This window comes from Platichthys flesus, chromosome 3, assembly GCF_949316205.1.
Source record: "Platichthys flesus chromosome 3, fPlaFle2.1, whole genome shotgun sequence".
NCBI lineage: Eukaryota > Metazoa > Chordata > Actinopteri > Pleuronectiformes > Pleuronectidae > Platichthys > Platichthys flesus.
The window spans coordinates 5,271,150-5,339,075 of NC_084947.1; the positions used below are offsets into that span (position 1 = coordinate 5,271,150).

Consider the following 67,926-nt stretch of genomic DNA (forward strand, 5'->3'; position numbering starts at 1 on the left):
TCATGTCGAGCATCCTCAAGTTCACCTTGTAGCCTCTTCTTCTCCGCAGCCAATCTGTGAATTGTCCGACTCAGGCGGCTCACTTTATCTGTTTCCTTTTGCTGCTTGGCGATGACAGCCTGATGAGCAATATCTTTCTCATGTAGAGCCTCCTCAAGTTTTCGTTGTGGCTCCTTGTTCTCAGAAGCCAGTTGGTGGTTTTCCAGAGCCAGCTGGTCCAGTTTATCTGTGTCCTTATGGGGCTGGGAGATGACAGCATGATGAGCCATTTTTATCTCACTTAGAGCATCCCCAAGGTCACCCTGTAGTCTCTTGGTCTCAGAAGACAGTTGGTGATTTTCTGGACTCAGATGGTCTGAGTTGTTTTCCTTCAGCTGCTTGAAGATGGAGGCCTCTTCAGCAAGCTCTAGAGCATCCTGAACTTCATATTGGAGCTTCTCGTTCTTAGAAGCCAGTTGGTGATTTTCCTGAGTCAGTTGGTCCAGTTTATCTCTGTCCTCATGATGATTAGAAATTGCAGCCTGAAGAGCAAGGTCCTTCTCACGTAGAGAATCCTCCAATTCTTCTTGTAGCATCTTGATCTCAGAAGCCAGTTGGTGGTTTTCCAGAGTCAGCTGGTCCCGTTTATCTTTGTCATTATGCTGCTGGGAGATGATAACCTGATGAGCAAGGCCTTTCTGATTTAGAGCATCCTCAAGTTCATCTTTTAGCTCCTTGTTTTCAGAATAAAATTGGTGATTTTCCAGAATAAGCTGCTCCACTTCCTCCTGTTGCTGGGAGATCGCAACCTGATAAGCGAGATCCTTCTCACGTAGAGCATCCTCATGTTGATCTTGTAGCGTCTTCATCTCAGAAGCCAGTTGGTGATTTTCCAGAATCAGCTGCTCCACTTCCTTTTGTTGCTGGGAGATCGCAACCTGGTGAGCGGGGTCCTTCTCACGTAAAGCACCCTCATGTTGATCTTGTGGCGTCTTGATCTCAGAATCCAGTAGTTGATTTTCTTGAGTCAGCTGGGCAGGTTTATCTGTGTCCACACGGTGCTGGGAGATGACAGCCTGATGAGCAATGTCTTTCTCACTTAGAGCATCCTGAAGTTCACCTTGTAGCCTCTTCTTCTCAGAAGCCAATCTGTGAATTGTCCGACTCAGGCGGTTCACTTTATCTGTTTCCTTATGCTGCTTGGAGATGACAGCCTGTTGAGCAAGGTCTTTCTCATGTAGAGCATCCTCAAGTTCACCTTGTAGCCTCTTCTTCTCAGAAGCCAATCTGTGAATTGTCCGACTCAGGCGGCTCACTTTATCTGTTTCCTTTTGCTGCTTGGCGATGACAGCCTGATGAGCAATATCTTTCTCATTTAGAGCCTCCTCAAGTTCACCTTGTGGCTCCTTTTTCTCAGAAGCCAGTTGGTGGTTTTCCAGAGTCAGCTGGTCCAGTTTATCTGTGTCTTTATGGGGCTGGGAGATGACAGCATGATGGGCAATGTTTATCTCACTTAGAGCATCCCCAAGGTCACCCTGTAGTCTCTTGGTCTCAGAAGACAGTTGAAGATTTTCAGGACTCAGATGGTCAGAGGTGTTTTCCTTCAGCTGCTTGAAGATGGAGGCCTCTTCAGCAAGCTCTAGAGCATCCTGAACTTCATATTGTAGCTTCTTGTTCTTAGAAGCCAGTTGGTGATTTTCCTGAGTCAGTTGGTCCAGTTTATCTCTGTCCTCATGCTGATTGGAAATTGCAGCCCGAAGAGCAAGGTCCTTCTCACGTAGAGAATCCTCCAATTCTTCTTGTAGCATCTTGATCTCAGAAGCCAGTTGGTGGTTTTCCAGAAGCAGCTGGTCCCGTTTATCTTTGTCATTATGCTGCTGGGAGATGATAACCTGATGAGCAAGGCCTTTCTGATTAAGAGCATCCTCAAGTTCATCTTTTAGCTCCTTGTTTTCAGAATAAAATTGGTGATTTTCCAGAATAAGCTGCTCCACTTCCTCCTGTTGCTGGGAGATCGCAACCTGATGAGCGAGGTCCTTCTCACGTAAAGCACCCTCATGTTGATCTTGTAGCGTCTTGATCTCAGAAGCCAGTTGGTGATTTTTCAGAGTCAGCAGCTCCACTTCCTCCTGTTGCTGGGAGATCACAACCTGATGAGCGAGGTCCTTCTCACGTAGAGCACCCTCCAATTCCCCTTTCAGTGACTCGATCTTAGAATCCAGTTGGTGATTTTGATTATTTTTCTGATTCAGGATGATGACAGTGTCTTCACCAAACTTTAGAGCACTCTGAACTTCATATTGTAGTAGTTGGTTTTCCCGAGTTAGACGGATCAGTTCTTCTCTGTCCATCTGCTGCTGGGAGACTCCAGCCTCATCAGCCCTCTGGAGTTTGCAGTTCTTTAACTGCTTCCTTTGTGACTTCATTTGCTGATGCTTTTCTAGCAGACGGGTTATTTGAGCTTGTTCTTGCTTCAAGTTAATCTCCAGTGCAGCTCTGGCTTCTGTGTCTCTCTGAGGGGCTTCTTGCAGAGCACCTGCAGTAGCCTGCTTTGATTTACTTTCCTGTGAAACAAAACAATTATTACTCATGTGCTTTTGAAGCTGAACCAAATTAACAAAATTGTGGGTGAATTATCTTATTGAAATAATCAATTATTGAAATGGAATCAATGTTACTTCAAGCTGTATAATCGCCTCCATTTTTTCCTCTTTGTATCCAGTCTCCTCAAATTCCTTTTCACTTTCCTCTATATAACTTCTGGTAAATCGATCCTCCAATGATTGACCATAGGTATATACAGCATATATTGAAAATCTTACTCCTTCCTCATTTCTATGGTATAACATTGACAAGTGGAAACCAACATCATAGGAGAAAGAGCAACATCATGCTTTAAGGTCTTTAGTTCTTAGATTCCTATTTCCTATGAAGTTGATCTCTCTCTTTATATACGCATGACATCTGAGCCGATGACGGCTCATTATAGAGATTCCAAAGGCTTAATTACGTTTGAACTCCACTTTAGGCCATAAAAACTGTCAGACAGCTTTAAAAACAACAATATTATATCAGGGTTGAATAATTTTGACATGGCTATATTAACAAAATATACTGTTACACACAAATACTACATCATTCAATTTCTGTGTTAATTTTCTGTTTCACTCAACTCATTAAGAAAATATCTGAAGCAGAATCTTGCTCTTTGAAGAAACTTTAAGGGATAAATCCTTAAAATCTTTGGGGGGAGGGGGGGGTATTTCTGATTGCAACTATGCATAAATACTTCTCTCACGGCTGTGAGAGAAGTTAGTCTACTTAGTCTACTTTACTCTACTTAGTCTACTTTATACAAATGAACTTGGTATTAACATGAACATGGCTTCAGTGTAACAAGTAATCAACATGCTAGGTAATGACAAAGACATTCAACAACAACACAAAGTCATAGGTTTACTTTTCTGGCAGACAAGGTTCCCAACTATCTGCATCCAGGCTCCAACTGAGCTCGGCTCGCCTCCTCTTGTTTTTAACTTCCTTTAAATTCCCTGTTATAGGCTAACTTCTGCGAAAAAAGTCAACATGCCATCTATCTGTCTGTCTGTCTGTCCTTCTGTCTGTCTGTCTGGACCTTTTCTTTGCTCTTTCCTTCTTTACTTATAGTAGAGGTGTTTTGTTTCTGTGTGAGTAATAGTGTCAGTAGCAGCAGTTTAGTTGGTAGCTGCCAGTGTGTTTGTGCAGCATGACTCCTGCAGGTGGAGGCTTCGGCCTCCACAAACTAACACGCTGACACGGCATCAAACTGTGTCCGGCTGTGGAATGCTCGGTGGAGGAGGTCAGTCTGGCTGTAGGTGAGGTTGTTGGTATGATACTTTGAAGTCTGCCTCATGATGGAACAGAACTGTGGTGGTTTTTCTAGACAGTAGGTTAATATTGAAGGTTGGCAAACAGCTTCCGGGTGCATTACTGCCACCTTCTGGATGGAGTGTGGCTCAAAACAGATTCAGGACTAAAACATTAAATTCTCCTTGTATCTCCGGCATCTATTTGAGAAGTAAAAACAGTCATGTACTTTACTGAACTAGTGCATTATTTCTCTAATATTCAGCTCTGTCTGATTAATTTGAAGGGGATATTTAACTTCCTGTCTCCTTTGTTGATCTCATTCTAAAACAAAGTATTCTTCAGTATTTCCATGTATCATGTTTCAATTCATCCATCAACACCGAGTTGCACACACTTATAAATGATAGTCCTCTAAATGTGTAACATGTTTTTCATCAAGATCACCTGACCACATCTTTTCACCCAGTTTCATGTTGATATCCAGGGTTTTTTGCTAATTTACAGACCAACACAGATTCAACGTGTGACAACATAAACTACATCATTATGATTTAAGGAACTTTAATGAACTGCAAATGCGCTGAAGTATTGAATACACGTAGTTCAAAGAATAACCATTTACAGTGATAGTCATTTAGGACTGTGTACACATTAACAACATATTTTCTTCTTTTGTAATAGAAAGAGATCTGATATTCTGCACCACATACTGTGTTCTTATAAATCTCTGTACCACAAATATGTCAGATTTGTACATCTTGATCCACAGTCTTTACTGCCACATTGACAACATCTCTCATCATTCAGTGAAAATAAATATTCCTGGATCTGCCTGCATTTGAGAAATTTCCTTTCCCACATTCTTGTATGTTTTAGCCATTAGCCGCTGCAACAAATCCATAACTCATATCTTCTTCAGATAGAAGGCTACTTATGTATATGTGATATCATGCAGCTTTTAAATTGGGAACCATCAAAATACATTCTCCAGCAGGTGTTACAGGGATAAGCTACTTTTCAGGGTGGATGTGTCGATTGTGGACAGCCAACTTTTGCCAAAGTCTGAAAGATTTTCCACAAGTTCCGCAGATATGTGGCTTTTCATCAGTATGAATATTGGTATGGCGTTTTAAGGTCGAGAAGCGACCAAATCTTTTCCCACATGTGTTGCAGTGGTATGGCTTCTCCACCGGATGTGTTCTCCTGTGGTCCTGCAAGTCACTGCGAGACAGGAAACTTTCCCCACATGTTCCGCAGATATGTCTCTTTTCATCAGAGTGGATATTTATGTGCTGTTTTAAGTTTGACACATGAGCAAATCTTTTCCCACAGGTGTTGCAAAGGTATGGCTTCTCACCCGAATGAGTTCTCATGTGGACTTTATAGTCACCGGCGAATCTATAATCTTTCCCACATACTTTACAAGAATATGCTTTCTCCCCTGTGTGGATATGCAGGTGCTTATTTAGTACTGATATGTCACCAAATCTTTTCCCGCAGGTTGTACAAGGATACGGCTTCTCACCTGTGTGGTGTCTTATGTGGACCTGCAAACCACCCATTGACATGAAGCTTTTTCCACATGTAGTGCAACAAAAAGGTTTCTCACCTGTGTGTGTTCTTTTGTGGACAAGCAAGCTATTGCTGAATGCGAAACTTTTCCCACAGGTTTCGCAAGAAAACGGCTTCTCACCTGTGTGCATTCTCATGTGAACCCTTAAGCTATTGTTACACGTGTAACCCTTCCCACATGCTTTGCAAAAATATGGTTTCTCCCCTGTGTGAACTCTCAGATGTATATTTAATCGTGACTTCCACTTATAGACTTTTCCACAAGTGTCACACTGGAAAATGTTTTTACCATTGCAGGTATTTGAAATAATCTTTGACATGGTAATGACATGATGTTTCTCCTTTGATGCCGATTCTGCATTTCCAACTGATTTTGAGTTTCCATGCTGACCTCCTTTGAGATCCTGGCTCTGAGCTGAGCTGTGGGAGAGGAGCTGGTGGTCACTTGGTTCTGGTTCACTGTGGTCACTTTCCCTGAAGGTAGGATTCAACAAGAAGTCATTATCATCCTCCTGGTCCAGTACAAGCTGCTCTACTTCCAGACCGATGCAGTGCTCCTCCACCTCCTCTTTAAACTTGTGATGTCCTGACTCCTCTTGGTCCAGACTGGGGTTCCTCTCAAGGTTCCAGATCTGCTGGTCAGCAGGAAACTCTTCCTCATTAAGAAAGTGTTGCACTGGGAGCTCTAGGGGAGACAAAAGACAGAAGTAGGTAACTGATAGATTAATGATAGTTATGAGTGTGTGCAATTTGGTGCATTTCCATGCAAAAATCAAGATCGAGTGAATTTAAATATGGTTTCCAAAGGGGACTTTTGGGCCTTGGCTGAGGCATGGACTCCACTGAGTGCCCTTCAACTTCTCAGAGAGACCAAAAACAAGTTGAAAATGCCCTATCTCGCAAAAGATCCCAGATTTGCCCTATGATCCGAGATCCGCACCAGAACATAGTGGGGTCCTTCCCGACCATTACCACATACTTCCACCACTTTTCAATGAGGGTTCAGCTCTAGCATACTCTCAGGTTATATCTCTCTGTTTCAATGGATATGCAGATCACTGTACCGTATGTAGGTCAAGTACATTCACCTTTCAGATCTTGGTCACTTTCCTTGAAAGAAGTATTGAACAAGAAGTCATCACCCTCCTGCTTCAGTACAAGCTGCTCTACTTCCAGACTGGTGCAGAGCTCATCCTCCTCTTTAATCTGTAGAGGTTCTGGCTCCTCTTGGTCCACACTGGGGTTCCTCTCAAGGTTCAAGAGTTGCTGGTCAGCAGGAAACTCTACCTCATTACAGACATGTTGCTTTGGGAGCTCTAGAGGAGACAATGGACAGTAGTAAGTAACTAATGTTGTGGTAAAAAGATCATATGTTTAAACTTACAGGGATAAGGAATATAAGTGTGGTCAAATAGTATCTAATTAAGGTTCCTGTGTAGCTTTATTTTGGGTTTTCCCACTTATATCCGTCGTTCTGTGATGATATTCAATCGCATCCTCTTACTTACGAATAGTTCTGCGAATTAAAAATTGAAGATGATAGCACTAGAATGACACTCATAGTATAAACTCTCCCACTACGAAAGCACATTTATATTCACTAGGTCAAGATTTATATTTCCATAAAGTGATTGTTGGGTCTTGTTGGAGGTATCCACTCTACCAAGTTACTTTCTCTTTCCCTGAGCAATCAAGGAAAATGTTAAAAAACGGACATGGTGGCAAAGTGTAAGAAAAAAAAGAAAGAATAGTTCTGCCCCATGATCTGGATCTACTCATTTCATGGTAACCTGTCTGGACGTTTTTGTGTAATCCTGCTAACAAACAAAGAATCAAATGCAGATGAAAACATAACCCCCCTTGCCGGTTGGATTTTAGCGCCGGTTTTGGTTTTCTCATGTATAATTGGGTTTATTTTGTAGTTTTTCCTTACTCTTGTTGAGGTTTAAGGGCAGAAAAAATACAAAAATACAATTTGATGGAAAATTGATTGGTTCTGCATCAGTTCATCTCTAGTATACTCTTTTTATAACTCGCTGTATCAGTGGATAAGAGCTTATCGAGACAAGGTTACAAACGGCTTCACAAAAATACATGGGTTAAAATTAATGAACTTAAATTCAAAAGGTATTCAATTGAGTACAATTTTAAGCACCAAATCATAAAATAACAAGAAAAAACTCAATAACTGGAAAAAACCTGGAGTACAACCAGACTCAGTTGTGGTACCCATCTCTAGACCGGTATCTAGTGCCGTATGCAGGTCAACTACATTCACCTTTGAGATCTTGGCTTTGAGCTGGGTTGTGGGAGAGGAGCTGGTGGTCACTTGGATCTGGTTCATTGTGGTCACTTTCCCCGATAGTAGGATTAACAGGAAATTCATCATCGTCCTCCTGCTTCACTACGAGCTGCTCGACTTCCAGAACTATGCAGTGCTCCTCCTGTTCCTCCTTAATCTGTGGAGGTTCTGGCTCCTCTTGGTCTGGACTGGGGTTCCTCTCCAGCAGGTCAGCAGGAAACTCTTCCTTGATACAGACATGTCGCTGTGGGAGCTCTGGAGGAGACAATGCACAGAAGTGGGTAAAAAGACCATATGATTAACATGAGTTAAGCCAATCGATGTTTTACAGACCTTCTCTGTGCGGCTGTATTTCAGGTTCACAGATGATATCCATCAGTCTGTGCTGACGATAGATCTCATCCTCGCACTCTGCCATGTTGACATTTCCTATTCAAACACTTTAGCGAGCTAACGCAGCGGAGAGCATAACTACTACACACTGTATGAAACCAATAGTCACAAAGGTAAACACGACAATTAGTGTATTTACCAACCCGTTCTTCTCAATACTGTTGACAAACCATCATGCCCTTCCTCCTCCTCCTCCTCCTCTTCTTCTTTCTCGGTGTTGTCTGACAGCTTGCATCCACGGTGTAACATTAGTGCCATCTACAGGCGATCTTCTCTCTTGGAGTCATCTAAAAATCTGTTTGTCCAATTATATAGTGAAAGAAATGAAAAAAAAAAAAACATTTCCTCAATTTTTTTGTACCCTCTCCATAATACTCCAAACAACTGCCTCTATTGTTCCGTGTCCACTCTGTCGAGAATCCCATCAAAAGTGTCTATATCACATTTATTATTATTAATAATAATAATAACACCTTTAATTTGTATGGTGCATTTCAAGGAACTGAAAGACAATTTACATAGATTTTGAAAGAAAGACATAAAATAATTAAACCATATTTTTTTTCGGGGGAGGAGGAAGATTTTGAATTGGATGCAATGAAGAGCCGGAGCCAGTGTAGGTTCTGGAGGACAGGGGTGATGTGGTGTTTTGAAGATGTGCCATATAATTAATAATTGTATGCTGTGTATAAACATATAATGGTATAACTCTTGTACAAATCAGTCAACAATTCACTGATACATACTTAAAGATTTAAACCATTATTTAACCAAATTCAGTCACTGAGCTATTTTTATTTGCTAAACTGCTAAACTGTGACTTCAGTCTTAAACACACAGAGAGATGGAGGCTTCAGTGAAATTTGTTTCCAGACCAAATTCCTCCACCAAGTCCAGGACCCTGATCTATAACTTTACTGAAGCTCTTTCAAATGTGACGACAACGGGACGGTTCTGTCAATTAAACACCAGGGGGAGCAAGACACTCTTCTAACAAAGGCACCTGCTGCGTGTTAGATGAAGAGTTGACCTGTAAGGAATCTGTTGAAGTGACGTGATAGCAGTATTATCCCTTTTCAGGAAACATGTATGGCAAAAGATAAAACTTCAGGTATTTGGTAAAACTACTTTTTTGTAGCTGGGCGTTTTTCCTCTCTCGTCTCGTATTTTGACCTACCCGTATTTTTCCTCTACAATAATATAATTGCTGGTATATATATATTAAAATGCTGGTCGCGTTGAAATAAGATATGATGAGATATTTTAACAACTTGTTTAAACTATATTTTGTCGCAGTAGTACCAATACGTCAGATTCAGTGCTCTCCTAAACAAGGAGGATCAGTCTCTATTTGCAATCCTATAAAACACAATGTACATACCATGAGATAAATATACTATGATTGTGGTATTTCTCTGACGGATGGAACATGAAGGACTCAGCTTTCCTATGTTGTGTTCTTGTGCCCAACGCAAACGCAAACATCCTGATAAAGTTGAATTGCACCAAAAACAGTAAAATGTAAACCATCTCAACAGTTGTTCACTTTATTTTTGTGTTACTGTTTTACACATTTTTATAAAACCGATAAACACTAATGTGGAAATTTGCCATTTCATTTTTGTAAACACAAGGCAGGCCCAATGGAGAGCCTTGAAATCCAACTTCTGTATCCTGAAATGCGGAACTATACAGCTGATCTCTAAAACCTCTATACACATGATTTATTACATGTGTATTCTATAAAATTAGATCATGTATATTATAACATGATAAGGTATCAAATGATAACTGGTCTGATGGAAGGTATGAGGATTTGCTTTTCATTTCCTGCAATGCAGTGTATAATCATGCATAAAAACAGCTGTTTGAACTATGCAGCGATCGCATCGCCAAGTGCATCATCAGCACAAAGAGGGACAAATGGTGAGGAGCAGTAGATGCAACATCTTCTGTTACAGCCCCTGAGCTTCTTTTATCTGCACCATACAGTGTGTGATCTCTGCAAGCCTCCTCCTCCTCCTCTGGTGTAATCAGGCCCCAGTGTGCTCTGGGTGGATGGGCGTGGAGCTCAGTGAGGCCGCAAAGCAATATGGGGATACGACGTGTAGCTCATCTATTCTTAGCTCTGTGACAACATGGCCCTTTCTGTACAAGCGGAAGAAAAGCAGGGGGGGATAACCGCCCATTTAACTACTTCATTATGTTGTTTTATTAAATGTCAGTACATGAATAAAGTTTTTGTTCGGCGCTTCTTCACTTGTGTGTTACGCGGTTTGTTGAGGATTTTTTTTAAATAAAAAATGACAAAGTCTACAACAGCCTTTCTTCACAGTGAAGGATGGGCGGGGAGAAAAAGCACGTGTACTGGGCGTTTCCTGGGTTAATCTACGGTCCAATCACGGAGCGAGATTGTTTGAATAAATCTGCATGTTTTACCTACATCCTTATGCACCGGGCGCTGATTGGTCGAAGGGAACAAGGGCGGCCAATCGGCTAAATGACAGGCCGCTCAGCTGGGCCGTGAAGCCCCGCCTACTTAATATATACCCTGGCAAACCCCGGAAACGCCGCAGCTTAAAGGGCCAGAGGAGGAATTCCAGAAACAACGGAAACAGCTGCGAGCACGAAGAGAGAAGCGGAGAGAGGAAGGGACGTGGACGGCACAGCTAGCGAGAGATGTGGGGAGAGGACACTGAAACTGTCCCGTTGTTTGTTCACCCGTCAAATCCACGGCTACGAGCGGCTAACAGCTTTTGGTTTAGCTCCGGAACCGAGTCAAGCTACCGGGGACGTGACAACGCAGCAGAGAGGTGAAACAAGAAAAAAGGCCAAACACCCGGACGCGTCATCCAACACCGTGTTTTCCCCCTCCTGACTTCCCCGGATTCCCTGTGAGGTGAGTCGGCCTCTGAAAAACCACCTTGAGCCAGCTCGCTCCTTGGTAGTCTCCTGGCCTTTGGGGGGGGCTTTACTAACACAACGGCTGTCCTCGTGGTGTCAAGTAGATGTTTCACCTCACGGGACATCGTCACCGTCATTATCCGTCTTTGTCAACGTGAGCAAAAGAATGAGTGGAATCCAGCCTGAGCCAGCTGATGTCCTGCCAGCAGCATCTTGCAGGGTGTAGGGGGGCGTTCCCCTGCTTTGTCTGCTCCCATTCCTTTATGTGTGTGTGTGTGTGTGTTCGTGCATGCACCCTGTGATGGTGAGGGACGAAATTATGGAGGAAATCCGTGCATCGGTCACAGTCATAGGTTTGTGTCTCGCGTGCACATCAAAATGCATGTGTGAATATTTGATTTTGATTATAATTGCAATGCACACACACACACACACACACACACACACACACTCCGGCCCTCTTGGGACTGTGCAGATCTGGGCTGTGCAAGGAGGATGGAGGCTGCATCAATCAGCACTAGTGTATTTCTGTGAGATTATGACTGTATCCCAGTCGGTAGAGTGATGGTGATCACTGTAAAGCTTACATGGAGAAAGGATAGCACTGGGTGGTATTGTTCCCTTGCATTGCATTATGCAATGATGATGTGGGCACTGAACCCTCGCTGCAGTATAAAAGACCTATAGTGTGTTGAGAGTCAGTAATTGCAGTGTTATTACGCTCAGCTGCAGTGCACTTCCTCCCATTGTTGTGTAAGACAGGACATGGTGGCATTGACATACACATTAGGCACACGTGTATATGCAGTCAATCTCACTCTACATCACCCATAGAGCACACGTGCGTATGGCAATCACCAGCTGTCACATGCATGCAAATAGCAGATTTCTGCACAAACATGCAAACACAAACACACACATTGATGCAGCAAATCCATCTGCAAGTCTACATTTTTGTCTCTTTTTTTCCTCTTGTCCTTGCCTTGGTCTGACAGTCACACCCCCCTCCCCATCTCCCTGTCTGCGAGAAACCAGTGGGCTTTGTCCTCAGCTGAGTGTGGCGTCATGCAGATCCTTGCTCTAACCAACCCTGCAGGCGAGGTGCATGTTGTTCAGCGGGACCTGGGTCTGGGCTTGTCCTGTGCGCAGTCACACAGTTCTTTTTATGCTCTGAAAAAAACAAGATGGACTGTCTGTTCAGGTGAGACAAAGAAACTGAGAAAATGCTCTTACATCAGAGGAGAAGGGAGGTAGAGGGTAACAAACTCAAAATGTACAATTACTAATATTTTCAATCTCAGTTTGGTCATGAGTAGCCATGTGTTTTCTCAGGGTAATATATAGAGCCACCAGTGCCTTGTTAGGCTGTTTAGATTTGTACATTATGGCCAATATGACGCTAACTTGAGACCTGTAATTCTATAAGATTCCACTCTCCCCTGATTCTGTCTGAATAGATTAGGCCCAGACTAACAGTGTTACAGCGTCAGTCAAACGTTGGCCTGCAGTTGGCTCCTCTTGCCTGCAGTTCATCTGCAGTGTACAGTTTAATGCACGTGTAGATCAGCTGACAATGTGTGACATTAAGGGATCTGAGCCAAAGGACGTCATTAAAGCTGTCGTCCTCTGTGCACCCAACCAATGACGTTTGACCAACTGGATTCTAATTCCGTAACTCTTGCATGGTTGCAATTCTCCTTTTTTAGCGCCTGTACCTGCCAGCACTTTGTGTGTGTGTGTGTGTGTGTGTGTGTGTGTGTGTGTGTGTGTGTGTGTGTGTGTGTGTGTGTGTGTGTGTGTGTGTGTGTGTGTGTGTGTGTGTGTGTGTGTGTGTGTGTGTGTGTGTGTGTGTGTGTGTGTGTGTGTGTGTGTGTGTGTGTGTGTGTGTGTGTGTGTGTGTGTGTGTGTGTGTGTGTGTGTGTGTGTGTGTGTGTGTGTGTGTGTGTGTGTGTAAGAGGTAAGTGGGGGATGGCTATTAAAATGCTTTGAGCTGATGAAGGCTTGTTGTCAGCCCTCCAATGTGTCTCTGCAGGATTTGATGTCAGAGATTACAGATGATTATGTGGGTTAGATCCAGTACTCAACAATGCTCTGGGGCAATATTGATCTCCAGTGAGTGTATGTGATTGCGAGTGTGTACGTGCACATCTTGTTTGCATCCACATGTGAGCTCAATGACCTCTCTTTTAAATACAAAGATATTTCCCCATTAAGGGTTACACATCACGAATGTATAGTCATGAAAGCATTTGTATGTGATTGCATAAACACAAAGCCACCACAAAGACCCAGTGGTGACTCATAGACTGAATAGAATCTAGTCTATTTCTTGTCTGAAAAGTGTGAGACCATGCATGTTTTAAATCACGTTTTCACTCTATTTAATCACAGCTTATACCCAAGCTCCTAAAATAGCACTTGCGCAGCTTCGACTGGTGCATCCTTTCACCTTTGACTTAAGACCCTCACTCTTATACCCCTGCTCTTTACACATCACACACACAAACCTGCACACTAACTAAACCCAGCTTGAGGCTTACCATTGAAGGTCAGTTAGTCTACTTAACAGTCTGTCAATAAGAGGAGCTAGTTAGCCGAGTGTTTTGAGTATTGGCTGTGGTTAATAACATGTTTTTTAGGGCATGGAACGTAAGTGAGCATCTGAAGATTGTGTCATGTGCTGTCTGAATTTACTGACATATAAACATAAGAAAAAATAAGGTATGAGGTAAACCATATTTTCAAGGCTTTTTACTGTTTTCTTTGTGTTATTAGGTTCAATATCAGTTAATCATTTGGAGTTTTCACTGGTGTACCACCATGTATGATGAGGCTGCTTAAGCCAGGATTGTATTTCAATTTAATATATTGCTTCTGAATAACCTTTTGAATGAATAAGGGAAAAGAGAGCCACAAACCCATAACTCAGATCAATGTTAGCACACATTGCCTCATTGAGGATCACTGCAGTTGTAAAACCTGCAAAATGGAGAGAATTGACGTGTACTAATCTGAGGATTTAGAAATCTAAAAAATAAAACTATTTTCAGACACAACATCCCTAAATAGGTCCAGACATTTTCCAGAGTTTTCTTTTCACATATGAAGAACGGAGCAGGGCTGCTTTTCAGGGAACATTCATTATCAACAGCAGGAAAATGTCAAAATATTCAGGTGAGGGCTGGGAAGAGCACATGGGAGGAAGGATGTGACTTATGTATTCTGATGCGAAGGGGCCTTGCATGAGAAACGCATCCACAGCACCCCTGGATAATTTCAGGGATATGTCGGGGCCTCAGTGCTTTAGAGAAACTGCACTACTTCTTTCACTTCCTTTACTCTCTCTCTCAAGTTTAATTTATTGTAGGAAACCAGCATCAGACAATCTGGAAGTTTCTGTCCTGTTTAGTACTCCATCTTTGTTCAGTAGCAGTCTGCTCTGCCTTATCCAAACACAACTGACAACAGACTTCCCGAGAGGATGATGGCAAGGTGACAGTACCACCTGCTGAATAAATCAGCACCGTCTGACATTACACCCTGAGAGGCCAAATTAAGCTCTGTACAGTGTTTGTATGTGGCTGTGGGAAATTACAATTATTAGCATTTATTCACCATTGCATCTTTGTGCAATATGTGCATTTCAGTAACAATCTTTCACACTCACTAGTAAAATGAGTATATAAGCAACAACCTCTTAGGTGTTGTTGATAACACTAAGTGGACTGAACGTAGCCTGAGCCAGTCTGTTGATATACCTTCCATACAACAACCAGAATCAATTAGTAGATGCTGGAAAGCAGATGTGTCTCTTTGCATTATATAGGTCAACACAGAGCTTATCAAGCTAAGACCTGTTCCCTCTCTGCCCCTCTCCCTCTCGTCCTTGTCTTGCTTCCTCTGTCCATTACTCTCCACTATACGGTCATTTGTGTCGCTCCCTCCATCCAGCATCAAAGCCCTCCATCTCTCTCCATCATGAGGAGGCTGACAGTGTATGACAGCACGCACCATTTGTCACTTAAATTGACTTTTATAAAGAATGAAAGAATGTTACCCTTTGAAAAACTGTGAAACTCACTTTCTGATTTTATTTTATCAGATTGTTTAACATACTGGATTTGCCTGTTAGTGCTTAATTATTTATTTATCCAAACAACCTTCAACAAATGATCCAACATGTAGAACTGTTTGACATCAGTGTGTGAACCTGAACTGGAAGTACATACTTCGAGGGCTCAGTTGCAACAGTCAGTTGCCCAGTCATGTTTTCCCTGATATAAAAGAACACACACAATGGTGTGTTTCCTGCAGGCCTGATTGCATCAGTATCCCTCGTCCTCCCAGAGCGTTTAAAAGCCGTGGTGTACACAGAACACCTTAAAGCAATACAGGGCTGTGCATGTGTGCGTGTGAATTTGTTTTCCACAGTTAAAGCGTGAGTGAAGTGGGTGCTAATCTCGTGTTAGGCGTACATACAGAGGATGCCGTTTCTTTTGTGGTTGTGGTTCATTGTTGTGCTGAAGTCAAGGTTTGTGTGTTTAACTGGCTGTTCTAGTCTCAGGGAACAACCTTAGCCTGAGCTTTATTGACTCAAAGGCATGTATTGTGCCACTCAACCTGACTGTGTAAATCAGAGCTATGTGTCATTAATAGTGAATGTTGACCCTTCTGAACTGAATTCTCCTTCATGCCCTGCGGACATTGAAATTTGGTACAGTTGCTCGATAGGCCAAATCACCACCAACAACACCACTGTACATGTGGACATGGCCTTAGACTCAACCCCAGAACAGCAATTCTCCTGGTCCCAAAGCTTCTCGTTAATAACTACTGCTTAACGACTGCAAGCGGGTGTGTATTTGTGTGTTGGTGTGTGTTTGTGTTGGCCTGATCTCAGGATTAACCCCTGCCAGACCTCTCGCTCTACCCTCCACCCTGTAATGTCTACTAAACCAGAATGGATGAGCCATTCTCTAAGTTTTGTGCTCATAAACACAAGCTTCCTTGAACTTCATGGTCTAATCTATACGTTCTTTGTGCGTTGTTTTTTTCTCATTTCCTGCTCACTCTGGTGGAAAATGATCACACAGCAACAAATGTGGTTATAAATGAGCTTGAAACTACATTTCTCTACCATCCGCTTTTTCTAGTTAATAATAATAATAAGTCAGGTTAGCTCATCATATAGAGACAGTATGCAACATAGCAAATTATAGCAACTTTTGTCTTTCCCCTTTTACCAGCCAGATGGCAGGCTAAACTCCTTTCACCCGCTACCAGTCGAGTTTCAACCCCATGCTGTGCAAGTTCCCCAAGCATGACATGGGGGGGGGGGATTGCTTATAGAACTGAAGGAAGATGCACAAGAAACAGTCAATGGCCAGGAGAAGGGAGAAGAGGAGGAAGCACACATATGCATAAAGATATGGGAAAAGACAAGCAGCTGAATTCAGGATGAAGAAGTGACAGAGTGAAAAGGGAGGAGAGGTGCAGAAGGAGATCGAGCAAGCTTTATTTCCTGTCCTCCATGAATAGGCAGCATATTTCTCTGGAACATTCCATCCTCTGAGCTGGCCCGGCCTGTCACCAAGACTCAGGGTGCCACTACTCCTCCCCATCTTCACATTTCTTCCCAGTGCACTCTTGTCTCTTGCTTTTCTGATTGCACATATCAGGCACTGCTTTTCTTTTTTAATCTTCTATTACTCTTGAGACCTAACCTTCGATCCTGTGAATGGAAGGAATAAATGTAATCAGAAATCACAGGATACACATAAGAAAAGTTCCTGCACTCTCATAAGCGAGTCAACTCTCCGTTCTGCTGCACATTGGATTGATAAAGGCTGCTGCACACTGGAGTATAATCTGGAATTGCGTGGTTCCTGACTGGAGGACTCTGTGCCGGTTATCTGAACAAATAATCCAGGAGTTTGGGGGGGTTTACAAAATGATTTTAATGCTACAGATTGAGTCGAAGTCTCTACGGGTCAGTCAGGACTGAAGTCCAGTTTCAGGTCAAACTTGATTCAGCTTTTCATCGAGAGACATCAGTGTAAGGTCACAGAACAACAAATACAACTTATTTCAGGAATACTTCATTTGGCTGTTCCTGTGTTTAAAACGGACAAAAAAATAGTCTATATTCAGGGATGCAAATTTTCTGAGGCTGCACAATTTAAACCTCGGGCCAAATCATAAAGTTAGCCTGGGGTTTTATAGGTCCAATATTAGCAGCCAATTTTCTGAGATGGCAATGAGCAAAGACACACACTGAGCAGCCAAGTAAAATGATTTTACTCTAAATGGGCTCTCTGTCTCTTTTCGGCTTGTAGAGCTTATTATCAACAGGCAGCTGGTCAAACATGCCCTTCCCCTCACAGTTCATCTCACCAGATTGTTACTTCGCCTTAGAAATGTAAATATAAAGAAACCACTCGGGGAGGGAAAGTATCTACAGAAACCTGTTATCTGATAATCTGGTAAGATTGCTGAGGGATTTTGGATGGGGTTGCCGTATAAGCATTTATACATAGATTTTACAATAGATGGACATTTTATTCCCATCTACTGTAAATGTTGAGAATAGAAAGAAATATCTCAGGATGAAACGGAACTTTTCTGACATTTGACAGAGTTCATTTCTGATAACAGTTTATGACAAAGAGCAAGCAGTAGCTTTAAATAGAGCATGACAGCCTTTTAAAACACATCTTATTGCATTACACATAATTTACACACAAGTTACAGTAAAAACAAACACATTGCAAGTCAACACAGCATTGGCTGCAATTTCCCTGTAAATATTAGCTGTGAAAGTTTCTGCAGTACATTGGAGCTTTCCTGGCGTTGCTGTGTTCCCCTCTGGAACCCACTGTACATCTCCATGTGTGTACTACTAACACACTCTCCGACACACACAGGGGGATCTACGGCTCTTTAAACACGCTGTGTATTCTTCCAAATACACAGACACACACTTTCTTTTCTCACCCTTCCTCCACCTCTCCTCTCTCTCTCCCCCTTTTGTTCTCCCCCTCCCAGAAGAAGGAGGGTGAATTGGACCTTGTTTCCGATATCTAAAACTGCTCAAGGAAAACTGTGACTAACTGATTGTCCCAAGGAGGTTTTTGGGGCTGGTGGAGTCGAACTGAAGTTTTTAAAAGGCTGTGGCTGTTTATTTAGAGTGCATGGGTAACCCCCATTTCCCCGAAAATAGAAAATACAGCTGGTGTCACTTTGAGAGGCCTCAGAAAACAAGGCCTAGTGTCTGTGTCTTGTGACGCAGCGTTACACGTGCTAGGATTGAGAATCCAGCCTGCCGCAGTTTAAAAATCGTCAAAACAAACACTGCCCTGCTCTTGCATCAAGATTGCATCAATGCATGTGCTTGATGGAATGTGAGTGAGTGAGTGTTTTCAATGCTTCTTTCTACTCAGCTGCACTAACAGAGTCCTGGAATAGAGGAGGGTCTTCAAAGAGAGGGCACACCCCTTTTCTCCTATTATGGAAGGCCACGCAGGCTCTTAAAGGTGCAGAAATGTGTGAGTATGAGTTTGTGTATTCAGAAACACAAGCTTATGAAAACAGTGCTGCTTGCGAGCAGAAAGTCTTTATTGCACTCTGTGTCTTTATTAGTAAGCTTTGCCGTCAGAAGCAGCTTATTAGACAGGAGAAACTTAACTTTATTTCAGTGTCACCCTTGAGAGTTTGATTTCCTCTCTCTGTCTTCCTGTCTTCTGTCTTCTACCCCTTCTCCACCCCCCCTCCTGCCTCCCCTCCTCTCTATATATTTGGAGGTACGTAGCCGGAGACGTGTCTTGTTTTGCAAACCTCCTCTCTGCACACTTTTACTGTTCACACGCACTCATCAAAACAAGTGTGCCATCCTCCCACACACATCTACAAGGACATGTATGCAGAGCTGAAGCAGTTGGCTGATAAATCTATTACGTCGGCTGAAACTCAATCAACAATTGTTTTGATCATTTTTAAAGTTTCCGTCACTTTTTATTCAATTTGATTAAGTTTTCGACCCACTAATCTTATGGTAGTAAATTGAAAACTCTCTCTGCCTTACTGTGATAATGTTGCAGCTCAGCACCAACTCCACTTTTCATCCTTTTTGGAAAAAAGGAGGAACTTGAGACAGACTCAGATGAGGATTTAGGGAAAGACAGGAGAGACAGACAGTGGCTGAAAAAAACAGAGGCAGAGAGCTATCAATAGTTTTGTCTCGAGTCAACCCTGGTTTCCTATATAAGGATAAAGCATAACAGCGTCGCTGTGTCTGTACCAACAAGGCCCGGGCAGAAGTGGTGTGTTAAATATCTGTTCTTGACAACCTGGTGTGTTTTGTGTACAGTGTTTGTGTGCGGTGAAAAAAAACGTGTGATGCACTAACTCCCACTATGTGTGTGCACTTTGACCACACCACTCAGTTGAAAATAGTTCTTGCCTCGTCAACATGCTGTTCCTTATTAGCTCACAGACGGCAAGATATACAGTACACACGTGGATGAGGGCTGCTCCTGGTACTGAGCTGATAAACTGTTTCACATGCACTTCATTCTCTATCTGCAACAGATAAGCTGCCTGCTATTGAGCTTGTGTAGGATATAGATACTGCTTTCAGACTGAAGTCCTAACATTCTCCTGCCTGACATATGCCGGTGTGGCTGTGTCTGAGAACGCAGATGTCTGAGTCAACTTTTCCTGCCAACACCCTATGTATCTAGTGTGAGTGAGGCCATTTGAAAAAACAGTAGGAAAGTATCTAGAAATTTACAGCGGATGTCAAACGGAGAAAGTTCAAAACAATTATCATACTATGACAAAGCTCCACCATATTCATAGAAGACGCCGACTGCTGTTAAAAAAAAACATGTGATTTTCTGTGTGGAGGTTAAACGTCATGTCCTGCCTCCCGCTCACAAAACCCAGGAGCCACCCTTTGCCTGAAAGATGTCTGACCAGAACAATCTCCTGCTCCATTCTTCATTTGTGAAAGGCCAATTCTGGAAAAGGTCTGGATCCAATTTTCCGGAGTTCCTGTCTACAACCACTTAAACAGCAAAGGAAGGGGTGGTGGCTGAAACGCACAGATGTTTGTATCTTTATTCTCTGCGGTGTTAACGCCTTCTGTTGTAAGGTGTCGCTCTTTGAAGTACACACACACACAACTAGAAATGTGGCTGGTAAGCTATAGAAAAGGTTTACTCGTAACTACTATGTACACAAAACAGGCTTGAAGCTGCCATTCAACGCACAAACACAACAGGGAAAGGGCTCTGGGCGTGGTTTAAGCTCAGCCACGCCTCCTCCCTCCTCTGAATCCCTCCCCCTGAGCTGACCCCCCCTTTTCTGTAGCCAATTAGCTGGCGTTATCTCCCCCCCTACCCTTTTTTTTCCCCCTGTATGCCTTCACTGCTGAGCAAAGCAAAGCACACCTTGCTCTATCAGCTGAGAGGAAACCGACAAAAAGAAAACACAGACACACACACACACACAACGAGGGCGAGAGAGAAAGAGGGTGGGACAACGAGAGGGGATTGATAGAAGGGCCCTGAAAGTAGATTGAGGAAGAGAACAAATGGGAGGAGAGGAAAGGGGGCAACGCTAGCATGTGGAGTGGCTTTTGTATTCAAGATATTTTGGAGGGGCACGAATGAGAGAACAGAGGAGGGGGAAGCCCGAGAGAGAAAAGGAGAGGCAGGGGAAAAGACCAAGACTGGTTGGGGGGGGCTGGGTGGAAGTTGCTGAGGGGGTTTTGATTTGTGTATGTGGGACTGAGGGCGGAGAGAGGTAGACAGGAAGAAAACAAGACTCGGAGAAGGAGAAGACAGCTATAGTGCCGGGGCACCCTGACTCAAACAAGCAGATGGAGGCAGGACGACGTGACATTTCTCCGTCTGTCTCAACACCACCTCTGCAGGAGGAAGGAAGAGAGGCAACAAACCGGAGAGTGGAGAGAACGAGAGAAGGCAGCCTGACCCAGTGGACATAGAATCACAGGAGGAGGAGGAGAGACAGAAAAGCCAGCGCAGCCACACGTCAACAGCACATAGACGACAGAAAGAGGAAGGAAGGAGGGTGAGGCCGAGAGATACAGTCCATCTTCTCAGGAGGGTGAGTGTCACAAGTTGCCCGGCTGTCAAGTCACTTGTGTTCGAGTTGCTCCTGTTGATTGCTGTCACATTGTCAGCTGAGCTATGGGTGACTCAACGTCTCCTAAAATGGCCACATGAAGGGGACATACTGTATAGACAGAGGAAGGGAGGGAGGGTGAGACCGAAAGGGACCCGTGTCAAACAGCATTCTCAGCAACTATGTCACTGAGCCAGCTTAGTTCAGTCTGCCATGACTCCCCAGCCTCAGCACTGTGTGTGTGTGGGGGGTGGGAGTGTGTGTGTGTGTGTGTGTGGGGGGGGGGGGGGGTGTGGTAACGCTGCCTCGCTTGATCAGGTTTATCAGTTTCAACCGACTCCACCTCTATCCTTCTGTCACATTCTGTCTTTCTTTGCTGCTTCCTGTCTTCTGTATTTATCACACACACACACACACACACACACACACACACACACACACACACACACACACACACACACAAAAACACATACACACAATCAGCTGTCATTTAACCCGCTGTCTCAGCGAGCAGTGGAACAATGACATCAGATTTAAAAAACTCCTGCACTTTGCTCCTGCACACTAATCAACAGGTGATTGTTTTGCAGCACCACTTGGCAACTTTTCTTGAGAATTTGCACATAAGTGTGTGAGTGTTCATCGGCCCCCAGGCACAGGCCTGGGTGGGGCTCCGCTTAAAGCTGATGAGACAATCAAGACAGTTTGGGAGCTGCTAACCTCATGCTGATGCTATCAAACCTCTGTTATAGGCTGAAAGCCAATTTTACGTTGATTAGATGTCACCCAGATTTGCCTGATCATTTGCTGCTAAAAGTATGCCTGGTGAAGCAAAAAATAAGATTGTAAAAATTATTGTTTTAAGATTCTTTTCAGGGCTTTTCCACCTTCATCAAGACAAAAGTAATCGTGAAACAGGAAGAGAGAAACGGGGGAGACACACAGCAAAGGGTCGGGGTGGAACCGAACCCACGGCTGCTGCAGGAGAAACTCATGAAATTATTCAAAATGTTATTACAGTATTATCCCTGAATGGGAAGAAGAACATATTACAATTGTTGTTTTACTTTGCCACAATTTGCAACTCCACTTGGTGTATAAAGTATAACATAATATGAATCAAATCTGAATATTAAAACAAACAAGCAAAGTCAATTTAGACATTAGATTTAGACAGTAGCAAACAGAGCAGCTGTTCCCCCATGAACCTTTCTCAAAGGTGGAGTAGAGCAAATGTCATAGAGCACAGAGAAACAAAAATGAATTATGCAGTGGCCGCATCTGTTGCTCTTCTTCTTGTAAGTTCTTGTAAAAGTTGGATGTGTTTCTCATGTGGTCCATTTTTTGAAGTGCGTGTGATCCTAGTTTCTGAAAGAGAGCAGGCAATGGTGTTTTTAATCCTGTGCTCTGTGTGCGCCTGTGTTTGCATGCGTCATGTGGGTGTTGAAAGTATATGGGCCAAATGTCAGGGCAGCTCCTGAGGATAGATGCTGGCTGTGAACTCTGCCCTCTCCACCTCCATTCATGTCACTGAGAGCTGCTTTCTGGGTCAGAGCCACCATCAGCAGTGCTCCGAATGGAAAGTGTGTGTTTACAGGGTTCACTCCAATAAGTGATGATGTGTCGCAGTCTCAAAAGCTCTTTATCAGCACGTTGGCCTTTTACCACCGCTTGGAACGCCACCTCTCTCGTGAAGCTGCTGTAAATCAGCTGACCCTCGACTGTTAGCCTCTGACTTCCTGACTGCAGTCTTCCTTGGCCTTAAGGTGTGTTGGTGTCATATTGACACACAATAGTGCTTTTCACAGGCGTGTATGCATTCCTCTGAACACACACATGCATGTTTTAACACCTCAGCAGATAAATATCCTCCTTCAAGGCTCCGCAGCAGGTACAGTCACTGGTGAAGGGCGTTGGTGTTTCTCTGATGCTTTAGTTTCACTCCACTATGACATCTAGAAACCATATCCTCATGAAAAACTGTTTCCAAGACAGTCATCGCAGTGTTGAGATTGCTTGTATCCTGCTGTGCATCGAAATAGGAAGAAGCTCGCCATTCATTGTCCCATCTCATTCTCCTAATTATTGCAGCCATCAAGTAATTATCCAGGTTTGATTATTAGCTAATTTTATTTGAATGTTTTTGTAGGCATTCATTCTACTTTCATCATGATGTGGAGCAACGCCTGGGCCAAGGAACACTGGACTGTTTTTTTTGTTGTTGTTCTCAAGTAAGCACACGTCCCCAGGAACCTGAAGCCTTTCCTGGGGTGAAGCCAGAGTGTCCCCCCTCCTGTGCCCGGTGCTGGACTCAATCTGAAAAGGGGTTGGGAAGCTTCTGCAGGTCAGAAATCCAGTGGGGTGTCCTAAAGGAGCCTTTGGGTTCTCGCAGTAATCTGTGACACGGGCATAGGCAAAACTATAAATACTCACCCGCTGACTCCTCTCCCATTCCTCCCCATCCCCCCACTCCCCATGTCCTCCTCTGGGCACTCGCTCAGGAGACTCCACTGTTCCTCTAGGGGAGCAAAAACAAGAGGTAGATACTCCTTGCCTTATGTTGACTGAACTCTCATAGATAAGTGTCGCTGCATATAGTTTGTCAATTAAATTAATCAGATATTCTTGTTTGACTGGGACAGTTCGGATTTAGCTGTCAGAAGTCATTGCACTGATTTTATTCAACACCAGGTATTCAATATTCATCAATAATTGATATATCAATCTAGTGGAAAATGTACATGAACAACTCTCATTAATACATTCAACTTTTCTCACTTCCTGCTCTCTTTCCTCACACGTGATCTTTTGACCTTTGTCATCATTTCTACGTTAGTAACTGATCTCAGCCTGCGTCATCATGATTTCGTCAAAAGGAAATACAAAAATGTGAAGTAACTAGTTGCTGTAAATGTAGGCTTGAATGGGAACCAGTTGCGTTTCTCTCTATTACCTCAATGAGGTTATGTTTTCATGGCTGGTTTTTTGTGTCACCAGGATTTATAAAAAAAACCTGTGAACCAATTTCTATGATACTTTGTGAAGGGGTGGGGCCCACCTCATGGAAGAACCCACTATACGTTGAAACTAATGCTGATAAACAGGCAGATCCACGAAGTTTATTTTGCTTTCTTAAACATGGAGAGATATTGTCCCATTTTACATTTCAAGCCTTTGTTTGCCTTGGAAGTTTCCATCAATGGCCAGCTACAGGCTGCACAGTGTGTTAGAGTCTGTGAGGCCATTTTCTTTTGTGTTTGCAGATAATTTCTTGGAGGAGCATCTTTGCCAGTCGTGCCCCCCACCTCTTTCTCTCTCTCTCTCTCCGTCTTTGTCGCAAATGCACAAAGGAGCTGTTATCCTTGGGCTACTGGTTGCCAGGGCGACTGCTCGCTGTGACAACCTCCCCACCCCACATTCCCAAGTTCTGGTCCAAGTGGGTCGGAAATGACCCACTTCTCTTGACCTGTCACCGATCAATGCCAATTTAACGACAGAAGAATCAACTCTCTGCTCAATCAGGGGCTCCTCCTTTTGTTTCATTCAGAAAATGAGAATAACACTTCTCCCTCCCTATTTGATGAGTATGAAAATTAGGAATAAAGACCAGTAAGGAGCTTAAATATTGACAACCGAAGTTGTCGTGTTTGCATGTTATGTGTGCTCTCAACGGCGGTGTGTAAAGATCTGAGAGAGTTTCTGAGGCTTTTTTTGGTTTGGATCTTTTAAAATGAATACATCAGTGTATCACCCACAAACGTGTTTGTCCCATGTCAGTAACAGATAGTCTGACAATTGTCTTGTTTTTTTTGTATGTGTTTCTGTCTGTTAAGATATTTTGGGTGGAGTTACCCTGTAATGATGCCATAGCCAAGCTACACCCCAGGCTTAGGTGACTGAAGAGGGTGTGTCTGGCTATCAGCCAGTCGCAGAGTAGCCCCAGTAGAGTTACATCCAAATCTAGTGAATAAGTATTTCCTCTCAAGAAACCTCCTGAATTAGTGGAACTCCACCCCTCTGGCTAGTTTTATCCCTTAGGCCGATGATTTGATCAAAAGTATTTTTTAAACATACAGTAGATAATCTAATTCATACGGAATGACCCAACTGTTTGCCTGAACGAGTTGCTTGTAACTTGTAATGCTTGAAATAAGTGAAGACTTCACATTCTTACCAATGTATTTTCTAACAAACCAACTTTTACTTTCATTTCTCTGCAGGTCTTAGCCCCTGTGCCCACCAGCTTCACTCCTGCCTCCTCTGGGGTCTTTGCTGTTTCCTGGTTCCCTATCTTGGGATGTTGGCGTTGTTCTGTGGCAGCTGCCATGGAGATAGACGGGTTCCTTTTGTAGACCATTTCACACACAACCTCCAGATGTTGTGCCAAATGCAGCTTGTCCACACGGGCAGAATTAGACAAGGACCCGCACAGAGGTGAGATACAGATCTTGGGCATTATATATTATTAAATAAGAAATGAAACACAATAGGCTTATGTCTTTCCCGCAGTTCACTGTCATATTAAAGCAATTAAATAGCTTTATTTTCATACTGCTTTAAAGCTGGAACTTTGTAAGAAGGGATTAGTATCTGATTCTCCCGCAGTTCTTGTGGCAAGAATACTGTCTCAGGGCAGAAATTGAAGTTATGACATCACCTTAAGGTCAAGGAAGACTGTAGTCAGGAAGTCAAAGGCTAACAGTCGTGGGACAGCTGATTTACAGCAGCTTCACGAGAGAGGTGGCGTTCTAAGTGGTAATAAAAAAGACTAACAGGCATTTGCACTGTGCATTGGTTTGTTGCACAAAGCCAAGTGTCAAGACAAAAGTGTGTTTTTTCTTGAAAGGAATCCTTAATAATTAAACTATATTTTGTTCCCATCAGGTGCTGTGCAGCTCAACTTCCTGTTTCACTGTGTTTGACAACATCACAGCAGGAACTATAGGACTTCCTATTCCTGTGGAACATCTTGCTCTGCCTCCTGGCACTCCCGAGGACCTACTTGACCGGTTGCACAAAGCTTAGTCAAGACTCTTGCCCTCCAACATCGCAACCATGCGGCACATTCACGTGGAATTGGCCCACAAAAAGGCTCAATCAGAGCTTCCAGCCCGCGAGGGAGACCTGCCTCCACCGACAGCACCAACACAAAGCATAGACCCTGGGGTCAGACCGGGGGCGCCTAGACACTTTGGTCAGGAGGAGTTGCGTCTTCAAAAGGTCTACCAGCTCTCCATTTTCTCCCAGTTGGGGGGATTTTCTACCTCCACAGAATCCAACACTGATACTCAACAGAGACCTGTCCGGCTGGGTGTGAAACGGGGGCTAGAGGAGCCTCAGTTGACTTGTAAGCGTCCTCACCTGGGAGATGCCTCTGATGGGGAGGAACTGGAGGGAGGGGTGCTGTGTGGGCCAGTACCAGCTGAAGATGTTGGGATAGGATTAGCGACAGGTCGTAGTGGGCCTGGTTCTGTTTTCTCTTGCACACAGATGGAGCACAGGGACTCTGAAGGGGGCCCTTTGCCCAAATCTCCTCCCCTCTCCCCAAGCCACACCCCCTCCAGGCGCCCTACTCAGCACAATCACGATAAGCCCATTCCTGATGTATTTGCTCCGCTGTCACCTAAATCGACCCCAATGTGCGACCAACATGGGCGTCTCTGTGACCAGAGCCACTCCTTTGGAAGCTCCGCCAGGACTGAGTCTCCTAATGGGGGCCGCACAACCACCTTCTCTCTAGGCAGCCCTGGACATGACAGCTGTAGTAATGGCTCATCTGGAGGTCAGCCCAGCCCCCACATATATGAAATGTCCACGTATGAAACTCCCAACCCTGCCAGTCCCACTAGCCCCCCAGGCCCCTTCTCTCCCCCACACCACACAGAGCTGCAGGAACCAGGGGAGGCAACCGAATGGGAAGTTGGACTTGAATCCTCCCCACCTGAGCGAAGTGCCACCCAGGCTGCCTCGTCCTCCTCTAAAGGCTTGGCTCCCTGGGAGAAAACGCCCAGCAGTATTGGGCACCGTATTTCCTCTGGAGGTCACTGGCCGGCCAAAAAGAGGCTGCTTTCCCCAACCGACACTGGGGAGTCGTGTTCAGAAGATGAGGGACCCTCCACATCCAAGAGAAGCAGGCTGTCACTGCTGGCTCCAGGACTTGGTCCTGCCTCATGTCGCAGCACTGATGCCAAAGCTGCTCCGTACTGGAACCACCTGCTGCCCTCTGCATGGGACCGGTCTAAGGTAAGCCCACTTACCGACACACATCATACATGTGTTTCTGCATCGGCCTAACTCCTCTACAAGCTAATGGCTAACATTTGATGTTATGCTCCTTGACTGTAATAACAGGACAACCATGGTGTCAAACTATGTATTCTAATAAAAATAATAGTAGAGGAAAACAGTTTTCCGATTAACGGCTAAATTATTAGACTTTCTAATTTATTTCTCTAATTATCTGCAGCTAGAAAGAGGCTGTAGCTGATTTTTATTGTCGCATCCATTAAAAACAGCATGTGCACATTTACATGCAAATAACTTGCCTTTAAGCCTCACAACATGATGGCCCTTTCTATACGGAAGCCTCTAAGACTGTGAATATAGATTTAAGAGTAGTTGTCCAAAGTCGAGTTGCTGATGGTAAGACATCTATGAGCCGTGACCGTCCTGGTAAAAGGGCCAAGGCGTAAATAAAGAGGAACTAAGAGAACAAATAAAAGTAAGAGAATGAACTGAAGGCCGACTCATCACGCCACACTGGAACAGGCTGAGTAGCTCGAGAATAAAGCCCATTGAGGGAAGGTCAATTGTTCCCCCACACGAGTGTACTGTGTGTGTCTCTCTCACACACACACATACATACATCTGGCTGTAGAAAATGGTTCTGGAAGTGAATTGGCCATTTTTTAACACTGGGTGGCCAGAAAGAGCTTTGAGTGTGTGGGATGGGGAGCGTGCTCATGGTCACAATAGGGTTCACCAGCTCCACCTCATACAGTTGTGGGATCATTATGACGAGAGGCGTTGAGTGTTTGTGTGAGGGAAGCCCAGGGAGAAACGGATAGATGCAAGACAGGCTCAAGGACACACACTAGAGAGACCTATACGGACAGTGGAAATATATGAGAGCGAGGCAGTCACAGGTGATAATTAGGTAAATAACAGTCAGAAATAGATATTTTAAAGGCACAGAAAGGTAAGAAGGGATACTATTCTGTGGTTTTGATCGAGTGTGATGAGGCGACCAGCTGACAAAGACCCCTGAGCTCTGTAGAGAGCCAGTTCAACCGAGGACCAGCTGATACCCAAAAGCTAACGATGAGTGAAAGGTTCGCTGTGAGCAAATGGCCAGCAGGTAGCCTAGTGTCGGCTGGTGATGGGTCATCTGACAGCGTGGTGGCCTTTAGTGTGAACTGCAGCCTGGAAATGGGGAATGTTTGTGCACATGACACAGCGTCCAGTAGTCAGCACTCAGTAAGTAGAAGGTCATATCAAGTGCCCAATAACGAGAGATGCACAGAAAATACCAGCTTGACCATTATTTTGAATATTCCAAACTTTGTGCACACTAAGGGAGGAATTGGAATATACCCTGACAAATACAAATAATTCTATTTCCTTTCTTCCCTCTTTTCTAGACTTCCACAGACTGCACAAGATCAGGGAGACGACTGAAAAGTGGGCTGCGGTTAAAAAGGTGAGTCATGTGTTTCCCAATCAAAACAATAACAAAAGACAGCGTTTGGTGGCTTAAAGAAGCGTGGGATCATGGGATGTCTCCAGAACCTATCCCCTCGTTGAAGTGAGCTTCCCCCATTTAGAACTCCTTCAGTGTGAATCTCTCAGGAATTATTGTCAGTGAGCTGAATTATCGTCCCAACAGCATCTGGTGAATCAAGTAGCAAAAAAAACTTTTATGTTAAGAATCTGTGTGTTTTTCAGAGTCTGTTCAGCGAACACAACATGTTTCTGAGGGGCTGCGAGCCAAGCTGCTGGTAGCGTTTGTCAGCTTGTGTCTTTGATAACTTAAGATCCTTACAACAGACAACTAAAATGTTATATCTCTTTAAAAGATATCTTTTAAAATGACCAGTATCTTAAAAGTATATTATAGGAATTTGGCTTAAATTTTATAAAATACACCATTTGAGACACATCAGTCAGATTTCTCTTATTTTGAAAATTGGAACAATACAAATATACAACTTCTATCATGTGTTTGTCACTTTAATGCAGAGAAGTTGAATGTTTGACCTTTTAAGTGTAAGCACATGTGGAAAGATGAGTTCAGTTCAATGAAAGATCGACTGCAGGGAACACAGGGAAAGGAGGTGGGAGTCAGGGGAGGTTGTATGCTCTTCTAAATTAAAGGGTTTTGTGTCTGGACTTGAAAACCCAGACGCGCTCACAGGCATGTGACATGTCGGTTAAAGCGAAATTAGTGTAATCTCAACCGCTAACCACCGGTCTGTTTTGTGTGTTTTCTGTGGTTATATTCAGTCGGCAGCTGCGCAGCGGCAGACACACAGACACCGGACGCTCCACACGTTCCAGCTGGCCCTCATCCTCCATCAGCAGATCACTACTTGGCAACTTTGAGGTAAAACATTTTAACTATCGCTTTAACAACTTCCTGAGGCGCAGTTTGCTGCAGGTCAAAGATAATGCAGGCGTCAGTGTCACTCCAAGATGCAAATTAGAAATGTAGAATCCAGTTTTTATTTCATTTATTTCCAAAAGCTAAATTCAAACAAATTTAATCCAATAGCAAAAGCCTGTGGTTGCGTGTGTGTCTCCCCATGTCACACTTGCACTATGCCAACTATGAAGGCCAAACACCCTCAAAAAATCTTTGAAATAACTTGAAATAATCACTATTTTGATCATGTTGCATTATATTGTCAAGCTTTTGCTGTTTTTCAGACTTGAAAAAACAACTGCTGGTGATCCTTCCAGTGCTGAATCATTTTTTATAGTCTTCCTCTGATGTTAAATGTGCCGAGATGCTTGTGTAATTGTTGCAGAGCCTCACCCAGGATTACAAAGATTTACAGTTAATCCAGAAAATAAGATAAAGTCAAAATGACTCAGTTTACATATTCGAAAAAACACTTTATAGTGTTTGATCCCTCAGTGTTGCTCATTCAAAGAAAAGCCTCCTATTGGCTCGCACATACAAACTACTTTGGTTTCAATTAAAGGCTCCTGCTCATCTCCATGCTCTTCCCTTTGTTGTGCAGGAGTCCATACTGAAGGGACGTTTCTCTCCGTCTGGCCGGATCGAAGGCTTCACGGCAGAGATCGGGGCCAGCGGCTCCTACTGCCCTCAGCACGTCACCCTGCCTGTGCAGGTCACATACTACGATATCTCCGAGCACAGCGCTCCCTCGCCCTTTCTGGTCAGTCCTCGTCTGTGTGCATCTGCCAGATCTGGTCCGTTTGGGTGTGTGAATGGTCAGGTGCACTCGTAGCCAGGCATAAACAATAAATCAAACAAACACTCAACACTGTTTATCTCACAGAGCAGGGTGGTTTGCAGAATATGAAAGTAATAAAACCACAGAAAGGAAAAACAAAAGCAAGATTAAAGATCAGAATAATGACCCAAAACAAAACCAACTGGAGAATTGGCCTGAGCAAAGTTGCTGTTGGCTTCCTCCTTCAGAACCAGATGTAAAAAAATATGTGAGGTGTTTTCCCTTTTCCCAGTTTAAATCATAAAACCTTTTGATACATCTGTCCACATCAGCACTGACTTCTATATATTCATCCGATATGTGATCATGCAACATATGAAGGAAGTGAGGGAGGACCAGTATTAATAATGAATTAATAAAGAACCGTGATTGGTCTGTTACACTGATCCATTTGGAAACCAGCTGTTTTCACTCTCTCAGCTTCAGGCCTCATGTTGACTTTGAATTGTTTTGTATTTAAAAGTGGTGATTGTCTTTTGATGGAGCTCTTTGAACTGTTAATTACACTTAACATAATGTGACTCGTTGTGTAGCTGCATGCATCATAATGTAGTTATTTTAAGAGTCGGTGCGCTTTCATTTTGGCTTTTGTTGTGTTTTTGATGATGAATTGTTTGGCCTTCGTATGAGATCATCACTGCTTTCACTCTGCTGCTCATGCCAGTGATGTGACATTCACAACAATCAGATTCTCTTCTTCGTTTCTTTGGGAGGAGCGGGGGGAACAAAGTTGTTGGCTACTTGAGCCGTTTTTTTTTATATTCCTGCCCATATATTGACGCCCTCAAGCCATGCAACTGGCTTTCATGTGATTTCTTCTTTTGCTGAGAAGGGAGAGGAGGGAACTTATCGACACTCAGTCTCGCATTACAAGTAATTTGGTGCTGTTAGGACACACATGCAAAATGAACGTCTAAGTTTGGTTCTGATCCAAAACTTACTCTTTCATATCATTAGCCAAGAGATGATTTCATACATAAACCATAAAATACGTCTCTCTTCAAAGAGCCAGACTGCACCTTTAGCTCGTATTGTTGTGACATTAGGATATTTAATCTAGATCCTGACTCTGGAGCTACAAAATAGTATTTCATTAGTACTGTAACTGAGAATGTTTATCGAGTGCCATTTTTCTGTCTCTTGCTCTCGCAGGGGGTGATTTCCCTCGAGCCTCTGGGAAAGAAAGGATATAGCATACCCAAAGCAGGGACCATTCAAGTGGTGAGTTTGATTTGCTCATTCTTTGCTCAGGTTTCGTATCATTTTTTCATCTGTGCCACCACAACATTTAATTTATGATGTCAGACATGTTGATATTGTGATCCTCATATTATAAGGGGCAGGTACATTTTTAAACCTACCTGTCTTATTGGGAAATGCTGACTTTGGTCTGACATGTTTCTTCCCCAGACCTTATTCAATCCCAACAAAACTGTGGTGAAGATGTTCCTGGTGACCTACAACTTTGGCGACATGCCCGTCAATCACATGACCTTCCTGCGCCATCGTATCTTCCTGATGCCTGTGGAGGAGGGGGTGGAGGGGAAAGGCGAGGTGTCACCAGGGGGCGGAGCAATAGACAGGAAGAAGATTCTCTGCTACCTGATGCATCTCAGGTACGGATGCTTTACTTTTCATTCCTGAGTTTCTAATAAGATACTTGAATTGAAGCGTGTAAGCGACACAAGAATATATCAAATAAATTAATATATATATATATATATATATATATATATATATATATATATATATAAAAGTCACTTTTAGTGCTTTGTATATTCATGAGATTTTTTATAAATGCTTGGAAACTATTGGCAGTTAAATTCCATTTTACCACCAGTAGGTAAATATTTTGGGAAATGTGTTTATTCACATTCTTGCCAAGAGTCGATATGAGATGATTGACTTCACTCTGATGTTTGTTCTGCAAACCCAAAGTATTCCAGCCAGCAGCAGGTTAGTTCAGCTTAGCATAATGACTGGAATCAGGGAGGAACAGCTAGCCTCACTCTGTCATTGCTTCCAGCTTAGAAATGTTATCTTTGGACAGAGCCACACCAGCTGTTACCCAATTTTTTCAGCTTTTTGCTTAACCAGATAACTGGTTGCTGGGCAAGGCTCAGTATTAAATGGACAGATATAAGTGATATGGATTTTGTCATCATACTCTGCAAAACAGCAAATAATTGAGTCTCAAAATATCCTTTACAGCTCTGTTTCAGTGACTTGAACAGTTGTTGTTCAGAGTTTCGCTGATACTGCTCTCGTTTCTGCCCCTCTCAGATTCCAGAGCTCCAAATCTGGGAAGATCTACTTGCACAACGATATCCGGCTGCTATTCTCCCGCAAATCCATCGAAGTGGACACGAGGATCCCTTACGAGCTGAAATCTTTCACCGAGGTGCCAAGAAACCCTAAATACTCCCCCCGCGTTTGACCCCAGCTTGACCCTTCGATCCTCACAGACCCTCCTGTGCTTCCTAAAGAGGAGGGAGGGAAACGGACAGACTGCTAGAATTATGATGGACACAAAACTTGATTAAGACTGGATGAGACATGCCACATGCACACAGGACTCACATGCACATATCACACACTGTTGGTCATTGGAAAAGTCCCACTTTTGATACACGTATTCTCCGTTTTGCAAATTCGAATCGAGATATAAACTGTCACTCAAACAAACACGGCATTCCTGGTATCTTCCATTCACTGAAAATATTTAAAAACGGAAATATTTGTGCAGGAGCAGTGGAGTTAGCATGCAGTCAAAAGCAGGACTTTTTCAACACCTGAACAAAGACAGATACACACACTCGCACACCAAATCCCACGATCACAGCACATACCCCACGCGTCCCGGCTGAAAACGCCTGGGGGCGACTCTGAGTTCAGTGTTAACATGCATGCCTTGTGACTTAAACACCTGAATTTTCCTCTAGTGCCGTATCACACTGTCCTTCACTCTGCCTGCAGCTGCGACCGCCTCTTCGGACCAATCAGTTCCACAGCTTTGGATTTGACAAAAAGACACAAACAATGAGCACATCCCTGCTTGTTGGGGGATGATGATGATGGTGATGACCCCCCCAACCCCCCCGACCCCCACCCTTTGCACACTCACACACTTTTTGGGGATGAGCAGAGACACGAAACGAGAGAAGAAGGCGAAGGGCGGAATGGGAATCGGCCATCTTGATTGGATGTTTGATCATTTGACACATAGTGAAAACTGCACCAACACGATTCGATCAAACTCAGGACGTCCGTTACAGAATAGATTTCTCCTTTTTACCATTTCACTTACAATGGTACAGACCACTGTGAAGCAAGAGGGTCATAGCATGTCATGAAAAAGAGGGGAGTTCAGTTTATGCGATGTAGCCAGACTGAGGGACACTGTGCTCTTTTCTTTCTTTTTTTAAATTTCTTTTTTTTATCCTGTTCAGAACATTCTGACGTCGGAGCAGGAAAGAAAAAAGACGAGCTGTAGTATTTTTAATTTATGTTTTTTCGCAAATGTCTTAATAAGCAATATACTGCACAAAGTAGAGTGTGTTTTTCAGTCGGACGAGCTTTCTCTCTGAAGGGAGGGGGGAGAGAGGAAAGCGGAGAATAGAGAACGAGGGAGGAAATGCAGGAGGGAGGGAGGGATGAGTGGGGAGGGAGGGGTAATTTAATATGGGGAAAAAAGTCTATGTATATTTAAAAGAATAAACTCTCACGACTAGTGGGTAACGCCTGTGTTTGTTGTTGTTTTTTGATTGACAGACCACATCGCTGCTGATGCTGCAATTTTGGCTTTCCAGCAGATCTCTACTGGCAAACATACTAAATCTATTCAGTGGACTGCTCACGCACTGTTGTGTTTAGTAGTTACTCTTCCAGTCATGGCTGCCACGACAATGTCTGGTACAAAATATGATCTTATTCATCATTACACAACAGGTTTGGTTTTTTAATGTTCATCTAAAAGAGACAACTTACATTAATTCATATCTGAATTAATGTAAGTTAAGTTTTAACTTACATTAAAACTTACTGAAGTCAAGTTTTTTAATGTGTCTGATTTTTCCATTCAGGCTGGTTTTCTCTTTAAACAAAGAGAAAACATTTTATTAATATTCAAAGGAGAGAAAACTGATTAGTTATTGTTTTCTCATTTGAGTTGCTTATTCCTCAACTGACCCACTCGGACAACAGGTCACTCAGCAGAGCTTGTACCTCCAGTAACGGTCGTATCTTGCAACGTTAAAGAGTGATTTCATTTCTGGATCTGTTCCTTTGTCCACCAAACTTTGCAACCACATTTAAACCAGCCAGACTAAATGACTACATCTGCACACGCTCACAGAAATCAGTCTCCTTATACGCGCCTGTTCTTTCTCATCAAGATCCATGAATTGTTCTCTGACAAAATTGGGAAAAATGTCAAAACAAGCTCTGTCTGACAATGTAGAAGATGGGGGGGAGGATGGATGGATCCTCTTTGTTCGCATCTGCACTAAAATGTGAGAGAACAAGCATGTTAGCGGAGGTAATCAGAGCAGCCGGCGTTTGAGTTCCATGTTACAGTCAAGAGGGAGGCTCACTTGGTATTGCTTCTATTTAAAAAATAGGATCCAAGGAAGTTTAAAGAAAATAAAGGGATTTCCAACTTGATAAAAAAAGCTTCCAGGACCACAAAACAGTTTTCACAAGATTTATAATAATAATAATTATACTAAAGATAATTAAACTAAACATCCGAGAAAGTAGTGGCAGTGCTGGCACAATGTTTTATTTCCAGTGTTTGAGAATTCATCTGAGAATGATCTGCATTGAAAATAAATCAATAACAAGTTGACAAAGAAGTTAATGATCCATAAAGGTTCCATAAGCAGTATATTTACAGTACTCTTAACATGAGCTTTTCTAACCCAGCAAGATAAAAAGAAAAGTGAAGACATAACGTCAGATTCTGATTACACACACACACACACACACACACACACACAGACACACATAATGGAGGAGGCAGCTGATGAATGGTCACAAACACATTCCTGTTTGCAGAATGTTTAAAATCTGAGGAATATTTTAGTTATAAAAGTTCTTCCTCCTCCGACCTCGGCTGCTTCGCTGAAACTTCTCTGTGGGAGGAAACACAGTCTTTGGTTGTTCTCAGCAATTCTGCAAATATCTAGTCACTCAGCCAGTGTTGCTGAAAAAGGAAACCATGTCAATAAATGTCCCGCTGCTGAAAATACTGAGGAACATATATATATATAGATAGATTTATATATAGAGCATCTAACCTGATCCTGAAGTGGCAGAAAAATTACTTTCCACGAATGAGGTCAGTCTATGCATGTTGTTTAAAACAATATTTATATATTGTATAACATTTATATAATATTATACATAGAAATATACAATATCAATAATAATCATCAATTTAAATAACACAATTTGAAGTCATAGCTTTGAGAAGGCAATGCACACACTCATCAAATCAGTTCCTCTGTGACTGAGTCTCTCCAACACAACCAAAGATGCCCCCCCCCCCCCCCCCCATGAAAAGAGAAGCTTTGCTTTTACTGTTCTATTGAATACTAACAGTTCTATTTAACTATGCTCAGATGATTAATGGCTTCTTTTTTTTTTGCCTTGCTGTAACTCCTCAACATTTGCAATATCAACTAAATGCTAACTTGGCCAGTAGGACTGTTGCAAGGCATCTTCTGACCCCTGTTGGTAATTGCTGGTATTGCAGGGCCATCTCCATCTGAGAGTAACAGAGGGCCCAAAAGGTTTCTGCAGGTTTTTCATGAAGTACAGCTTCTGTTTTCCGGCAAAATCTTTAAAACTAGGAATCTGACCTATTAAATCATTTGATGCATTACTGCACCAATGCTTCTAACGACGAACAACTCCCCGTAGATGTGACACACGTACATATTTATGAAATGACAGATTTAAATGCAGTGAAATCTAAAAATAAGCTTGTGGAAAAAATCCACTTTTACTAATTTCTTTATATATAAAATGCCTGAATACCTTTTGGCTAAATACTAACATCCAACCAGCTACTTCGAAAAGCCGGTGACATATCATTTTACTATTTGAAATGTAAAACCAACATTTACTTGAAGACATTCAGCCACTCTGTCATCTCCTCTGTTATACTGTGGAAGATAAAAGATTAGAGACTCTGTTACTCTGAACAAAACCAGGACCGGAGAGCGGCTCATTGATTCCAAACAGAAAAGACGTCTTTGTCCTTCAGGAGAACATGGAGAGAAAAAAGATAAAGTAGTTACTGTGTGATGCTTCACTGAGGTTCAGTTTAGAGCTTTCATCACACTTGTCTGTGGGTCATTGTCGTTGCTTTCATGGATCTTGTGCAGAAAGACATTTAGTTTCCCACAGTGGAGTTTCTCTGCAGGGAAATGTGTGTAACCAGATACTTTGAACCTATTACGCAGGGGAAAGCCAGTTTAAAGAATACAGTTGAAAAGCCATCTTCATATTTAAATATTTTAATCCAGGGACAAAGACAAAGACATCATTCATGTTTTTGTTTGGGGATGAGCTTTGTTTATTGATTCCTAAATCACCTCCCTCAGTAGGAGTCATGAATAATAAATCTTGGCCCATGTGATCAGTGCTCATTCGCTGCAGCTCCCTGCTTTAAAAAGCAACATCAGAATCCCTGAGTAGGTGTCGTTCCTCCTCTTCGTCTAAATGACGTCCACCAGCGTGTGGGCGGCGCCCTCGATGGCCTGGCTCAGGACCGACAGGTGGTAGTGCACCTTGTCCCAGTCGCTGGACTGAGCTGAGGACTCAGCCTGGGCGTAAGCATCAGCCAGACCTGGGAAGGTTGGTCTGCCGGCGCTGCTGGAAGCCCAGATAACATGCCTGTGTGACAACAGAGCGATATAACAATGATAAGCAGCCGAACGATTAACACACACTGCAGCATGAAGACATGAGCCGGCAGATCATATTCATACCTGTATGCATATTTATCTGGGAAGGCCAGAGGGTCCAGGAAGGCTCGGTCCAGAAGCATGAGCTGGTCGTTGATCCGTCTGACCTTCAGGGGTCTGAGACAAGAGAGATGGAGAGATGGAGAGAGAGAGAGGGGGATGAGTGGCGTTGACTTCTGTCTGCAGAGGGAGCAACACGTCTGCACGGGAGCATAATGGTTTTGCTCCTACGTTTCGTTTGCCAGGTCTGAACTGTGAATCACTTGGTCCAGATGAGAAGCTGCACCGCGAAAGCTGCTCACCGCACGTTTCAGTGGCTCTGCAGAGAAAACACGGATCAGTGCAAACTCTCAGCAAAGTTTTCTCCTTCTCTTAATCTTCTGTCTTTTCAGACCAACAGTTATCAACTTTGGCTCAACATGGCAGAAAGTCAAAATTATGAAAACTTGAGATAAAAACTGACAAATTAAACTGTAAAGTACCTGATTAAACACAAAATCCAAAATAAATATATAACACTTAAACCTGCATTAGGACTATATTTGTATTATATATCTCCTTTCGAGGTACCAAAGGTTGCTTTACAGAGTATGGATATTTAACAATGAATAAAACAAAACAAGAACATGAAACAAAACAAGAACATGAAACCTTGATAATAGAGTGTGTTTGTAAGAAGTTTAAATGTTGTGCGACTGTGTGGGTTCTGTAAAGTTCCCTTTAAACACCTCAAACCCTCTTACCCATGGATATGTTCCTAGCTTTCAGTTGACCTTCATATAGTGTCACTGCACTTTGCAGGTAGTCCTCCAGACTCTCGGCGTAGTCACTGCAGTTCAGTGGCAGCACCAGGCTGTCGGCCAATCGGATCAGGACGTTTCCAGCCGTCCTGGCGATGGCCTGGTGACTGACGAACCCTGAGAATTGAGATCAGAAGGAAGAAGGATCGAGTAGAAACTATTATATGTAATTATTTCATCACATATCATAAAAGACAGTATAAAATACAATTCAAGGAAACACGAATGGAGACGGCGTCCTTTACCGGGATCGATGAACTTTGAGGCGTAGTCAAAGGTGTCATATGCCGTGTGGTACGCTGGGTAAATACGAGCATTGGTTTTACTCTGTGGGAAGAAAAATATCCGAGTGTTATTCAAGAATATTCTCCTTATACCTGCACAGGGAAATGTTTTGTTTTTGGCCAAAGAAAAGTCTAAATGCTTTGCACAAATGAAGACTTCTGTTTGATCCTGACTTCTCTGACCCATGTGCTGTATTTAGGGGAAAGAAATCAAACTATATCACAGCAACAGTGTGTTTCCTAACCCTGTCGTATGTGTATGACAGGTCCATCGAGGTGATTCCGAGGTAATGGACAAAGGCAGCGTAATCACTCCCAGCACCTGACAGGTATCCCACCCTGTCCGAGGTAGACAGAGAAAAAACAGAAGTGTCATTTTATTCATTTATTGCATTTGTTTAATGATTTATCGTCAGGCCGGAGATTTCTAGGGGAAGGAAACAACACAGATGATAAGTTATGGGCTGTATAGGGACAAAGTTGCTCTGACCATAATTCAAAGTGTCGCGACCACATACTGGAAATGAAAAGCAACAAAACATCTCAGGTTGTCTGGGTCCCTCTTTTCCCAGTGGACCATCTGATCCAGGATATGAACAGTTAACCGACCTTCACCCCATTGTTGGAACTATCCAATCACTTCTCTCAAAGCTCATCGACTACAGATTGTGGGAATTGGAATAAAACCTTCTCCCAGGATGCAATGCAACACGTAGGCTGTTACAGCTGCAGTTCATCACCTGGGAATGACGCCACGGGCCGGGCTCGTCCGGTTGAAGTATCGGATCCAGTTGTCGTACACAGACGTGGAGTCCAGTCCAGGTGCATCTACCTGGTGAACCAGCACAGAGACATGTGACAGGGTCCTGGGCGAAACCTGATGCTGCAGAGAATCACTTCAGATATTCTCTCACCTGCTTAGCGGCTGTGAAGAGGAGGTTCTGAACTGACGGCATCCCTGAAGCTCTGAGGGTGGCGTTGGCTGAACAGTGGAAGACGGTAACATTGGATTCAGTATTAACTTGAGATGAGTGACACTTGGACATTGGTCAGTGAACACAACCTACAGTGGCGGGGCCTGTTACTCCTGTTCATAAGGATATCCTATAAACATCTGAGGCTAAAACATTTAATTTCCAAAAGTTTTCTCGGAGCCAGACAGTGAACAAAGCCTGTGACGATTTCTCACCAAACACAGCGATGTCCACGTTGATGTAAGCGACGGTGCGTTCGCTGAGCTTGGTGAAGTATTGCTGAAGAAAAGACAAGATCCAGTCAAGTCAAATATATTTATACAACAAAAAAAACATGAAATGCATAAAATAAAAAAATATAACACACAATTAAATTAAATTAAAATGCCACGGTGTGGATATAACTAGATTCATCTCAAAAGCCTTAACTTATTGCACTTGTCTTTTAAAACTACTGCTTTTTGGTTTTGTCTTCTTACTATTTGTATGTGCTCATGTTTGTATGAACAGATAGCGACAGGAGTGAGATAAATATATAAAATATACTTGAAACTTGAAACTTATTGTGATATTTATTGTTTGGCATCATAGTGACATCTATGGAATAATGGGAAACTCAGCGATACAGTATAACAAGTATAGGAATCCAGTAAAACAACTTAGTGATACTGGTCAGAGCAGAGAGAGAGAGAGAGAGAGAGAGAGAGAGAGAGAGAGAGAGAGAGAGAGAGAGACTGTTCTTTTAGTCAAAGCGATTGACTCTCACCTCTGTGTACTCTGCAGACCCAATGAGTCCAAACTCCTCCGCTCCCCAGCTTCCAAAGATAATGGACCTGCGAGGCCTCCATTTACCTGCAGGAGAGAGGAGAGAGGGAGAGTGAGATTGTTTTTCATCCAGCACCACATTCAGTCAGAAGCCACCGCTCTCCTCACCCTGCTTCACCATCTGCCCCAGAACCCTGGTCAGCTCCAACATGACCGACGTCCCACTGCTGGGGTCGATGGCACCGTGAACCCAACTGTCCCGGTGGTTTCCGTAGATCACGTACCTGTCTGTGGACATAGACACACACACACACACACACAAACACACACACACACACACACACACACACACACAGGTTAATCACAGGATGGAAAGGTTTGATAAACATCATTTGGTTTGGTATCACCGGTCTCACCCGGCTCCACGCTCCCTCTGATCACTCCCATCACGTTGGAGGAGTTCTTCACCTCTTCATAGTTGAAGACGTCCAGCTTCACATCACTGGAGCAGGAATTCAGCATTTACAGTACAAAGTATGAAGTAGAAACGGAAGTTTTGCATATATTTACACTACATATATTTCATAAACTTCATTTTGTAATCTCGAAATCAAGGTGAGATTCAGTGAAATTGTAAATGCAAGTGAATGCAGGATCATAGCAAAATGCAATCATTTGAAGTTAGGAGTTTGTATTGTCATGTAAGGGAAAATCACCTGGTTATCTACTAAGTCAAACTCACACTTCTAAAATTATGAAAGATAAATTATCGATTACGAGTTTGAGTTGCCCTCAAAATTTAAAAATGCCTTAAAATATGTTTTCCAACTTTTTTGTTTTGAAATTAATTAGATGCTGCTCCTCTCTGTATCAACACCATTTAGCCATTTCAAGAATATCTATTATTATTACTAATCACACTTCAGACTTCAGTTTTTCCCTGACTGCGTGTGTTGCTTCACCTGTCGCTGAATTCTGATGTGTTCTTGAACCCTGGACCTCCAAAGCTGTAGGTACAGTTGAAGGCTCCCTGCCATGAAGCTGGAGCTGCTTCTCCTCCCAGTTCACTGAACCAGCCCAGAGGAGAAGAAAGGTTACAGATCATATTGACTATTTCTACCTGTGTCAATAACATACGTTCAAATGTCAAATTTAATCTCAGACCAGATCAATTTGTACGCATCCTCAAATCCGATGGGTTGGATTGGAATAGGAGGGAATCCTGTGACGTTCTCGACTGGGATCCTGTAGGTTTCCTCTGTAAAATAATGACACAGTAGAAATATTACCAATCAAAAACCTTTTTGTTTTGTAGGATTTATGAAAAAAGAGAAACACTACTTGGTTGTGTGTACCATAGATATATATATAAAGGCTAGATGTCTCGTCCACTTTTCCGCCCAATGGAGTCGAACGGCCGCACATGGCGGCCATCTTGCGTTAGACGGTTCGCTCACCCATAACATTGTGTTGGTAGTGGTACATGTGCTTTTTAAAGAAAATAAAAGAAAATAATTCTTGATGTATATTTGTAAAGGGAAATCTTGTACCTATTTAAGAACATTATTAAATTTGTATTTATTATTATTCAAAGTATGCAGTGTCATAACTCATAACTACATCTCTGAGGTTTATAAAAACCAAACTGTTGTTGAAAATTGAAAAATGGGTTGAAAATTGAACAAGTTATGGTTATTTAAAAATACGTACCATTCCATCACAATGTTACGGGTGAGCGAGACATCTAGCCTTATATATATATCTATTGTGTGTACTACCTTTGGCAGCCAGGTAGGGAGTGAGTGTGTCTCCAAAGTGACTGTTGAAGGATCCCCTCTCCACCCCCGAGGGCGGCAGGTACCAGGAGTGAGGATACGTCTCGTTCAGGTCGGACATCAGACCGTCGTTGATGTCCAGTGGGTCGGTGTAGACCAGCACGCCCAGGACCCCGTACGCTGCTGCGTTGATGGCCTGCACGAGACACGTGGTATTTTGTTCATGTGTAAATACATTGGCTTCATATTGTTATTGTTGATATGATATAAACCACATATATGAATGTTATATATCAATATTGCTATGATGCTTTTTCAATTTTTACACTATCATTAAATCTTTACAGTCTTGTATGTTATTGCCTTCTCATTTATTATTCTGTAAAAATGCTATTGTATCGTTTTCTATATACTATACTGTTGTATATTAGTTTTATATTCTATGTGTCTATTGAATTTAGACCCTTATTTGTACATGCTTTCAGTTATTTATGATATATATTTCTTTATGCTCGTATGGTTTTATACTATTTTCTAGTCATGCTTACAGTTTTTATATGTTATATTTCTACACACTCACTTTTTTATATAGTATACACTGAGCTGTTATTCCATTATTACTTACAAGGAAGCATATCAGCATTAATACTTACTTTTACCGTGTTTACGCAAAGTCTGGGTGATTGGGTAAGATTTGTAAATTTGAAAATGTTGCTAATTAACTTCTTATCTTTAATTGTGGAGCTTACTTTAGCGGCTCTTCCCGCTCCACCGTATCTGGTGATGGCGATGGTTCCTCTCAGGTCGATTGTCTGGTTCAGCTGCTGATAGTCACTTGGTTTCCCCTGGTTGGCGTAAACCAGTTTCCCCTGAAACCATCACAAAAGGTCAACGTTATGACAAAAGCAATGAGGCAGGAGTAACTCAAACATAAAATGTAGAACTTCCCCATTTATACTTCACTAAATATATATACGTTATTTTTTCAGATCGTCCACAACCTCTTTTCTGTGATTTCAGATATAATACAAACAAACAAAGGCCTGTGTATTCTTATCTTTTCCTTTATTACAGCCGCCTCCTCCCCCCACAGAGATAGTGATGTTCCGTATAAACCTGTTTAGTGTCAATCTTAACTGATGGGCACTTGTTGGTTTGTAACTTCATCATCTCATCATCTTGATAAGACACACGTAAAAAAAAAGATTTAGGCCTTGAAGAAGCTGCAGCTTAACACAGATCGATGGCAGCAGGAAAAATGATGATTTATTGCTTTTACTATCGATTACACACAGAGACTTTGATTCATGTGCTTGTGGGGTCGAGATATTCCTTCTCCGTCAAACTTAAATATTTCAATCAATTCTTAACTAGTGAATCTTTTAACAGATGTTCTTGTGAGTCAACATAAAAACAGATAAATGTGTTATCTGTCTGCCTTGAAGGTTACAACAGCCGAGCACACGATGTGGGCCTGTAAATCAGAGAGGTAACGATCATGGGACTTTTATAGTTTCAGTGAAATACTATATCACACACCAGCCGACTTTTTATTTGTCCATCTACCCACCCATCAACGGACCTATGGGCACAGACATGAAACGAAAAAGGTTCTAGATGCTTCTTGTAACGCTGTGTTGTATTATTCTTTATTAGTTTAGCTTGGGTAGCTCGTTATTTCATAATGATTCAGAGAATATGTAGGTGCGTTGTGCCTTCCTCGGCTTATCTGCTGCCCTAGATGTAAGAAAGTGAGGAATTCTAAAAGTATTCATGACTTTTCAGGTTATGGAGCAATCTGCAGTTTAAAACTAAATCTGATTAAATCACTGGATTCAAATACTAAGCTGTTAGATCTGATAGACTGAGTGTGAGAGGCCCAGGGAGGTGTGTTACCTTTGCATGTCCTGCAGGGGAGTACGCAGCGTACGGCTGAACCACATCGGGATCATCTTGATCCGCAGTGTAAGACTTCTCTTTCTCTCTGGCAGCGTACAGCACGGTTTCAGACGCGTTCACTGAAATCAACAACTCAGGGTGACTGGTCTGTTGGTGTAAATCCACAGACGTAATGAAAACCTTGTGAATGTTGGACGACCACGAGAAGATGATGGAAATCTAACAATCTGTGGATTTATTGCTGTGATTTGTTTGTTTTTATTTTCAAGCAAAGATAAATTATTGTGATATTTCTTTTATAGCGTGAGGATTTTCGACTAATGATCATAAAGACAATTCAAATCCAGATTAGTGTCTGTGAACACACTCGGCTGAAGCTGCTCCTTTGAATGGGATCGTCTGAAAAAGACCTGATTCAGCTAAGTAATCTTAATTTTGGTCTTTACAGACTCAACAGTATTTGCTGGATGAGGATTCTGTGGCCTGTCCGCTCACCTACAGTGACCTTGTTGGGCTTCTTTGGGTCCGGGAAGGACAGGTAGACCATGTACTCCTCTCTCCAGGCCTGGTCCAGACCCGTCTCCGAGTCTTGCCATCTCTTCAGCATGAACTGCACCGTCTTCTCATCTCCAGCTGTGGTGGCCATGTGGGGCACTTTTGTCAGCTCCCTGCGGAGGAACAAGCAGATACAGAAGAGTTAGATTCCATTAAGTAAAACCTGAAACTGATTCATTCAGGGAATCACAAAGGGATCGTGAAATCTGTTCAAGCTTCTATGATCTTAGAAATGGAGGAAACCATCAGGAATATGCTGAGCAAAGATTCCCTGTTGTCAAATGAACATCATTGGACCTTTAAGTCTTTAAGTCTATGAAATCCTTTTTATTGTCCAACTCTTTTATTACTTACAAACTCAAATATTCTTCCTTTATTTTCTATTCACACATTTTAAAATCACTTGTAATCAAGAGGGAACAATAGATTGAGTTCATTACAGAATCTTAACACAATCATTCATCTATTCACCGTAAGTTTTCCTGGATCTGGATGCTGTCCACCTCAGAAAGGAACCTCTCAATGAGACTCTCGTCCACATCCTTCACCACGTCGTTGATCCAGGACGGTGCCGAGCCGCTGCTGTGTGTGATCCCATAGTGTCCGATCAGGATACCCGCGGTCAGCACGGCAGCGCCACTCAGGAGCCCAATCAACAGCTGCTTTATCATCCTCCTCCCTGGGAAGAGCTCCAAAACCAAACAGCCGAGTTCCCCTCCTCTGTGGTCCTGAGCCTGGTGGCTGACAGTGAGCGCTCTCCAGAGACCACAGTGGGTTTTGGTGACAGGGTTTTGCTTATGAACCCTTAATGTGTCCTTTCTGATTCCCAAATGATCTGCATGACACCAGAGCAGCTGCTGAGGGACCTCCCATGAGGTTTATTACTCACTTTACATGCTCATTGCTGTTTGCAGATGGGATGGACTTTAGTCCTCTGTTCATATGTGAGGGAGTTCAAATCCATTCATTCGCTATGTTCACACTCACAGACACACAAACATACAGTATTTGAAGTTCAGGTGATCGATACTGGTGCATCATTGTTTTTGGTTAAAATCTTAAATCTTCTCTGGTTTCTGAAGTGCAAGTAACTTTCAGCAAAGGATTCATAACAAGATGTAAGATTTTTTAAAGACGATTGGTTTTATTGGATATATAGCTTAAAACATTTTACAAATTGTATAAAAAAATTGTATAGTAAAAGTAAACATTTGAATATGAAATCGGTGTGTCCAACCAAAACCATTAAGTCCAAACAATATTCTGTGTACAATAAAAAGCTTTTAGTGCAGCAATAAAATCACAACCTTTCCTGGCCAGGAGGCAACGTGAGTGAGTTTTATGAACTCAGACAATTCAAGTTACTCAAGGTAGAATTTAACTCTTTCACTAGAAATTCACTGGAAAGAATCAAAACTAATATTTTCTAACATGTGTGAATAAACAACAAAATAAATCAACTCTTAATTTTTTTCCACTTCAGACTCGACCCTGAACATCATGACATGTTCAGCTGTTTTATTATATTTATGAAGCCAAATTGTTGTAACCATGTATTTTATTGCCTAAAGAACTTTTACAAGACATTCTTTGCTTTGTGAAATCAGCTGTAAAATTCACTGACGACATGATAGTTAATGTAAAACAATCTTTATGGTGAGTAATGTTGCTGTACGTTCAAATGATCTTTATTTAAAAAAAACTTGGTAAGTTTGAGTGTTTAATTTCAAAGCCTGGGTGATTTGTGATGATATATGAAAACAAACAAACAGTATTTGTGAAGGAATCTTTACATTTATACTTTACAGATTTGTAGTTAATCAGTAGCAGGCTCTGACTATACTTTGTGTACATGTTTTTTTTAATTGTTAATTTAATAACGTCTCTTTTGGAAGAAAAAATAAAAAACTTTGATTCATTGAGAAATTAGCAGGTATACAAATGGCATCCTCTGGTGGTGAAAGGTATCACTGCAGGTTCAGTGTTTCTTGAGGTGGGAGTAGACCCGATCCCTAAACTGCATCTGATTGGTTTAGGTTCAGGCATGAAAACTGGTGATTTGTTAGCATTAAGGGGGCGTGTGAGAGTAAGCCAATCAGAGGCAATAACGAGGCGGGTCTTGGCAACAACACGGAAGTTCCTGTAAACACGACTTTTCCCTTCTGCTTCTTTGCGTCGTTTCTCTCCATTCTGGCTCAGTTTTATAAACATCACGGAATCATTCATTAACTCAACATCTACATTTAAAGGTCGAGGATTTTATTTTATTTTTAAAAAGCGCCTGTGAACGTACACGACCTGAGTTTCCTGTAAAATCTGCAGAAATGTAAATACAGATATTCCTTTTATTTGTAATTCACATTTTGAAGATCACAATAATCTGATATTTAAACTGAATGAAACACAGTGGAGGAGGGATCATGTTTTTTTATCCCCCACAATGCAATTCCCTCAATCTCTTTCACTTTCACTCTTGGATTATTTGAACGTGAACTTCGAGCAGGAAACGAAGGTGAGTGGAAAACCTAATGAAATAAGATTATTGTTATGATTGTTTATGATCTAAACGTCGACCCAGCTCATCCTGTCAAATTCTGTTATGTTGTTTACTACGAGGTTTTCATCGGATCAGGAATAAATAGAAACTAGTGTGAGAACGAAAGTGTTGTGGTTCCCGTATCGTGTGCAATGTGTTTGTGCTTTGTCATTGTCTAGTTGTGTTGAAGTAAGAAGATGCCATGCAACTATATCAATAATACAACTTTCATCTATAGCAATATATCAAATTCTATATATTTCTTAGAAATTATGTAAGGAGCTATAACACATATACGATCCACCTCAGATCTGTTAAATGTTAATAATGTGATGTTTATCTTTATCATAATTAATAGCGACTGATTATTATGACAGTTTGATTAAATATTGAGCTATTGATTGATTATTTTTGGAAGAATTAGGGAGAAATCAAAATCAGTAACAAATACAGTTAAGAGATGTGATGCTCTCCCAAAGTTAAGATGTTGTAATTACACAATTAAATTAAAGAAACTTCATTGACATGTAAATATATTCCTGAACATGATTATGCATTTGTCTGAAATTGGATTTTACAGGTGAGAGGATTCTCTACTCTCAGTGTCACCATGTCATTGGCTCCTCTCCTGCTGCTACTGTTCCTTCCTGTCCCTCCCTCATCCGGAGCACAGCTGCCCAATCAGGGCCAAGCCAAAGACCCCCCCATCGCCACCAACGGCCAGCCGTTCCCGTGGGACCGCATGAGACTTCCCAAAACCATCTTCCCGCTCCACTATGACCTCACCATCCACCCCAACCTGACCACCCTGGACTTCACCGGCCTCGTTCGCATCGAGCTGGACGTGCTGGAGGACACCAGCATGATCGTCCTCCATGCCAAGCAGATGCAGATATCTCACGTGCTGCTCCTGGCGCCTGAAGGCGTGAGGCCTCTCCGGGTGCTGGAGTATCCTCACTTCCATCAGCTCGCCCTGCAGTCGGATTCCGTGCTGACCAAAGGAAGGAGGTACGAGGTGCAGCTGAGGTTTGCTGCCAACTTGTCCGACAGCTTCCACGGCTTCTACAAGAGCAGCTACCGCACCAGCAGCGGGGAAGTCCGGTAAGAGCCTGGGATTTGTTCTTCAGGTGCAGTGTGTACGGAGCGTTTAACCATCATGTAATCATCACCACATTGATTAAGCTACATTAGCTTAAATGCAGTTGATAGGGTAAAAAATTATAAAAAAAATGCAAAACTAGAGAACAGTGGAAGAAAGGACAGACAGGAAATGTGCAGCAAATATGTCAAATATAAATTGATGTTCAAAATGCTACGTATAGAAACTGAAACTCTCCTCAGCTTCATTACAGAATTTATTATTTCACATAATGTCACTTTATTTATTTATGTGTTTAGGGTTATGGCGTCCACACAGTTTGAAGCAACGTTTGCTCGTGGAGCTTTCCCCTGTTTTGACGAGCCTGCTTTCAAAGCCAACTTCACCATACGGATCATACGAGAGCCGCGGCACATAACCATCTCCAACATGCCTCAGGTACACATGAGCGCATGAACATGAAACTCACAACGCTGTAATGAACACACCGACCTCTCCTTTCTTTTCTCCATTTCTCCAAACCACACATTTTTAATTCTCAGGTTAAAACAGTGGAGTTGCCGGGCGGTTTGCTGGAGGATCACTTCGACACCTCAGTCCGGATGAGCACGTACCTGTTGGCCTACATCGTGTCTGACTTCCTGTCTGTGAGCAGGACCACGCAGCACGGCGTCAAGGTGAGGACGACAGCGAACACTGGCCATACCATCGTTTCTTTGAATTCCATTTACTGTACTTTGGAGAGAAATCTTGATTATTATGCGCAACATACATTTGAATTGGTCGGTCCACTTGTCCACTTCCTGTTATATTATATCAGATTTCAGTCTACGCCGTCGCTGAGAAGATCGACCAGACGGCCTTTGCTCTGGAAGCTGCTGTCAAGCTGCTGGACTTCTACGATGACTACTTTGATATTCCTTACCCGCTTCCCAAACAGGGTCTGTAGGAAAACTTACATTATACCTGAATATCAGTAGATATGCTTTTTATCTTGTTGATTTCAAACTTGTGATGGGATGTAACCGTCAGAAAGCCTTATGCATATTCTCATAAAGTCCTTCTACTCAGTCAGAGATCACTTTGACTTTACCGCTTATATATTTCAACGTCTACTGGTGTATCTTTTCTGTGGTTGGGTCTTACTTGGATCAATCAAAAAAAACTGTAGGAAAGTTAGCTTACCTTAGAAAACGTTGATTTAATTTGTAAAATGTAATCAGCATGTTTTGAAAATATTGAGTATGAATGTCTGTTTCACAGGAGATTTGAATACACTTGAGTGATAGTCGGAGCAGCAGTTGAATACACAACATTTCCCTGTGTTTATGTGTGTGTTGTTGTTCTCTGCAGACCTGGCTGCTATCCCTGACTTCCAGTCAGGTGCGATGGAGAACTGGGGGCTGACGACCTACAGAGAGGCGGGCCTCCTCTTCGACGCCGACAGGTCTTCAGCTTCAGACAAACTGGCCATCACCAAGGTCATCGCCCATGAGCTCGCACACCAGGTACGTGGTGTGTGTCTGCCCCGTGCTTCATCCGTCAGCTTCAGTTAGAAAATGAAGAGTAAAAGTTGCAGTTGGTTCCAGTTCAACTCTCAAAGTTGCTGAATTTGGGAAATAATGAATAATTGTTTTTCTTCTAATGTTTTAATGATTTGTGGTATCTACAGAGCAACTCAGCTCTGAACTCTGTTTAGCTTCTGTTCATTTGAATAATGTCCTGGGGTTTAAGAGGTTCTCTCTCTTCCATGTTCTCCAGTGGTTCGGGAACCTGGTGACGATGGAGTGGTGGAACGACCTGTGGCTCAACGAGGGTTTCGCCAAATTCATGGAGTTTATCTCTCTGGACGTCACGTACCCGGAGCTGCAAGTGGTGAGAGTGGAGCGCAGGGAACTGACACGTATCTGACTCAGAACACATGAATGAGCAGCTATCACATCATCTGATCTGCTTTTGGAGTTCTCTCTTAAGTTAGATTTAGACATATTGAGACATTTTTAATGGTTTAACAGGAAAGATAATAACTCTTATGTCCATAAACAGCTTTTTTTTAGATATGACCCCAAAGATTCCATTAAAAATGACCTCAGACCTCAGGATGTGTTGATTATTTTGTCCCTTGCAGTGGCTGTGTTTTAGTAAAATGTCTGACCTGAACATTCTTTTCTTCTCCCGGCTTTCTCTCATCCCTCCTCCCTTCTTTTTCACCCAGGATGACTTTTTCCTGGGGAAATGTTTTGAGGCCATGGAGGTGGACTCCCTCAGCTCCTCTCACCCAGTCTCCACCCCCGTGGAGAACCCCATGCAGATCCAGGAGATGTTCGACGATGTGTCATATGACAAGGTCAGCTACATTCTGGGATGATGCACTTGTATATTTGAAATGTGCTGTTACTGAGGCAAGGGTTAGAAAATAGACTAGAGATTTGAGCGAGCAATTTCCCCTGAAACATTATTTAAGTAATTAATTAAACAACTGGATGTGTTTTGTCATTCAGCATACATGTGTGTATTTCTTTTTCTTTTAGGGAGCATGTATTCTGAATATGCTGCGGGACTTCCTGACTCCAGAGGCCTTTGAGATCGGCATCATCAAATACCTGAAGCGCTTCAGCTACCAAAACACTGTCAACAGCCACCTGTGGGAGAGCCTCACTAATGTGAGTGCTGGGTGTGTGGGTGAAGTGGAAGAGGGATAAACAGCATTTACATTTGAGTTTGAAATAATGATTTCACTGACACACAGTGCTTGTCTGCTTTTAAATACAATTATAATACCACTTCATTTTCACTGATCTGGCCATTCAGAGTTATTCATGTAATGTAACAGAATATGTCTGATTGTGCTGAATGTGTCTGTTACTGTCATGTTCCCCTGCTGAAGTTCTGTGCCTCTCCTCAACAGGTCTGCAGCTCAGATGATTTGGAAGAAGGCCGAATGAAACACAAAGAATTCTGCTCCAAACGCAAAGTCCAGTCTGGAGCCACCGTACGTTTTCATGCTCTACAGCGACCAGGCTGACCAAAGCAAACTTCCTCAGTTCTCTCATGAACTATCATTGTTCACGATGTGAAATGATTTATTGTGCATCAATATTTGTGTGTGTTTGTGCAGAAGTGGTACTCCGGTGATGAGCTGGACGTCAGGGCCATCATGGACACCTGGACGTTGCAGGAGGGCTTCCCCCTGGTCACCGTGGAGGTCAGAGGTCGCGAGGTCAGGCTCAGTCAGGAGCGTTACCTGAAGACAGATGACCCCTCCCTCACTGAAGGGTAAATATTAAAGCCTCTGAAATATTTCTAAAATAATTTTATACCATAAAACATCCTGAGACGTCAGATTAGTGTAAAAATGCAAAAACATTTAAAAGAGCTAATCTAGAGTTTTGTAAACAGCTCCTTCTCAACTCATTTCATTTTGTTTTGTTGTGTGTTGGTAGATTCCTGTGGCAGATTCCACTCACCTATGTGACCAGCGCCTCCAACACCGTCCACCGCTTCCTGCTGAAAACCAAGACTGGTGAGTAAAACACCCAAACTCAGTGTTCTTTCCACAAGTCCTCTTTGCTCCAGAGCTGTTCTTCACACCGTGCTCCTCCATGCAGACGTCCTGTACCTGCCGCAGGAGGTGGACTGGGTGAAGTTCAACGTGGACATGTGTGGCTACTACATGGTGCACTATGCAGGCGAGGGGTGGAACTCCATCATCAAAGTGCTGCAGCACAACCACACAGCGCTGACCAGCAACGACCGAGCCAGCCTCATCCAAAACGTCTTCCAGCTGGTCAGGTCGGTTGTTACTCATCCACTAATCAGATCCCACATCAGTTAGTCTGAGTGAAGCCATTTGAGCTCCCATACATACTGTTTTGGCCGAATATGAACTGGTGATTGTGGTTTGTAACCTTTTTTTTTATCAGTGGTTGTCCATTTGTTTTCCTTTTAATATCCAAATTTAAAGTAATTGAATATGAAATCCAAGCTGCAGCCTGTTGTTGGTTTGAAGCCTGACTTGTGTTGCAGTGTGGGGAAGGTGAGGCTGGACACGGCTCTGGAGCTCTCTCTCTACCTGTCCAGAGAGACGGAGATCATGGCTGTGACTCAGGGCTTCGGAGAGCTCGTACCTCTCTACAAACTGATGGAGAAGAGAGACATGCCAGCTCTGGAGAACCAGATGAAGGTCAGTGAAGGCAGCACATCAAAGTCCTCCATATTGTCTGAAAGGTGAATGTGAATCTCAGTAGACGAGCTTATTGTTGTTGTCCTCAGAGCTACATCGTGGAACTGTTCCGGGGCCTGATTGATCGCCAGGTGTGGACCGACTCTGGATCAGTGTCGGAGCGGGTGCTCAAGAGTTACCTGCTGCTGTTCGCCTGTTTCAGGAACTACGCCCCCTGCTTGACCAAAGCCACGCAGCTCTTCAACGAGTGGAAGGAATCCGATGGCAACATGAGGTCAGGGGCCCCACACAGCAAAAGCTGACTGGAGGACAATAAGAGTTTAACCTGTTCATCTGTTTTTAGTCTCCCAGTGGACATCACCATGGCTGTGTTTGTGATTGGAGCTCGCACGCCGGAGGGGTGGGACTTCTTGTTCGAGAAATACCGCCATTCCATGCAAATGTCTGTCAAGAGCCGCATGAAGATGGCCATGGCTGTCACTCCGCTGCAGGACAAGCTCCAGTGGTGCGTACCTCATGTGAAAGTGGAAAAGATCAGTAACATCTCAGTCACCTCTCCGGGCCGCTCCCCTTTACCTTTCTCTGTGTGTCTGCAGGATGATGGAGCAGAGCCTCCACGGGGAAGTGATGAAGACTCAGGACCTCCCAGACGTGGTCGTCTCCGTCAGCAAGAACCCCCGCGGCTACAAACTGGCCTGGGACTTCTTCAGAGCCAACTGGTCCAACTTCATCAAGAAGTCAGTCGGCCATTCTCACATTTCCGTCCCTCTCAAAGCTTAACTATAATTTACACTTAAAAATGCACCCGTTGCTTTGACCTACATTAGTAAATCGGGTTGCATTTTATTCATGGGCTGTGTCATCGATCCGGTCGGACTCCAGCCAGCAGCTAACAAGGAGGAAACATAGACTCTTTATAAAAATGGACCCAGACTCTGGGAAAAGAGATTGAAGCCAAGGTAGAGGTGCCAGAGACATGTATTATCTCAAATGTCCAGCAGATGGCGACCCAACAGGTTAAAGTTTGCTTCTGTCGAGGTCCATAAGAAAATCACTTCTCGCTTCTGATTTATAACGTCAGTAAACATTTTCCTGAGGGGTTTATAGTCTCAGTCTCTAGTTTCAAGTCTTCTTCAACACAGCAAGTTGTCCATTTTGGAAATGATGCTCCCATTTAGAGTCAAAGAGGCGATAGAGCAGTGAATCCATTTAGTTAGGCTCCACCCCCGTCCTTCCAAACATGGTTACTTCTGGTTTTGATAAACCTAGATGGCGCTGGACAAAATGAGAAACTCAAACGTAACTCATAAACTTTGCTAGAAAGAATTTACTCATAACCCGGTCAAATTCTTTCTTCTTCCCAAAACAGATTTGACTCTTCTGAACTTTGAATTGTGATTCTCTGTGTTTGCTTCGATGACACAGGTTTGACCTCGGCTCCAACTCAGTGTCATACATGGTGAAGGGTGTGACCAACCAGTATTCTACCAGGGAGATGCTACATGAGGTAAGAGAAAGAAGTGCAGCTTTAACAATTCTTTGCACTTTGAACCACATCATTTCTTTGTGTCTTCCATCTGGCACTCTATATAAATGTTATTTACCATATTTACCATACTTTAATGCCTGTTCCGGGGGTTGAATGTGTATTTTCTGGTCTTGTGTGCATGTTATATCTTTCCTCCTCTGCTCAGGTACGAAGCTTCTTTGGCTCCCTGACCGAGGAGACGGGCTCAGAGATGAGATGCATCCAGCAGAGCTACGAGAGCATCGAGGACAACATCCGCTGGATGGACACCAACCTTCCTCTGCTGAAGGCCTGGCTCGACCGACGCAGCCCCAGGATATCTCATGAGGATTTATAGCTCCAGGAGAAGCAGAAAGTCTGACGTCACTGACTTTAATGATGGTAGATTGAAAAACATAACATAAGGAGATTTCATGCTTTGGAATCTATTTTATTTGACACTCCAAAACACTCCAAAACCAATTGACCCTAAAACTATAGCCTAAATAAATACTGTGAAAAAGTAATATATTTCTTCAGTAGCCTTAAGCTGATTTTAAACATCAATATATCAGCAGAAAATGATATTCTGTGTAAAGATATCATCTGCATTATATTTATAGAACAAGAAGAGAAAGTCCAATATGAAGCGCTAAGGTGAAAACGACCCCTGGTGACTTTCCCCCTCTCAGGGTTAAAGAAAAACTATGAGCAGGCATACTTGGGTTTGTGTCATTTAAGGTATACTGTATACCTTGGAATTCTCATTGTTAGTTTGAATACTACATTTTGTCACTTTTTCGCGTATACACAGAGATTTCACAAAATGTTCGGTGATGGAAATTTGGTTTAAAGTTATTGAAAAGTCATGAAAATCCATTGGTCAAAATGTCTATGAACCCCGCCCTCTGGTTTCTGTGACTCAAAAAAGTCCTCAAACAAATCAAGAGATAAAACCAGAGTAGAGATTTGACTTTTCAGAGATGGGATAGTGAGATGAGCTGTGTCAAGGCTGCTTCAAGTACCAGAGGGAGGGGGGGTCAGCATTTGTGTTTCGCTAAAGAAGTAAAAGAAACCCAATACGTCACAGGTCTGAGGAAGTAAGATCCCCTATTGAGGAACTATCTGGGTTTCGTTGTTGTTTTCTTCGCTGTGTGTTTCCATTGATTTAATTAAAACTTGTTAGAAATGGGCCAACGAAGAACTCAGTAACTTTTGTTGCAGATCCAGGATTTCTTATCCACTTTCTTTAACTTTGTGATTTAGGGTTATGACCTTGGTAGAGGGACTTTGCCTCTCAAGTGCCCTTCGAGTTGGAGTTTTATTTCTGAAGTCTTCTTTTCAGAGCTGGCTGCGTGTATCTGTGTCTGTCTGTGACTTAGTGTGTCCTTGTGCAGGTGTGTGTGTGTGTGTTTTGTGGATTAAATGTGAGGTGTGTGTGTGTGTGAGCTTTTAACTTTTAATTCAAAGATAATTGCTTTGCAGCTGGTTGGAAGTCTCAGTTTTTGTGTTGTTGATGTTCATTAACGCTGCAGACGACAACAGAGACATTGTGCAGTTGGTGAATGATGCACAAACGAAATGTACTGCGCTGCATCTGCTATTTAATTTTTCTCAAATATCTTGGTACAAATCTTTCCTTCACGTAAAAACCAAAACAAAACCAAAATAAGACTGGACAGTCACTCTAGAGAAGAAATAATTTATCCTATTGCACTTTTTATGTGGTTCTAGTGCCTTTTAATAAAATTTTCTTTTTTTTTAAATGTCTTAAACTTAAACTTCAAGATCAAGATCAAGATTAAAGATTTTTTTATTTGTCAAATGCACAACAATAACATTAAGCAGTCGCTGGCAGTGAAATGCTTGAGTCTCACTCAAGCATTGTGAGACTTATTACTGCTGTAATAAGACAAACTTCAAAACATGTTCCACTTTATTTAAATTCACCTGTTGTGACAAACGAAAATGCACTATTGGGAACGTGTTGTTACATAAAAAAACCTTAATTTTGTTTGATTCAGTATGAGTATGATTTTTTTCGCGCCTCTGTAAAAAGCCTGAGGATTCAGAGCAATATGGTTGGTTGAATTTGGACCAATAAAGTTTTAAATTCCCCTTCATTTCCTTTTGTCTTCTATTATTGTGTCACAAGTTTATCCCTGGAGTTTTTATGGATGTGACCTTCGGACCCTGTCTTGTACCTGATCCGCAGATCATACGCTTTGAACTAGTAAAACTTACATTTCCCGATTCATGGGGTAATTTCCTACTTATGGGTTCGTCTGCGTTCCCATTGAGTCACACAAACCAGTACTTGGTGTTTAAACAGAAATTCCCCATGAGGATCAATTCACTCGTCAAAGGCAGAGAGCGAACTGGCCTGTGACACCGGTTGCATAACGTCCCTGATGCTCTGGATGGGGAAATAACCTCTGATGATGTCACACTGATAGTTGAACTACACATTTGTTTCCTAGTTAGACATTACTGAGGCTCTGCTATCGAGTTGAACTATGGGAAACCTAGCACCCAGTGCTTTTCCACCTGGACCAGTACGAGGGTAAAGCACTTGTCATATCTCACCCTTGCTTCTCGTTCTAGCCTCGTCCATAATATCAGAGCCCCTGTGACAAACATTTCATTAAATGAAAGACACAACTTCTAGTGAGTGAAAATCCTGTGAATTCAGGCTTTAGACACATTAAACTAATAAATTAAATTGTTTTTTCATTAATCTGAATGTAAAACTTGGTTTTAGTGTCTGTGGTGACCTGCCTGTCAGCGGAGAGGCACCTGTGACTTTAAATCTTCTGATGCCCCCATAAATGTCTCTGATGGACCTTTGGCTCAAACTAATATCACACACTGTCCAACTGATAAAACACACACCTGTATATGTGCGTGAGCCTTTATTCAAACACATCACATTTGTGTAGAAGATGAGAACAAATGTAAACACGCTGCTGACATGGGAACACAACAATACCTTCATTTCTAAAGGAGTTCCAGGGGATGAGATATATTGTGAGCTTTGCACTCGCTTCAGTGTACGGACACACACTCATTCACACACGCACGCACACACACACACTCCGCCCCCTTCAAAAGCACACCCACAGTAGAAACCACATTTCTGGACCAGTGGGTTTGTCCTCCCAGTGCTACACCTGACCAGAAGGTAAGAGCCTCACGTTGTCCTTCCTGCTTCCTCCTAATGACACGCACTGCTCTGTTACATAGAACCTGTTACCACGAATATCAGTGAACATGAGAAAATATGAAAACCGGTAGAAGCTCTTTGTTTGTTCAGTCAGCGCCAACAGACCTGGCCTCTGTGACAAAGTGCTCGCTGACCGCATGCTGGGAATTTTGACCTCTTGTGTATTTTGTGGTTTGTTGTTTGCTTTGCTAATCCATTCAACTTTCCAACAGAGGTAAATATTTATATCTATGAAGTTTATTTGAGTACAGATTCAACATCCTGTGGAGGACTTGATCCAAATTTAATCTGAATTTGTTTCCCTCTACATATTAGTAAAAGTTAAATATTTATTGAACCTGTCATAAAGTTATGGGCGCACAGTTCCTTGTAATTTCCTGACAGCCAGATAACAAGGAGTGTGGGTGAGTGCTGGTTTAACCCACTTTGATCTAGGCTCAGTGTCAGACTTGTGTAAGAACACATAACAAGTGTGTCTGCAACAGCAGTGTGTTCATTTTGAAGACGTACATCCCTTCCTTGATTTAAACTACACCTGATCAGTAGAGTATTGTGCTGGTGTGTTAAGACTTTTCCAGGGTTTGGTTTAGAAACAACCTCCTGTTCAGCTTTGCGAAGTATTACAATTAAACAATAGTGGGAAAAAAAGGGGGTGATTTACAAATATATTTCCAGATAATGTGTTTTGAAATTGTCATAACTTTGACCTAAGAGACAAAAGTATGTCAATCAATCAAATTGCATTTGTGTAGCCCATATTCACAAATCACAATTTGTCTCATCGGGCTTTAAAAGACGTAAAATCTCCGTTTTGAAATTCTCTATGATCTTAAATTATCCTTAAATAAATTACACTATTATCTAAATGTAATAATAAAATTAATAGCAATAACAATAACTAAAATAATTTATAGACATCATATGATAAAAGCTTTTTTACAGAGATGTGTCTAAAGTAGAAAATGTCCGTCACCTGTTGCGTTTACAATCATAGTGGAACAAGTGTCTTTGCGTAATGACTCCAATCAGTGTTTGACCTGTGAACCCTGTGAGGTCACTGCAGGGTAAATGCTTCGCTTGTAAGCAAGTCTAATAATTCTCCAAATAGAGACAGGCAATAAAACGCCATTGGGTCATTTTATCTGGGACAAAACATTTATGGGTCTCAAGTTCAAAGTTTTGCTGTCGATCAGTTCTTTTTGTTCTTCTAAGACTATTGTAGAGGGAGTGAAAATGGACCTGCAGCTTATAAAACATGCAACACAAGAGGGTTTCAAGTCTGTAGAAAAATGAATGACTACAGTGTCAAGTTGTTCTTGTTTCCCCTTCAGGTTCATCTAGTGGATTCTGCTCCTCCTCCGTTCTGGTCCAGTGGGAGTTTGTGCCACTCGACTCCGAACACCGTCCGCTATGGACATTCCTTTTCTAGAGTAAGACAAGTTTCTATTTCATCAATGCGTTTCATTTGGTTATTGATTGAACTCCTTTCTTTTGTTGACTCCGAGTTTGATGGTTCGCTGACTTGGAATTAGAAGAATGTTTCCTCTTTCACCCCCACTCCTTCTCCCATGAGAAATGTGGAACTCACTCATAGTCGCAGCTTCATTGGTCAGCATAAGGTGCAGCATTGAGTTTCAGAGTGATGCTGAACTTTCGATCTGTTAAAAAGACATAAAACAACTTTGTTTATCTCCAATATTCAGCAGGAAACTTTTTAAAATATCGATAATACCAAAACGAGTTTGGGCGATCAGCAGCTCTTCTAGGTCAGGAAGCCGGGCATCATGGGTAATAGCCACTGCTCAGTTGTGTTTCAGTTCAGGGAGTGGAACCTTGCAATCAAACATCCACTCAAAGTCTTTGTCTTTTCTCTACATGAAAACCACATAATCGCTCGGACCGTGTGTTGCTCCAGGGGGCGCTGTTGATCAGTAATAGTGACACAGTGTTGCTTTAACTGAGGTTTTAATTGATTGTATCCAAATGACCGTACAACATTGTATTCACATAATATAAGGGTTGTTCTCATGTGTATATTTTATGTTTGCAATGCATAATGATAATTAGCGATGTTTAAAAACCTTATTGAACCCTAATTGCAACAAAATTATCCATGAGCAACTGGTTAGAGCATAATCACAATCTGTATCTTCCTCCTCTCCAAGGATTTTCCTGGGCGTGCTGGGCTTCGGTCTCTCCATCCTGTTCTGCACCACCTTCTGCAGGGCGTGCACTCGCCTCAGGGAAGAGCAGATAGAGAGGGAGGTGTGGAGACGCAGCGAGCAGGACGGCCGCCCGCCTTCCATCTATTTCATTCCCTTCCATGGAAGCATTCCGCAGCCGGACAGTGAGGACATGCGGGTGCCTCGGTACAGCGAGGAGATCCTCACATCTCCACAATACAACACGGAGTACGCTGGGCCCCCCCCCAACTACAATGAGGTGAACACTCTCGTGAATAACTTGCATTGTTGCCTCAGATGGGAAAACACCTACGGTAAAGGGATTGTTCACCCAAAAATGAAAATGAACTCATCACCAATGGGCCGATGGAGATGGTGGGTGAAGTGTTTGAGTTCACAAAACACTTCTTGAGTTTCAGGGTTAAACAGCGTTGCAGCTAAGTCCCATGATGCCCCTGTGGTGTCGTCCAAGTGTCCGTGAGCCCCGACCAAACAATAATAAGAGCCCAACAGGGGCCGGCTGACCTCCAGCATTCAGGAGGACTGATGCAAAATGTGCAAAACATCAACGCCTGAATGAATTCTATAAAAAGGTTGAGAGCAAAAATAATTAATTTAGTCATTTCGTTGGGAACTGTTGGGTTTCTCTGTGAATATTAAGGTTTTGACCTTGTTGTGTTATGATTTGGTTCTTAAAATGTAACCGAAGTCAATACCTTTTAGTTTAGTTCGTTCTTTTTATGCCATGGATTTTTATGAACCACTTTGTAATCGTGTTTAAATAAGTGTTATACAAATACACATTTTATTATCATTATTATTTACATTGAGGACAACAACAGAGGACATTAAGGCGTAAAACTTGGTGTAGATGGCGTATCGAGTCCAAGTTGAATGTCGGGGGGGCTTCTGGACACTTGGACGACACCACAGCAGCAGTATGGAGCCATTTTATGTTTTTATACTTTTGAAGAATCGATCACCATTTACTTCAATTGTGTTGGACTTGGCTGCAACGCTGTTAACCTCTGAAACTCCAATAGTGCTCAAACAACCCCCCCCCATCGGCAGAGTGGAGGGAACATAATGAGTGAACTTTCCTTTTTGGGTGATTTATCCCTTCAATGTGTGTTTCTGGTATTTAGATTGAATTCTTTATGTTTGTCTCTGTGTGTTTCAGCTGGGATTCAAACCTGATGATCTCCCGCCTCCCTACACAGAACACAATGTTCCTATGTATCCGATAACACCCCGACCTCACACAGACGTGGTACAATCACAGACTGTGACACAACCATAAGCCGGGACCATCCCACTGTACCCGTGGGGAGGTTATACACAGTTTTGTTTATTGCACTAAACCTTGGACTTGAGCGAGCTTGTAACTGGAGTTTACAATATTCTGAAGGACCTTTCTTTTTTTATTGTGGGGTGTTTTTTTCTGGTAATGAATGTGAGGATGACACAGAGATGATGAAAGCTGCAGAGACAACACAGAGTTCAAAGCTGCAGTGCCAGGGGTTTACGCTGCATTTTCCAAAACCACTAAAACACTTTTATTGCCGTATATGATTATTGTTGAACTGTGTTTTGTTTCCCTCAGTGGTGGCTGTGCCTACAGTCCAGTCTGATATTTAGCAGCGTATCTAAGAAACATCATTGGTGAAGTTTTGTAAAAATTTAGGAGAAGATCCAAACCCAATGGCGCCACCATGTGGACATTTATCAAGCACTTTCTTTTCACGTAAGTCTCTTGAATCATGAGGACTGGGCGTCATTACCTCCAGCAAGAAGCTTCTGCTTTTGTCTGCTTTTGATACTCTGTGTGTTATTTAATAGGATTAAGCAGAAACTCCCAGATTGGTATGTATAATGTATAAGTATATGCATAAGTATATTTATATGTATATATGTATTGGAACGACGTACAAACTGTTCAATGTTTTCTTTGTAGATTTATTTTGATTTCCTTTATTGTTTATTTTTTGGTGGGGTCCAAACCCACTACTAGATGCTGGGGACTCAGAGTTTTTACCTGAAATATGATAAAGTGTGTTAAATCCAGAGTTGTGCTGTAAATCTACAGTGGGTTTTAAGAGACTTCTGATTCAACCGCTGCTCGTTGTGTTTTTCTGGAGACTTGATTCGAGATGTTGATTGAAATTTGTCAGCGATCAAAAGAGTTGATTAAATCTCAGGATGAAATGTGAACACAAAATATAAAATGTAATGTATTTGTATGTAGCATGACACAAAGAAATAGTGGTCTAAATATAATGTTGTCGATGTAAATATATTTAATTGATGTGATATTTGTCTGTAAATGTAAGCTGTTCATAATGGTGATGCTTGTACTATCACACACAAGGGTAATTTCATTACAGCTGCATCTGATCCATGACACTGAATTGTGTATTATTTCAATTATTCTTTGAGAAATCAAAGAAAATCTTGGAAAATCTAGCACAAAGAAACTGAAAAGATATTCTGGATAATGGTAAAAAGTCGATTACTGCACAAAAAAAACGACAAACAAACTGAGACAAACATATCGTCCCTGGCAGAGGTTATAAAAAAAAAATGGAGCACACAGACTTCACATACAACAAACACCATAACAGTGAATACAAAGCTGTAGTTTAACTCTGATTTGTATTAACATCTCTCTCTCTAAACAACAGTGGAATCAAAGTTGTCTTACTGAGGAACCCTGAGATGAATTTCATTTTTCTAAACATCACTTATCTTACGTTTTGGCTCTATTGCAGTAAAGTAAGTGGAAAACTGGAATCTGAATGTCGGGGCGTCTGGACACTTGGATTTACGTTTGAAGAACCATTTAAAGTGTTTTGACCAAAAGTGTTTTGTGGATTCAACCCCCCCCCCCACCCCACCAGTGGTAAGTAAAGATAATGAGTGGATTTAGATGTTTCTTTGAACTGTCCCCTTAAGCTGTTTACAGCGGAAACAAAAATGAACAAAACAAGCAATTAACAAAATCAACACACTATTATATCATCATGTTTTACTCTGTTATACAAGTATAACGAGATTTCACACCCTATTGAATCTTGAATTATGAGAGGTGTTGAATTCCCATTTCTTGAATTTGCAGGATAAAGGGGGTTTTCTGTTTTAAATTGGTTTTATTCTTGTTTGCCATCGAGTCTAACTTTGTTCGGTCTTTTCATTAGTCCTCTTCAGGCCAGCAGAGTCCACTCTTTCACCACATGAGCTCAACTTGCATGTGTGACTGGAGACGCACAATAGTACCAACACATTTCAGCACTTACAGACACACAAAGGTTTTTTAAATATTCTGGAATAAGTGCTGACAAAAGAGTAATATTCTGGATCTGCTTTCAATAGAACCATCTTGACATTAACATAAGTTGACTGATGCTAAAGCTCAGCAGCTGCTCAGTGAATTCCCGGAGCAGGACGTCCACAATAACGAACACTGTGTGGATACTGGAGGCCGACATACAACCACAGGTGGTGCAACATGTAACCAAGCCTCGCACATACATGATCTGTAATCCTATATATGTCAAGTGGGCTTGGACATCATGCGACTGGGTGTGGTGGCAGTCTCTCAAAGTTTTAGTAAATGGGAAAACAATTCCTGGATCTGCACCAAAATTGAATGAGTCTTTCCCGGATCCATTCCACATCCTTCCACCAAGTTTCATAGCAGTCCGTGTGGCAGTTTTTGTGTTATCTTATTTAAAAATGTATATTGTTATAGAACTCTACAAAAACAAACTGTAACCAGTAATATGAAAATGTAAACAGTATAATATATAAAGAAGATGAGCAGAGCATTAACAGCTATGTCTGGGAGTATGAAGGAACAGTAGGAGGTGGTCATCCACGATTTAGAAGGTCCAGGCCTATATATCACTCACAAAGGGCATTTGACCTACAGACGCTGAACCCCAAATCAGTTAGTAGGTCAAAGGTCACTTCGCACAAACAGGAGGAGCCGGGGCTCAAATCCCTGGGTGGTAAACTCCCTGGGTTGTAGCTCGATGCCTCTGCAAGGGATCATCCTCTCCACCTCTCCATATTTCACTGCTACATCCGCTATCACTTACACAGTGCAGGCGGTGGGCATGTGTGTCCATGTACACATGTGCACGAGCTACAATCCCAGAATATCTTTCCTCGCGGACTCGTAGTATCGCACACAAGTGTAATTTCATGACAACTGCATCTGATCCATGACACTGAACTGTGGGTCTCAACGGCACAGATCATTTTAGATGACTGTCATTAAGAGATACAAATATTGGTCCAGGGGAGATCATGTGACACAGCGTAAACCAATAAGTAATAAATACCAGTCCCCTCAACATGCCGGATTTATCTCATCAAGTTCCAATAATTATTCTTTGAGAAATCAACGGAAATCTTGGAAAACCTTGCACAATGAAAGTGAAAAGAAATTCTGGATAATGGTATAAAGTCGATTACTACTCCTTCTTAAAAACAGACAAACAAACTGAGACGAACACATGTCCTCCCTGGTGGAAGTAATAAAACAATGGAGGGCAGATGCATGCATATAACTGGAAAACATCCAAATGTTTGTTTCAAACTTCTCTATGTTGTTTCTGGGAATAGATCTGGCCAGAATCTCATTGACAAAGACATCTATTTAAAACATTGCTCTGTGTTTGAATCATATTTCACTTTCCTACGTGCCTTTGTATCAGTGACCCACACGTGGGCAGTTTAAAATGTCCGTTTGTCCAGTGAACCACAAAGAAATCCGATTGTTGCCTTTCAAGAAACCGTGCTGGACAAGAGACAGAAACAAACTGGACTCAAGCCCAGTGAGAAAAGTTTCTTTATTATGAAAAGGTCCTCACTCGAAGATTGGAGAGACATCCTGTTGCACACCAGGAAGGAAACTACCATCATCACCCTGTGTTTGCTTACCTCCACCGACGAGTGCAGCTTCGGCTCACAAAGATAATATGACATCGGCATGACCTTTGACCTTTGACCACTTAAACCTCAGCAGTTCACATCTTTGAGTCCAAGTGACAACTGCTCAAAATCTCAAGGAATTCCCCCGAAGGCAGATTTGCGCTCTCATGTTCGAAAGGCCAAAAATAAAGTGTTGAGGGGCCACCGTGACCTTTGACCAGCCAAATGCAAGTGAACATTAGAACCAAATTTGAAGAGATTCCCTAACGGTGTGCTTGAGATTTATTTATATAAATATATATATATATATATATATATGGGGATAAACCCTGCCTGCTGGGCGGGGGGGAAGTAGAGGTTGAGATTATGAAGGAAAGTGAGGATGGGACGTGTTTAAGTCTGTGCACGTCGATCAAAGAGGAGAGAGAGAGTGTTTGTTTGTCTGCTCCCTGATGAATGATGTCCAAGCGCAGTTGCTTTCATTACCAGGACGTCCCACCTCCCTCTTTGTTCCCCCCCCTCTTTCTCTCCGTCGTACTCCCCCCCGCTGCCGCTCTGTGATATGATTACACACATGGACGGCCTCTGGCATTACGCTGGCTGCTGGTGCCCTCACTGAGTCTTTCTCTATGCTGCTATCTTTGTCCCCGGCCTCCATCAGCACCACTGAGGGTCGAGCCTTTTGATGAACGCTCGCTCATTGTTTGTGCATGAGTGGCCTGTCTGTCCGCTGCTGCCTTCAGCTCATCAGCACCGACATGCTAACACACGACATGCTCAGTGGCAGGAGGGGACGGGTTCTCTCCGGCTTTGACTAGCGTTGCAGTTCCTTTTAGTTTTCTTGATTCCAGTTTTTGGATCTATGTCTTGTGAGGATCAGCCATAGTCTTTTCAACGAAGAAGAAAGAAGAAGAAGGACCAAACTGGACTAAACTCAACTTCTTAGTCATACAAAGTCATTACTGCCAAGTAGATTATGTGTTCACCTCCGGGTTTGTTGTTTGTCAGCTGCATGACGTAAAAACTAGTAAACCCCGTTTTCACAAAACTTGGTGGAAGGAGGATGTCAGTGGAGGTTCTCAGTCATCCAGGTCATCATGTACCCAAGTGCTAAAAACAGGTCAACTGGACCTGGTTGAGTTTCTCGAAGACATTTCACCTCTTGTTGGGAATCCCAGGTGTTTAACTTGTACGGTTGCTGCACCTCTCTACAGGAAACCTACATCTAAAGGACAAGGAACATTCATTTGGAGACAACAATGTCCACATTGAGGCCGGGGAAGACAGACTGGTTTGAAAGGGTAGTAAAGGAAGCCGTCTTCGTCAAACTGGAGAAACCATCTCTGAACAGGAGGAGGTTTAAGACACACGCCTACGTATCAGCAACGTTCAAAACATTCCATCCCGGGGAAGTTTCACTACACTTTCCACGCTAGGACACATGAGTGACAGGGGGCGGGAGGGTCGACACCTCCCAATGACCCGCAATTGACTCCCAACCACAAAACAACAGCAGGCTGGGCAGATGTGTTAGCCTGGATGCCAGACGAACTTAGCCCCGCCCACAACATTTGAGGTCGGGAAGTTCAGTCTGGAGTTGCTCCGTTGGGGAGAAATTATGCCCGGTTCGAAATCATCCGGACCAATCAGATTGTCAGGGCGGGCTTTATACGATGATGGACAGATGATCAACGGTAAGGTAATCAACCACGTCATCAAAGTGCCCTTGGGTTGAATTCGTTTTCAACTAACATGCCTGCCGCTGGAGAGCTGAGATGTGTAGATGCTGCCAATGCGTCTGTTTTAGAAGACATGGACAGCGCATTCATTTTGAAAGAGGAACACAGAACGTGGAGGCGACGCCAAAGCGCAGCACTGCGCTAATCCCTATCGTGCCGGCACTTGGCTGTTCACACCGGACACTGAAGCGAGGCTGAACCGCCGGGCAGCGCTAATAATATCACCCGTTGATCCAGTAGATTAAAAGCATATACTTACTTGTTGCTCCAACATTTAGCAACAGCATCCCAACATTTGTCTTTCTTGGTGTTGTCTTTATACAACATGTTCCGAGTATCATTCAACTCACTGCACTTCCCCACTTCAATTATTAATTTAATGTCATCCATGTTGAAGAACTTCGCTGTTTGCTCCGTTAGATGTCGGGTGTCGAGGCTAAATTACGTATTCTCCACTCAAGCCTATGTGGAGAATACGTAGTCCCCCCCCCTCTCTCTCTTTTTATCTGTATCACTGCTTGTGTGGCTGTAGTGGATGGGCAGAGGGGGACATTTAATAATGTCATTGGTCAAATTAAAACTCCAGGACAACAGAAGGGGACTTCAAAGTATGGGATGCATATTTGATCATTTATATCACATAAAATATGTCATCAATATAGTTTAAAATAGTTATTCATTGTGTTTCCAGGTGCGATACACTCTCGTCAAACGCAAAAAATTAAACTCAACGCCGAAACGATCGCAGCACGGCGTTTCAGCCTCCGGTGTGACCCGCAAAAGTTTTAACATGGGACTGGATGGGAGCCAGCTGTTATTTAAGGCTTGACGCTGTGCTGAAGGCTCGCTTCGGCATCGCTTCAGCGTCCGGTGTGAACCCGGCGTTAGTAAATAACTCACAATGCGTTGCTTAACATACGTCACATACTACGTTGCTCTGATTGGTTGTAGGTCTATCCAATTGAGCGAAGAGGAATTTTATTTCCTGGTCAGTTGAAACACGCCCCTTAATCACAGCCCAATGGAGCGGTCTCAGACTCACATTCTGACTAGAATTGTGAGACTGACAACGTCAGGCTACAGATGTGCGGGAGATAATACAAAATCCTTCAGGTCCAAATTGAACTGTGGCTGGATCAGATGAGTTTTATTCACTGTGCAGTGGAGACAGCAAAGCAACACAATTCTGTCTTCTGGTCAACAGTCCGGAGGGAGATTGTACCTTCACACCAAAGGTCATTCGACCACAGTTAGAAACAGTTGGGCCAAACGGGGGGGGGGGGTTGCTTGAAGACAAAAGGGGAATGCAACTCCACGACAGGTTGATTTGTGATATGAAGTGTTCCCATCTACCAGTTATACATTTGGTCAGTGTCTTCACCCCTCTGTTGACCTGGTGGCTCTACCACTTGCAGCATGCTGGGAAAGTTCATTCTGGGTTTTTCGCAGGTAGCTGATAATTAACGTTAAAAGAGGAGAGTTTGTCTCGGAGCAGAACGAAGTGTCATGACGGGGAATTAAAGGAACTGGATCTGAATGCATTAAGAAAACACAGATGGGACATGGACCAAGAACGAACCTGAGATCTATCACATTTAATTTGGTTTCATAAGGGGACTGTTGGGCCTTGGAGGACGTATAGGCTCCACTGGGTGTTTTTATTTTACACTCAAAATGCTGTATATTGTGCAAATGGTGAAATCTAAATAACCCTAGCCTATAAGTCTTTTTAAAATATACTAACTAAATATAGTTCAAAATTAAAAAAAACAAAAGAAAAAAGTGTTGATTTCAAATTGTTTGTGATCCAGATGCCGGGATATTGTCCCTCATGTACAGTTTGTTCCATACACACGCTATGTTGTGTACATCAT

The 67,926-nt window shown here is 42.6% G+C and overlaps 4 protein-coding genes across 5 annotated transcripts; 2 read left to right on the forward strand and 2 right to left on the reverse strand.

Annotated features, from left to right (window-relative positions):
* Window positions 1-4,387: 4,387 nt before the first annotated feature.
* Window positions 4,388-8,286, reverse strand: LOC133938481 (zinc finger and SCAN domain-containing protein 2-like). Its single transcript, XM_062381491.1, has 4 exons — window positions 8,036-8,286; window positions 7,679-7,957; window positions 6,489-6,716; window positions 4,388-6,085 (listed from the first exon to the last, which is right to left on the reverse strand). The coding sequence occupies exons 1-4, from the start codon at window positions 8,118-8,120 to the stop codon at window positions 4,839-4,841; spliced, it is 1,839 nt and encodes a 612-aa protein (XP_062237475.1). The 5' UTR covers window positions 8,121-8,286; the 3' UTR covers window positions 4,388-4,838.
* A 2,398-nt stretch (window positions 8,287-10,684) lies between these two features.
* On the forward strand, window positions 10,685-34,266 carry LOC133945588 (atos homolog protein B). 2 transcript variants are annotated; one of them, XM_062382045.1, is made up of 9 exons: window positions 10,685-10,994; window positions 25,366-25,579; window positions 26,030-27,388; window positions 28,786-28,844; window positions 29,648-29,747; window positions 30,388-30,546; window positions 31,777-31,845; window positions 32,035-32,240; window positions 32,908-34,266. In XM_062382045.1, the coding sequence occupies exons 3-9, from the start codon at window positions 26,201-26,203 to the stop codon at window positions 33,059-33,061; spliced, it is 1,935 nt and encodes a 644-aa protein (XP_062238029.1). In that variant the 5' UTR covers window positions 10,685-10,994; window positions 25,366-25,579; window positions 26,030-26,200; the 3' UTR covers window positions 33,062-34,266. The 2 variants fall into 2 exon arrangements, with proteins under 2 accessions (XP_062238029.1, XP_062238030.1); XM_062382046.1 differs by lacking the exon at window positions 10,685-10,994 and adding an exon at window positions 20,745-21,127.
* Window positions 34,267-37,129: 2,863 nt separating this feature from the next.
* On the reverse strand, window positions 37,130-45,515 carry naaladl1 (N-acetylated alpha-linked acidic dipeptidase like 1). The gene is made up of 19 exons (XM_062384927.1): window positions 45,119-45,515; window positions 44,588-44,760; window positions 44,090-44,211; window positions 42,943-43,062; window positions 42,197-42,389; window positions 41,583-41,676; window positions 41,381-41,485; window positions 40,835-40,920; window positions 40,587-40,706; window positions 40,420-40,505; window positions 39,869-39,932; window positions 39,594-39,661; window positions 39,420-39,511; window positions 38,925-39,018; window positions 38,641-38,722; window positions 38,339-38,512; window positions 37,827-37,914; window positions 37,620-37,712; window positions 37,130-37,524 (listed from the first exon to the last, which is right to left on the reverse strand). Exons 1-19 carry the CDS (start codon window positions 45,316-45,318, stop codon window positions 37,347-37,349), a joined length of 2,232 nt encoding a protein of 743 aa, XP_062240911.1. The 5' UTR covers window positions 45,319-45,515; the 3' UTR covers window positions 37,130-37,346.
* Window positions 45,516-46,940: 1,425 nt separating this feature from the next.
* erap1b (endoplasmic reticulum aminopeptidase 1b) lies at window positions 46,941-56,095 on the forward strand. The gene is made up of 19 exons (XM_062381519.1): window positions 46,941-47,159; window positions 47,764-48,284; window positions 48,582-48,720; window positions 48,825-48,959; window positions 49,103-49,223; window positions 49,636-49,790; window positions 50,044-50,157; window positions 50,498-50,629; window positions 50,814-50,945; window positions 51,191-51,274; window positions 51,401-51,558; window positions 51,726-51,805; window positions 51,891-52,074; window positions 52,309-52,465; window positions 52,555-52,739; window positions 52,809-52,970; window positions 53,062-53,202; window positions 53,891-53,972; window positions 54,160-56,095. Exons 1-19 carry the CDS (start codon window positions 47,088-47,090, stop codon window positions 54,328-54,330), a joined length of 2,925 nt encoding a protein of 974 aa, XP_062237503.1. The 5' UTR covers window positions 46,941-47,087; the 3' UTR covers window positions 54,331-56,095.
* Window positions 56,096-67,926: the final 11,831 nt, after the last annotated feature.

Excerpts from the sequence above, each read along its gene's own strand:
- LOC133938481 (XM_062381491.1), bottom strand. The coding sequence starts at position 8,120 with ATGGCAGAGTGCGAGGATGAGATCTATCGTCAGCACAGACTGATGGAT. Across the intron at positions 6,717-7,678 it reads TCAAAGCCAAGATCTCAAAG|AGCTCCCAAAGCAACATGTC; the intron begins GTGAATGTAGTT and ends TGTCTCCTCTAG. Across the intron at positions 6,086-6,488 it reads AAGTGACCAAGATCTGAAAG|AGCTCCCAGTGCAACACTTT; the intron begins GTGAATGTACTT and ends TGTCTCCCCTAG.
- LOC133945588 (XM_062382045.1), top strand. The coding sequence starts at position 26,201 with ATGCGGCACATTCACGTGGAATTGGCCCACAAAAAGGCTCAATCAGAG. Across the intron at positions 28,845-29,647 it reads AGTGGGCTGCGGTTAAAAAG|TCGGCAGCTGCGCAGCGGCA; the intron begins GTGAGTCATGTG and ends GGTTATATTCAG. Across the intron at positions 29,748-30,387 it reads CACTACTTGGCAACTTTGAG|GAGTCCATACTGAAGGGACG; the intron begins GTAAAACATTTT and ends TTTGTTGTGCAG.
- naaladl1 (XM_062384927.1), bottom strand. The coding sequence starts at position 45,318 with ATGATAAAGCAGCTGTTGATTGGGCTCCTGAGTGGCGCTGCCGTGCTG. Across the intron at positions 44,761-45,118 it reads CAGATCCAGGAAAACTTACG|GGAGCTGACAAAAGTGCCCC; the intron begins GTGAATAGATGA and ends GTTCCTCCGCAG. Across the intron at positions 39,019-39,419 it reads GCCCGTGGCGTCATTCCCAG|GGTGGGATACCTGTCAGGTG; the intron begins GTGATGAACTGC and ends TACCTCGGACAG.
- erap1b (XM_062381519.1), top strand. The coding sequence starts at position 47,088 with ATGCAATTCCCTCAATCTCTTTCACTTTCACTCTTGGATTATTTGAAC. Across the intron at positions 48,721-48,824 it reads CCATCTCCAACATGCCTCAG|GTTAAAACAGTGGAGTTGCC; the intron begins GTACACATGAGC and ends TTTAATTCTCAG. Across the intron at positions 50,630-50,813 it reads ACGATGTGTCATATGACAAG|GGAGCATGTATTCTGAATAT; the intron begins GTCAGCTACATT and ends TTTTTCTTTTAG.